The 72,089-nt window shown below is 34.3% G+C and overlaps 1 long non-coding RNA gene across 1 annotated transcript; it reads right to left on the bottom strand.

Moving 5' to 3' along the window:
• Positions 1-54,039: 54,039 nt before the first annotated feature.
• LOC103101740 (uncharacterized) lies at positions 54,040-69,953 on the bottom strand. The gene is made up of 3 exons (XR_463991.2): positions 69,634-69,953; positions 69,196-69,401; positions 54,040-54,278 (listed from the first exon to the last, which is right to left on the bottom strand). It is a non-coding gene; the product is annotated as an uncharacterized LOC103101740 (long non-coding RNA).
• Between the last annotated feature and the right edge of the window lie 2,136 nt (positions 69,954-72,089).

Below are 72,089 nucleotides of genomic sequence, written 5' to 3'. Positions count from 1 at the left end.
CGTACAATTAAAACTAGATCTAAACAATTGGAAAAACGTTGATTGCTCGTGGGTAGGACAAGCTAACATAATCAAAATGACAATCCTACCCAAATTAATTCATTTATTTAGTTTCATACACATTGAACTAACAAAAAACTTTTTTACTTAATTAGAAAAAAAATAACAAAGTTCATTTGGAAGAACAAAAGATCAAGTATATCGAGGGAAATCATGAAAAAAAATGTGAAGCAAGGAGGACTTGCAGTCCCAGATCTCAAACTGTACTATAAAACAGTGGTCATCAAAACAATTTGGTATTGGCTAAGAGACAGAAAGGAGGATCAGTGGAATAGACTTGGGGTAAGTAACCTCAGCAAGACAGTCTTTGATAAGTCCAAAGATCCTAGCTTTTGTGACCAAAACCCACTATTTGATAAAAATGCTGGGAAAATTGGAAGACAGTATGGGATTGTTTAGGTTTGGATCAGCATCTCACACCCTACACAAAGATAAACTCAGAATGGGTGAATGACCTGAATATAAAGAAGGAAACTAAGCAAATTAGGTGAACACAGAATAGTATACATATCAGATCTTTGGGGAAGGAAAGACTTAAAAACTAAGCAAGAGAGAGAAATAAGTCACAAAATTTAAAATCAATAATTTCGATTATATCAAATTAAAAAGTTATTGTACAAACAAAACTAATGCATCCAAAATTAGAAGGGAAGTAACACATTGGGAAACAATCTTCATTACAAAAACCTCTGACAAAGGTCTAATTACTCATATTTATAAAGAACTAAACCAACTGTACAAAAAATCAAGCCATTCTCCAATTGAAAAATGGGCAAGGGATATGAATAGGCAATTTTCAGTTAAAGAAATCAAAACTGTTAATAAGCACATGAAAAAGTGTTCTAAATCTCTCGTAATCTGAGAGATGAAAATCAAAACAACTCTGAGGTATCACCTCACACCTAGCAGATTGACTAACATGACAGCAACGGAAAGTAATTAATGCTGGAGGGGATGTAACAAAGTAGGGACACTAATTCATTGCTGGTCGAGTTGTGAATTGATCCAACCATTCTGGAGGGCAATTTGGAACTATGCCCAAAGGGCTCTAAAAGACTGTCTGTCCTTTGATCCAGCCATAGCACTGCTGGGTTTGTACCCCAAAGAGATAATAAGGAACACATACAAAAATATTCATAGCTGCGTTCTTTGTGGTGGGAAAAATTGGAAAATGAGGGGATGCCCTTCAATTGGGGAATGGCTGAACAAATTGTGGTATATGTTGGTGATGGAATACTATTGTGCTCAAAGGAATAATAAAGTGGAGGAATTCCATGGGGACTGGAACAACCTCCAGGAAGTGATGCAGAGCGAGAGGAGCAGTACCAGGTGAACAATATACACAGAGACTGATACACTATGGTACAATCGAATATAATGGACTTCTCCATTAGTGGCAATGCAGTGATCCTGAACAACTTGCAGGAATCTATGAGAAAAAACACTATTCACATTCAGAGGAAAAACTGTGGCAGTAGAAACACTGAAGAAAAACAATTGCTTGATTACATAGGTTGAGGGGATATAACTGGGGATGTAGACCCAAATGAACAGCCTAATGCAAATACCAACAATATGGAAATAGGTTCTGATCAAGTACACAAGTAATACCCAATGAAATTTCATGTTGGTTGTGGGAAGGATGGGTGGAGGGTAGGGAGGGAAATAATGTAATTATTGTAATCAAGGAATAATTTTCTAAGTTGACTAAATAAATTAATTCAAATAAAAAAAAAGAATTAATGGGACAAGACAGAGACAATGATTCCATGCAACAATAATACTAGAACAATGTGCAAAGAGGGAAGAAGGGGATGGAGATAATGGAATAATTATCTATTATGTTTCTACTATTTATCATATAGTGTGCTAAGATAACACCTATTAGAAACAACTGTCCTGAAAAGATATCAAGAAAAGATTACTAATAATCTCTAAACTAAAACTTTGAATCATAAAATCCTAAATGCCATAAGTATGTTATCTATTCTTATTAGATCCAGATGTAAAAATAAATATAGAAAGAATCCACAAGATACTTCCTGAAAGAATCTCAACATGAATAGTACCAAGAACGACCTAATCCAAACCCATAGTTTTCAGGTCAAAAAAAGAATTATTGCTATGAGACTGAAAGAAAGAATTCGAATACCATGAAACTACAGTAATGATGACATGGAACTTCATGGCTATCCCTATAAAAAGGAGAGAATAATGATATATTTCAGAAGGGGAAAATGAAACAAAAATTTCCAATGAAAAATAGCTTACCTGACAAAACTGAGTCTAATTTTATGGGGGAGGAGGTGTAATGAACTTTTAATACAAAATTTCCAAATATGATAATGAGATCAGAACAGAGAAATTACTATTAAGTGCAAAGATATAGCAAATAAATTATTGAAAGATAAATAAGTTGAGCAATAGAAATTGACTATATGATAATAAAGTGTTTATATCCTAATAAAAGGAAGGGAAATAAGAAAATACTAGGGGGGAAAGGAAGGAAAGAGGAAATGGAACATAATACTTCATTTATGTGTAAAACTGTATATGATAGTGACCAATGAAAAATACTACATCTAATGAATAGGAAAACTCTATACTAGAAATAAAAAGTTCATTCAACAACAGAAAAGCTATAAACAGAGAAATCCACATTTAAAATGACACTTGAAAAAAAAACACATGATGCTGTCAATAGATTCAGAAAAAAAATTTAATATATCTTCTCTTTTTTTAAAAGGCTAGTAAATAAAGGAATTCATGAATTTTTCCTTCATAAGTACATTATGTCTATAAGCAACTATGTCTGCATTATGTAATAAAAAAAAACCTTAGACTTTTGTAAAAAGGATCAGTGATTAAATAAAAATGTTGATTATTATGCATATTATTTAACAGAAATAGAAATACTAGTTATAGCAGTAAAAACAAGAAAAAAGAAATCGAGGTAATAAACTCTGTTAAAGAGGAGACAAAATTATATTCTCATATATATATATATATATATATTGGTGGCATAGGTGGCACAATGAAATCAGGGAAACTCTACTTCCAGAGTTCAAATCTGGTGGTAGTCACTTTTTAGAGATGTTACCTTGGGTGAGTCATTTTACCCTATTTGTTTCTTTCTGTTCCTCCTCTTTAAAAAATAGCTGAAAAAGGAAATGGTAAGCCACTCTAGTAGCTTTGCCAAGGAACCCCCAAATAGGGTCACAACAAGGCATATATGGCTGAAACAACTCAGCATCAATAACAAAACTAATAGACTACATAGGAAATCCTAGAGTCAATTAAAATTAATTGAAATAAGGGAAAAGAGAGAGAAACTGGAAACTTAGTGGATATATGTCAATTAGGGAAAGGCTGAACAAATTGTGATATGGGAATATAATGGAGTATTATTGTATCATAATAAGCATCAAGGAGACCATCTCATGGGATCCAGGAAAGTTTGAAGTCATGAGAAGGAAAAATAGCATCACCAAGGACTATAGCTGTACAAGACAAAATACTTGAACATTTGATCTCACACATATTCAGCAGTCCTACAATGAAACATATTGTCCTACTGACAGAGAAGGGATGGTCTATAGGTAGAGAAAGAGACATTTGTTTTGGATATTGTTTTTTTTTTCTGCTTACCTATGTTTCTTTGTTACAAAAAGGTTTTAGGTTGTTTTTTCCTCTCTGTTTTTAGGTAGGGGCATATAGAAGAAGTGAGGTTAGAATTAATGAACACTCTCAAAAATTAATCATTAAAAAAGTAAAGACAAAATATAAAAGTTCAGAAAGAAGTAGACAAACAAAACTATTTTAAAGCATGAGAATTTGAAAAATTAGAAGAACAAGATATAAACAAGAAAGAAGAATGAGAAAAAAGAAGCAAGAGGGAGAACAAGTGTGGAGGCAGTGATTATGCCTACATCGTATCTCTCATATGACTCTTCTTTCTCCTTATATCACAACCATCCTGCTTCAGATATTGATCACTTATTTTCAAGACTATTTTAATAATACCCCAATTTATTTTCATAATGCAATGTTGTACTTTCTACATCACTTCTACAAGTACCTGATGAAATGATATTCCAAATTGATTCTGAACATGTCAATCTCATGCTCAAGATTTAGTGGTTTGCCATTGAATCCAGACGCCTCTTTTCTGCAACCAGAATTCATGTTCTGGGACTCTTGTATCATTCTACTCTAATATATGCTATTCTCAACTTGTTCCTTCTACATTCCAACTATACTGGCCTACCTGTTTTCCCTTTTTAGGGTGTTCCATTTCCTGTCTCCATTGGTTTGTGTTCATTATCCTCATTTCCTAAAATATCCTCCTTTTTCACTTTTGTCTCTTAATCCTATGAGCTTAGTTCAAATGTCAACCACTTCAAGAATTCTTTCCTGATTTCTGAGGTTGTTAACATCTTCCCATTCTTCTACATTACCAAAATACACATATATGTACTATATATTTAAAATCTATCCTCCATATACTCATTGGTGAGCATATTTGTCCTAAACCCAGAAAACTGTAAGTTCATTGAAGTCAGAGATAGTTTTTTCTTATTTTTCTTTTGGTTGTTGTTAATTTGCTTGCTCATTGCCTAGTCCATTACATGACAGAGGTGCTTATTAAATGTTTAATGACTGATTAATTGATTGATAGCAAATGAAAACAACTTACAAAACAAAGTCTAATAGAGCTGATGCTGGTTGTCTTTTCAGTGAATATCAAAGTCTTTTGTTCCTTCAGAAATGATCCACACTTTAAATTCATCTTTCCCTGCCAGTGTCTCCTACTACAGCATTGTTAGTTGCATTTAGTGTTGATTGTTGTTTGTTTGCTATTACTTAAATGTGTCTGCTATCTTTCTGGATAAGTACATTCCAGAACTTGAAATTAGAGAAATGCAGTGGATTCTATGAGATGATGTCTTCACAGAATCATCTGGTGCACTAAGTTCCTCCAATGAACTATGTCTATAGACTAAGTATATAAGAGATAAGGACTGAGGTAAATCACTTCTTTGGTGATTCTGTGTATCACTTGCTTCTGCTATTCACAAGAAATGGTTGAGAAAAGTTATCAAGTTAGAAAACTTGAGGAGGGGCAGCAGTAGTGCTTTTAGGAGGTAAGGAAATTATATAGTTCTTTTTCTGGAATAGTAGTCTACTACAATAGTTTTTAAAACCATCAAGTTTCCTGATATTGTTATGAGAATTAAAGGATGACACACAAATTTGATGACCAGGGTTAACTTCTAAAAGTACATGCAAATATTGCAAGACAATGAAAATGCCTTCAACTCCACCAATCCTGACAGGTTTTAGATATTGAATTAAAAAAAAATTTAAGTTGTGGTAGTATTTTCACACGACTAAACATGAAACAAAACATAACCCACAACTTACCCACAACATCTTGGGTCTAGAAGACTGTCTTTCATTTTCCTCCTTCCCATGTTCATGACAAATTTCATATCTGGTGTATACCCAATCAGGTGGACATACTATGGTTTATTGCCTTTTAAAGGTATCTTAGAATAAAACATATAAGAGGTTAGGTGACCACCACAAGTTTTATAAAATTTACCTTAATGCAATATGATAACATAGGTATTATTGATAACTACTAGATGATCATGTAATTCCCTCTTACTCTTTTTCTTTCTGTCTCTTTGTATCTTTCTATAATTTTCTATAGTTTTTATTGTTGATCTCTTTGTACCTATATCTCTCTGTCTTTATTTCATTGTATCTCCCTTTGCCCAAGTCTCTGTTGCTATGCTTGCTATTTCTGTTTTACTCAGTGTCCCTATGCATTTGGCTATATCTATCTTTCTCTGTTTCTATTAGTTTCTCTGTCTCTGACTGCCTATCTGTCTATGTAAGAGTATCTCTGCAACTGTATGTCTTTTATACTTTCTGATTATATGTGTCTCTCTGTGCCTATCTCTCTCAGGCTGTCTCATCTGCCTTTGTGGCGCCTCAGTTGCTATGAAAGCTCTCTGTCTTTTCCAATATCTTTATGGGATTCTGTCTCTTTTTCTTTATGTTTCTTTATCTCTTTTTTCCACTCTGTCTCTCTTTTGTCTTCTCTCACTGTTTCTTTCTCTCTGACCTTGTTTCTCTCTGTCTCTGTCTCTCCTTTCATCTTTATCTCTCTCTGTCTCTGTCTCTCTCTGCTTCTCTGTCTGTTTGTCTTTCTGTCTCTCTTTCCATATAACACTGAGACTCTGATTTGAGAACCAGATTAATTGCTTCTTTTCTGAAAATTCCCACAAAGTTTTCATCTATGACTTGGTTAATGAATAGATCTAGTGGCTAGATTAATTTCACAAATGTACAGCCCATATGGGGGGATTTCTCTCTCTGGATGGTGCTAAAAACACACAGAAGTATGAGAGGCAGAATGTGACCTCCAAATTCAGTAATTTTACTGGATTATGCAATTCAAGCCAAACTATCTCTAGAATTACTTGAAAGAGAGGAAGCAGGTTGTGTTGAAGTTGAGTGATTTACATTTCCCCATCATAAATGTAGGGGTTTGAGTTCTTGGGTCACTGATTGAGACCAAAGTAAATTCATTCAGATGCCATCAAAGCAGTCTGGGATTTCCAATGTGCTTAGTCTCTTTGCTAAGGAAATCAACCAGTAAAGTTTTCTGGGACCTGTATGTGAGGGCTTAGAAATTCAGTCTTGTGGGCTAGAAACAGATGGGGCTGTGTGATGAACTGAGATGATTGCTTGACTTAGAAATGAGTAAGAAAGAGGGAATCTTGTGGCTCTCTGATGGTAAAGAGGACTGACCATCCATAAATGGCTCCTTCCATATTAAGACCTAAAGTTGATCAGTTCTCTAAGTTTCTAAGAATTGTGGGGATAGACAGGGGATGGGAGCTTCTGCATCTTTATTCATTCCTGAAGTCAGTGACTGATATAAGCAAATTGTTAAATAAACAAAGAAAATTAGTCACCTCTAACTGATAAATTACTTAGCATTCATTATGTGCCAGTCTCTGTGCTAGATCTTAAAATTGAAAAAGAAGGAAGGCAGGAAAGAAGGAAGGAAGGAAGAAGAAAGGAAGGAAGGAAGGAAGGAAGGAAGAAAGGAAGGAAGGAAGGAAGGAAGGAAGGAAGGAAGGAAGAAGGGAGAAAGAATGAATTTCTACCCTTAAGAAGATTATATCTGTCATAGGAATATATGCCTCTCTGTCTCTGTCTCTGTCTCTGTCTCTCTCTCTCTCTCTCTCTCTTTCTTTCTCTCTCTCTCTCTATATATATATGTATATGTATATATATTTGTGAGTATGTGGGTATGTGCATATTATGTGAGTAGATATGGATATATATATATATATATACTCACATACATATATGTAAGGAAGAAGAAAATAAGCATTTATTAAGCATCTACTAGGTGCTGGGATAATCATTTTGTAAATATCTCATTTGATCCTTACAACAATCCTCCATTTTACAGTTAAGAAAACTGTGACATTAGTGATAATACTTTTAAAAAGAAAAATATGAAATGAATATTAAAATCAAGGTATTGGATAGGAGGGTGCTATCATTTGGAGTTATTAGGAAATAGTTTTTTTTTTTAATAGGAGCTGGTATTTGAGCTATATCTCATAGTAAGAGAACTCTAATTCAGAGATGAGGAAGGAGTGAGTGCATTCCAGGCACAGGGCATGGTCAATACATAGGCACACAGATGGGAAGAGGAATACTTTGTATGAAAAATAGAGATCAATTTAATAGAGTATGGGAAGGGGAGCATTATATCAAGAGCCTATTAAAAGTGACTTGGGGGCCAAGTTTTGAAGAACATTCAAAACCAAAAAAGAGGAGTTTATATTTTATCCTTGAGGTAATCGGGAAATACTAGAATTTACTGAATAGAAGGGAAGAAAGGAAGGAAGGAAGGAAGGAAGGAAGGAAGGAAGGAAGGAAGGAAGGAAGGAAGGAAGGAAGGAAGGAAAGAAAGATGGAAGGAAGGAAGGAAGGAGGACAGAAAGACAGAGGCAAATTTTATAAGCTGGGAGAGGCTTCAGGAAAATAGGAGGTTCCCAGGTATAACTTGTGCAGTCAATTGTCAGCAAGAGCTACACTTATTACTTACTCTTGGTGGAAACAAAGAAGCAACCAAACAAATAGAATTATGAGGGATAGAATTCATGGTGCATATGACCAGAGAAAGATGCAAGACAAAATCACAGGAAAGGCATCAAACAGTAGTTTGTTAAATAAGAAAAAAAAATTGCTAATTTTAGTCAGAAACTTTCTTTGGCTGCAATTACTTTCCACTGAAACTAGTTGTTGATTCAAAGTCAAACGTCTGTAGTGTTAAAATTATTCATGATATGAAAAAAAATCACCCAAGTCTTTTAGTTATATAAATATGTATGGGGAGATATAAGATGTTTGTATGCACAATAGGATGGTAATGTCTAAAGCTTGTTCTCCTAGTGATCTCCCATAACCACCCACTGCTAAGTCATTTTGTAATAATATGATGGATGAAAATGTATCAGAGCTGAAATACCAACTACATTTGCTAAAGCTATTGCTCTAGATACAAAGTAAAAGAAGAGACTGTCTTCAAAAGTGTGCTAGTTCCCCTCTCCCCCTCCTACTTCTGCAAAGGCCTTCTCTCCTGCAATGCTTCCAACAAACTACAGAGTACCCAGAGGAAGTCTATGAGGATGAGGAGGGGGCTGGAAACCAGGCCAAGGGAGCTGTAGTTGAAGGAATAAAGTGTGTTTAGCCTAATGACTAAGAGGCATCATGCTAATTGCCTTCAAATGTTTGAAGGGATTTCTTGTGCAATAGGGAGCAGGTCTGTTCTGTGTTGTTCCAGAGGGTAGAATTAGGATCAGTAGGTTAATGTTAAAAGGAAACAGATTTAAGCTCAGCATCAAAAAGAACTTTCTAACACCTGATGCTATGTAATAATGGAACAGGCTGCTTCCCTCTAATGACCTGCTTGAGCTCCTTACTCCCACAGTGGGCAATGAGGAGGTGCAGTGGATAGAGGGTTAACCATGTAGTCAGGACTGGAAGACTCTAGTTATGTTACTAGCTTGGAAAATCACCCTGCTTACCTCAGTTTCCTTATCTGTCAAATGTGCTTAAGAAGGAAATGGGAAACTATTTCAGTATCATTACCAAGAAAACAAATGGGGTTACAAAGAGTTGGATAGGCTTCTGTTTCCTATAGCTGAAACTACCTCTTGTTCTCTCCATTCTCCTATCCCTCAACACACACACACACACCCTCAAGGTTCACTATAAGGGAAACATAAGAATTCCTGGGTCTATAGTTGTTGGGACAGATCTCTGATATAGTGGCAACTTTCCTTTTCTGACACTGTAGCCTGTTTGGAGTATAAGGTTCTTAACGTCCCCTGGAACCAACTTTCCTCCTCCACTGATATCAAGAATTTTATCTTCATATTGTACCCAGCCACCATATGCATGCTATTCTCCTTTTAAGTTCTGCCTTTAGTTTGAGGTACTAACAAAGTTCATAAATTGAGGATGAAACCCTTTGTCTTCATTTAGCTTTGTCTGGTTCTCAGCTCAGTCTGGGACATGTAGTCATCTTCAGTTTGTATTCAAGACCTTCAAGCTTGGTAGCCTATGGTATAGCCTTCTTGAACTCAGGATCAGCTCCACACCAAAATGAAGCTGTGGAGGAAGGGTATAGTACTGTAAGGATATCTAGCATCCTGTATACTAACACAGTGCTTGGAGTGGAGGGAGCAAAGAAACTGATACACTGATACTTTACCCAAGTCAGAGGATCTGCTTCAAACTCCACTTCTGATGCTTACTACTTATCTGCCCTGAGCAGTCACTTGTCACTTATCCACCCAGGGTCTCTGTTTTCTCATTAATAAAATGAAGGAGTAGCTACTGTTCATTTACATTTATTACACATTACAAATTATAATATACATCTCATTTAAGCAGGGGAAAAAAAGTACATGGCAGTGCAATTTCTATTCCAAAGACTTAGTATCTTGTTCACTTTCATCTCTTTCAACTTTAGATCTCTTATATAGGTATAGGTCTGTCAATTCTTCTTAAAATTGTTGGGTTGTTTTTTTGTTGTTGTTGTTGTTTTCCACATCCATATGTAGTAAGAAATGCAATTACTATTATGCCAATTTATCAAAAGAGTAAACAGACTTGGACAGTTTAATTTGTCTATGATCAAGTAGGTATTGAAGGCAGACAAGACCCTAAGTTCAAATCCAATATTCTTTTATTATATTACATTATTGTCAGATCACTAGCATCATCATTTACTTCATCAAAATCTCCATCCTTTTTAGTTTTTGAAACATGTTCATCTTATTTGCTTCAGAGAAATCTAAGAAGACTTCTTTGAATGGAGGCAGAATCCTCCAGTACACTTTATAGGATAACAACAACAAAGAAACAACCATGAAAGTCTAAAATATCTGTAATCATGATTACAAAGGACTGTTGATAATGTATGCTGTTACCTGTCTGAGAGTAGATGGATTTAAAATGCAGAATAAAACATATTTTTTTACTTAGTCCTCAGGAATGCTTGGAAATATATCTTATTGAATATCCATTTTTTCCCCTGAAAGAATATACTCAGTTTTGCTGGATAGGTGACTCTGGGTTGTAAAACCAAGTATTTTGGCTTTTTGAATATTGCATTCTATGTCTTTTGATCCTTTAATATAGAAGCTGCTAGGTCCTGTTGGATCCTGACTATAGTTCCAGGATATTAGAATCATTTCTTTCTGGCTGTTTGAAAAATTTTCTCCTTGGCTTGGTGGCTCTTGAATCTAACTATTGCATTCCTGGAAATTGTCATTTTAGGATTCCTTTCTGGAGATCTGTGAATTCTTCCAATTTTAATTTTGTTTTCTTGTTCCAGGATCTCTGGGTAGTTTTCTTTGATAATTTCTTATAATATGATGTCCTTGTATCACTTTCATTTCTCTTTCCCACTTTTCCTCTGCCTCTTTTAAGGGGTTTTTGAAGTGTTTTTTGAGCTCTTTCAGAATTTGATCCAATTTTTGGGATCCATATTTTTCTTTTGGACTTTGTGTGTGTTTGCTTTGTTTTCACTGTCCCCTTCTGTGCCTGTACCTTGCTCTTTGTCTCCATAAAAATACTTTAGATTTAGGTGCTTTTATTGTTGTTTTCTCATTTCCCCTAACACATTATAGGTTTGTTTTATGAGGAGTTGAGGTACCCACTTAAACTTCAATCTTCAATGCTATTCTCAATTGATTTTCTGGGGTTTTTCAAGTTTTAGTTCTTTGAGGATGATGTGATGGTCTAAAAGCTGAGAGCTCTGAGAACTACCTCTCCCTGCTGATTCAATTTATCCTTGAGATTCTGATAGCTCAAAGACATGCCTTATGCTTCGTTATAAGCTTTTGGTCTTACTTTGATCTTGATTAGGTTAGGATCTACTTGAATTGTAGCCTTAGGGTTAGGTGTAATTTTTGGTCTTGCTGTGTACTTGTTCTATTCGGTCACATCTTTTATTGTCTTAGAATTCTGCCATCAGCTTTAGGCAAAAATATCTGTCCCCCCCATTACTACTATCAGATACCACAAATTGTGAATTATGTCCTCATACCAGTCCTAGGCTGGGACTTCTGGATTTGCTCTGGGCTCACATGGACCAGCCCAATTCAGCACAGACTACCCTGGGCTAGTACTCTGGACTTCTCCACAGGTTGAGATTTTAAGAAGTAGTGTGACTTGGACCACTATTTGCCCATGCAGGATCTCAGGGTCAGAATGTTAGCTTGAGATTAGGTTCTGAACCTGGGACAACAGATGTGGGGCTGGGGTATGTGGCTTACTCTTGTCTTGCTCTTTTCTTCTTGTTCTAATCTTGCTGATTATGCTTCTCACCAGTGTCCCAGATGTTCTCTTCCTATTTTTTAGGGTCTTTCTTTTCTTGAAAGTTGTTTTACTCTGTCTTCTTGTTGGTTCTTTCATTCCTGTAGTTGTTTTGTGGTGATATTTAAATATTGATTAGAGAGGATTCTCATGGTGACTCTGGAACTGCTCTGGTTTACTTCACCATCTTGGCTCTGCCCCTGGAAGTCTCAAAAAAAAGCCCAGATTTTTTGAGAAGGATAATGTGATTTGTTTTGCCTATCTATACATATTTGTTATAACGGCTTTAATTTTTTCCTATTTGTGTTTATTTTCAAGGAGGTAGTCTGAAAAAAGAAAAATTAAAATTTAAGAAAAATATTTTTTATTGTTCATACTAAAACTACCTGGTTGTTGGGGGGTAAAAGGATTATAATCTCCTTTGAGAAATTAAAAAAAAAGTATCTAAAATTTTAAATGACTTACCTAAAGCCAAATAACTCTTTAGTGAAAAAAAAATTAGGACTAAACTCAAGACTCAAACTCTTAGTCAAGGATGACTTCTGAAATAAGCTAATTAGAGCAAAGAAAGGGCAGAATCATACTGTTATCTATGAAGCAAAATCTCAAGATCTCTCAATAAGTACAGCCACCTTGTAAAATAGTATGGTTTGTCCATGAATTTTGTCATTTTCTCAGCAGACTTAGCTGAAGCTCTCTTATATATAACCCCAGGAAAATCTTCCTGATATTACTTCAATTGAACTGAACTGGCTTCACAATTAACCTGAGTCCTAATTGTCATTTAAAGACAATTGGGGCAGAATTCTCAAGAGCCCTTAGAATAGCCAGATTGTACCCCTATCCTTAGGGTTAAGAACAACTTTGCTACACTTCTGTGTTAACAGGAAAGAAGGAAGGTCTGAGACAAATTCATTTTCTCTTTGCCATTCTTCCCATAGACACACCAAGCTACGGGCACAGTCAAAGGTAGCAAACAAACAAGATCTTTGGTTCTCCCATACACTGCCAGGATGGAAATGTAATTAGTAAAAAATGCTAGGCAAAAGCATTGTGCTACCAGAACTATTCAATCAGAAAGTGCTGATTGAACATATAGAGACACAATCAAAGCCTTTATTTAAATAGGGGTTACAGTCCTAATAAAACACAAAGGGAAGTAGGGGCATAGGCCTCCTCGACAGGTAATGAAAGAAAAAATTAAACTCATCCAATTACATCTGGGGAAAAATCCATTACCTATAACAGAGAGAGGACTGCCCCAGGAAAATTCAGATGCAAAACTAATAATGAAGGCGCACTGTCCTTTCAACAGATTCTAAATGAGCTCTAATTTTCTTATATCCACCATTCCCAAACTATATAAATTTCAACTAAGCAGAAAAAAGTGACATGCTAGCACAATTGTTATTCCAAACAGGCACAGCTGCTTGCTCACCTTAATTAGACCTAATCCCAAAAGGGAACCAATCTTTCCTTATTTTCTTCTATGAGCTCACCTGATTTCCCTCAACTTTTCTTTTCTAATAGATTTTGCTCCAACCTTTCAGCAACTGTCGTTTTAGTAACTCTGTTGGGAAATGCAATCGCCTCAGGTTCCCCAGGTCCCACAAGGACTAGAGGCCTTAAGACATACAGAGATAGGGACACCATACACAGGAGAAAGGACAAAGCTTGTTTGGAAGAGGTCCCTTCTGGCCAGCTGCACTAATCTTGGCAAGGTCAATCTAGCTACTAAATCCTTGGAAGGAAGGGGGAGGGGGGAGGAGAGTCACCAGCTGTTTACTTGCTGGTTGGTTTGTTTTTGTTATTGAATTTGTTTGTTAGATTGTATACTTTTATTCTTTTTTTAAAAAATTTTCTGGAATGACTTTAAAATAAAAGAAAAAAATTTTTTTTAAAGAAGGAGTCACTGAAAAGATGTCCCCTCTACTTTAGCCTAAATATTATCACCTCTTTAAAGGGTGACAAACCTCATAATTACATTGTTCTGTACAGTTATATCAATGTCCAAACTTGTTAGTTTTGAAAGGGCATGGGGCATAATGTTGGATCACATGATAGCATAGTGCCTGAAACATGCCAGATGCCTAATAAATGTTAATTAATTGACTGATTGATTGATGGATGAAAATATTTGGAATTAGAAATGACAAAGAGACAGAATATAGCCCAACCTTCCCCCTTTCCAATACTGAGTGGATGTAGAAATTGACCTTATATCAAAGTATCTGGAATCACCTCCTACCTCAAGCTATATGACCTTAGGTAAGAAACTTATTCTATAAGATCCTCAATTTCCCAATGTATAAAATGCAGATATTAATATCATTACTGCCTATCTCAAAAATAAGTTTTTCTTTTACTCTTCCTTTCATCTCTTTGGAGAATTGGAATAGAAGTGGTATTTCTGGGTCAAAATCATAGCTTTTTTGGTTTACACATTTTTATTTTTTATGCGTAATATGTAACATAACAATAAAATACATATGATTTCTTGTAAATCACAGCTTTTGAGGGACAGTTCCAAACTGCTTTCTAGAATACTTCAAGCAATTCATAGCATTACCAACAGTGCAATAATTCACCTTTTTTTCCCATAGTATTAGCAGGATTTGTCATCTTGCCTTTAAAAAAATATCAACTTTGTCAACATGAGGGGTATATGGTAGAAGTTCATAATAGTTTTAATTTTATTTAATTGAGTGATTTAGAGCATTTTTATAATATTGCCTTGTAATGTGAATTTCTTCCTCAGAAAACTATGATTTACTTCTTTAAATTCACATATTTAAGGAACTATAATATATAAGGTATTATTTTTGAGATCAGGAAACTAAAACTCACTGAGATTAAATAAATTGCTCAAGGTCATGCACTTCAGATTAAAGGCCAGTGTGCTGTTCATAGTGCTAATCAGGTCCTCAACTTAATTGATTATAAGTATTCTATTAATAAATTATTATTTGCTTGAATTCGAGATGCCTTTATGGAGCAATCACTTTGTATTCAACAATTTAATAGAGGTTATATAAAGTGAAAGAAGTAGGAAAGGAGTAGTTAACCTCAAGAAGCTTATACTCTTGCTTGGGAAACTATTTACATGTATTTTAGATAAAGAATGAAAGATGGAAGTTTCTAATCAAGTGCTGGGCTATGTGGTCCAGATTCTATTCTAGGATGATTATTAGTATTATGTTAAGAGATAAAGTAAGAAAGAAAAGAAGGAAGGGAGGAAGGAAGAAAGGAAGGAAGGAAGGAAGGAAGGAAGGAAGGAAGGAAGGAAGCAAGGAAAGAAGGAAGGATGGAAGAAAAAAAATTCGGAATTTCCAGAACAAAAAATAGATTTGATAGTTGATTAATTGATTTGGGAATTTTTGCTGGTTTATTTTTGCTAAGGTGTGTGTGTGTGTGTGTGGTGGGGATAGAGAAAAAGGAGGGAGAGATTAAAGAAACCAAGGAAAATAAAGTTTTATCATTTCCTTTCCATCTCTGCACCCCTTCCTCATATGACATATCAAACAAATCTCCTCTATCAAATGATACATAGTTGTTTCCATTATGAAATTCAGAATATACTTTCAACAAGTAGTATAAAAATTGTTATTAATAGAGTTGAGGAGTTAACAAAAATACTTCAGAAAGTGCAATTTAAAATGATATATGGGTACCTTAATTTTCATCCTATTTGTTTTATTTGAGTAAGATTGTCAAGAAAGGGAAAGAAACGGGTGCTTTGATGAAAACAGATACAGCCAGATGCCTCTGTGACATCTGTTTTTACAAAAGCAAAGTCACAGTTGGGCAAATGCCTCCATTGCATTCCCATTAACAAAAATCCTGAAATATGTTACCAGGAGTAAGTCATCCCCAGTTATGTACTTTGCCCATTCTCCGTATCTTAATTCCGAAGCATACAATAATATCATGATGTCAATGTCACCTTTACAAAGGCAGAATTTCAGTGTGGTCCAAAGTAAGTATTTGTAGAGTAAAAAGCAAGAAAAGCATTCTTTAAAATGAGTAAAAATCAAAGTAAATAAATAGATGAATGAATTAATGATAAATAAGTAATAAATTTAATTAAGAAAACTGTATGTGAGCTGTCTTTAAACTTTAGAAATTAGTAATATTCAGAAGTACTAAAATATTATACATTTAGAAATTCCCCAAGGGGAAAATAAAACAAGTTGCCCCACAGCAACTACAAAACAAACTCAAAGAAAAACAAGGTTGTTTTACAAGGATACCTAGAAGAAATGAAGTAAAAGATTAAAAAATGAAATAAAAAGAAAATGAATGGAAAAAGAATAAGTAGCTTAAGAAAAAAGTAACTACTATATCTAAGAAATGAAATCCCTAAAAACTCAAATAGACCAAATAGAAATCAATAACTCCTGGAGACATCAAGAAATATTATTTTAAAAATATAGAAAAAATAGAATAAAAAGTAACGTATCTGATATAAAAAAAATAACCAACTGGTTAGATAGATCAAGAAAGAATCATTTAAATAGTTGAACTCCCTAAAAACTCTGATTAAAACAATATTCTGGTAATCATATTTCAAGAAATCATAAATAAAAATTGGATAGATCTGTTATAGAATAAAGAGGGAAAGAATTAACCAATCACTTTTTTAAAGGATCCCTTAAATGAAACGGAATTCAGAATATCATAGCCAAAATTCATAGTTTCTTCAAAAAAAATACTTCATGGGTCCAGAGAAAAAGAAGGCAGATGTATCACAATACAAATTATTCAAGACTTCATAGCTTTTAATATAAACAGGAGATGCTGAAATAAAATAATCCAAAAGACAAAAATTTACAGTCTTAAAACCAAGAATAATATATTCTTCCAAGTTGAGTCTCATATTTATGGGTGGAATGAACCTTTAACCAAATAAAATAATTTAAATATTTCTAATGAAAAGACAGAAGCTGAATTGGAATTTTTGTATTACAAATTCAAAACTTTAATAGACCTAGAATTGGAGAATTAATGGAGAAATTGGAAGGGGCTACATTATGAACGATTGCTAAAAGGAGAAACAGCAATATCTCACCTAAACTTTAATTTATTCTTGTATGAATGCATGTGTGTGTTTGTGTATGTGTGTGTGTGTGTGTGTGTGTGTGTGTGTGTGTGTGTGTGTGTGTGTGTGTGTGTTTAGAGTCATTATGGGGGGCTAGGATTAAACAAGCCAACGAAAGAAAAGTTATATCCGTTCCTCTCTATAGCTCTCCCTCCTTCAACTAATTGTGTTTTTTTTTTTGTTTGTTTTTTTAAGAGGAAGTGGGAGTATATTAGTTGAGACTTTTTAGCCAGGAAGAAATGAGATTAAAAAAAATAATTAACAATTGTAGAAAGGAAAAAGTCAGTGGAGCTTGCTATTTTTTTCTAATTGGATTGTGAAAAAATATATAGAAACATGGAAGATGTGTGCTAATACTTGTGATGGAATAGTCATAAACAACAGTCAATATTTTGTAGTCAAAAACCAGCCCTTCACAACTTTTCCAGTTTTCTTCTGCCTTCTCCTTCACAAAGAACTCTGATCCAGTAACATTATCCTTTTGTTGATGTTCAAATGAGATACTTCATTTCCCCAAAACAGAAAGTATGCAATGAAGATTCATGGTTTAATACATAATCCTATTTCTGTTCCTGCAATTCATAGAAAAATTCTCTTTTTTAGGTGAAGTTTAAATTTAAAAAGAGATAATAAAAATAACAGTCTTGGGTTTCTATTTTTCACACAGTATAACAAGGTTTAATATTATTCTTCAGTCATCTACTTCAATAATTAATAACTAAATTGGGGGATGGAGATTTTCTGTTGTCTATATTCAGTATCATATTTGTCAATGTAGAGAATATAGAGTTCTCAAAACTTTATAGGGGGAAACAGTTATGGCATGTTTCTATATGTATTTTTGTGTGTGTATATATGTGTATAACAAATGCAACATTGAGGCATTATGCTAAACGCTTTGAGGATATAAAAATGAATGAAAATTCCAGCCCTCCAACATATGGTTCTTTATGTGAATGTTAATAGGAATATTAATTTCATTTCTTATGAACTGGATTGGACCACTGACCCTCTCTAGCATGTTTCATTCTGGCAACTCCTGTGTTGTAGAGGATGCTGAAAATATTCCTTGAAATCATTCTGAAATTAGAACTATAGTTCCCAGGGGACACTCTGAAAATATCAGTCATGAAGGTAATTTAATAGTTTAACATTGTGATGAAATAATAAGAAATGAGGATTTGAAATCATAAAAACTCAGTTTTGAGGCTCAAATTTCTCAACTGTAAAATGGAGCTAATAATCCTAACATTAGCTCGATCAGCATTGGTGAAGGTTTTCAAGTTCATGTGCCTAAAATGCAATTTCAAGCTGCCTGTGAGCACTCTCCAGGGTCCTCCCACCCCACCCCAAAGAGCAGCAGGAGGAAATGCTCCCCTTAGGCTTCTATACAGAAGGGCAGCACATGAAAAAAATGTCTTCCCACACTGGGAACAGGGGGAAAGGAGCAACTCTCTGAGTGCTGGCTCTGCATGCATGCTAATACTTCACCAATGATGACCTAGAGTGGAAGAAAAGAACTTTTTAAAGTATAATGTATTATCTCAATATGAATTGTAAAATTTATTAAAGATAGTCCCTAATAAGTATTGTAAGTTGGTAGAACTCATACATAGAGGACCTTGAGCCAGTTGAACCAAAACATTAACTAAATAATAGCTAATCACTAACATTTACATAGTGCCAGCAGCTAGGTGGTACAGTATGATAGAGTGTTGACCTGGGGTGAAGAAGATTCATATTCCTGACTTTAAATCTGGCTTCAGACACTATCTGTGTGGCCCTACTAGGGTCCAAACCAGCTGTTTTCCTAAGTTTTCTCATTTGTGGAATCAACTGGAGAATGAAATGGTAAATTGCTCCAGTATCTGCCAAGAAAACCTCAAAAATAGGATGGGAAAGAGTTGGACATAACTGAAAAATGACTGAACAAGATTTAGTGCTTACTAAATGAGAAGCAATTTGCTGAGCACTTTACAAATATCTTATTTGATCTTCTCAACAACACTGGGAAATAGTTTCTATTATTATACTCATTTTACATGTGAGAAAATTAAGTTAAACAGAGGTAAGATGACTTGTCTAGGGTCACATTGATAGACCTAGTATTGAAAAGAAGCCAATATTATCTTGAGTGTTACAGGCGGTAACTGGCACCTTCTTATTTCCACTGTTTAATTTCCTTGCCTTCTTTTCTCTGGTAACAGTGGATTTGACCATGTCATAGTCAACAAATAAGTTTAGAGTATGTAATAAGTAGAAAACTTAGATAAAATTTTATTTTAGGCAGTTTAGAATGAATTTGCTTTATAGTCATGATGCATGCTAGGTTTTGTCATTCTCTCCTCATTTTTTAATGCTCAAATGAGATAATATTTGCTATGTATTTTGCACATAGTAAACAATACACAAATCTATTTATACACATATAAACAAAGATACTACATATACACATATCTATATACATGCACACTTATAGTATATATCTATTCTCATTTCCTTCCCTCTTCCTGTATATCTTTTAAATGCAGTCTCTTTTGGAAGCCTCAGACTAGGACTGATATTAGAATATCACAGTTTCTCTAACAAAATTAAGGAAGTATATTCTAGTACAGGTCTATAAAAGAACTTTTTGGATGAACAGATAGCACAATTTTAGAATCTGTGCATGAATTGTATTATTCAAAAAGGTGCTTAGAAAGCTTTTGTACTTTTAAAAAACATCAATCATTATTGTAAGTGTGTTACATTTCCCTCTTATAATAATCTTATCAAAAAAGTGGAACTTTACCTAGTTGGCTTAGTTCAAAGGATGCTGCAAGCTGACACTGAATTGTCTCAAAGTTCTCCTCTGGAACAGTATATGATCACATTCTAGAGAGGATATATCACAGAACTTATCATTTTCAAGGAACACAAAAACTTTTTTTAAAAGCCATTCAATATCCCTCAAAAATCATTTTCTATTAATCTAATATAAAATGTTTGGATAAAAATGTCTGATTCAACAAGAGATTTTATTATGTCCTCAGTCCTTAGACCAAGGGTTTTACCTTTTTGTATGCATTCGTGTGACAAACATCATTGACCGATTGTTGAAGTTTATAGACTTCTTATCATAATAATGGTATTAAATACCTAAATTAAATATATCAGATTAATGGGATTACAAAGGAAACCAATTATTTTTAAATATTATAATTTTATTATATATATAAACAGTATATATAAAACATATAACATGTTATATTAATATACAAAATAAAGAAATTAATGAGATCCAGATCATTATTTTATATGTATATATATGCAAATATGTAATTATAGGTGAATGTATATACTTTCATTTATGAGTATATATATATATATCCAATTATAAAATTAATCTCTCTTTTCCTCTCACTCTTCTATAAAAAAAAAAACTTAACCCTCCATGATCCTAATGGCCTAGGCTGCCATTTTTATGCTTTATTTAATTATGCACAGTTTTTATACAACAAAATAAATATATTGGGGGAATTATGGTTAACCTTATTTTGTCATTTATAGTTTGATGTATTAACAATTGCAGAACATATTGATGCAACTCATTAAATAAAAGTAAACTCATATAAAGTTTCATTATGACTGTAATTGATTTGTCAACAGAATAATACTGCTGGATCTATTACTATGTTGACAAATTAAGTTAAAATAATTCTTATGTTTTATTGCATTCTTTGCAGATAATTTCTCATTTCTAGGAAAAAAAGAAATCAGCAATTTTTCCTCTCTCCTTCTTTGCTTTCTGCATACTGAAAGATTGCAAATTAATTCATTTAAGGCATTTGTTTCTATTGTGATTTAATGTTTAATTGAGGAAGAATAATTTACATCAGCTAATTGCCTTTTTCCCAGGTTAATTATACCAAATTAATACAGGAAATGGACTGAAGTCAAAATGCCTGGGTGACATAGACAGGGTCACTTGACTGGACTTGAGCCTGAAAGAATGAATTTTGAGTATTTGTATCTACTGACTGCATAAGGAAAATGGAAAAAGAAATAACCCAAATCTTTGCATTCATTCTAATGCTGATTATTGCCTAGAGCTGGTTAGCTCTGGTACTGGTAGATATGATAATGAGACCAAGATCATTGATTCATTTCTAAACTAGATCACTTCCCTTTATTATTTTATAAAGCACTGATCTCTCTGTTGATAATCCCAGTTTATCCTATGTGTGTCTTATTGGTATATTGTTGCTTTCATATTATCTCCAAGATTAGATTATGAGCACCTCAAGAAGAGTTTCTGTCTTTTGCCTTTCTTTGGATCTCCAGTGTTTAACGGAAGTAAAAGGCACATAGTAGTTGCTTAATAAATGCTAGATGACTGTCTGAATGACACTTTTTCCAGTTCAAACAGTGATCTTGAAATTTGATATTATTGGCCACAAGAGAGAGACTGAGAAAGATGAGTCCAATATGACCAAGTGGATAAAGTATAATTCAGAAGATCATTTATCACTGACTAAGTGAAACACTGAACAATCCACTTAATCTGTCTAGGTCTCAGCAAGATGATCTATTTAAAGGGGGAAAAAAAGGATAATCATCTCCTTCACCACTTCCAACCTCACAGATATGTTGAAAATATATAAAATAGATTATGATGAGCATAAGAATAATAGTTTAATATTTAAGTAGCAATAAATTCTTTACAAAGTATAAGATGTCATGTAAATATGAAGTTTTATCATTGATTAAACAATATGGGACAAATACTCTAGGCACAAAACTGGTGCAGCTTTTATCTTCTCATATTAATAATATATAGAGTGTTCAGTGAGGAATAGTACTTCTCATGTGAGGGTTTTCTGAGCCCTTTTCAGTTTTGCTTGTCCACCTTTCCTGTGTATCATTCACTCAACTCTCACCTGTGGCTCCAAGAAGCTGTAGCATCTATAGTGGCCTAGTAAAACCATCTAATTAGGCTGAAAAAAAAAAAACCAGGATGAGGATAACCAACAGACTTAAAACCTGTCATTGACTTAGTGGGGTGGCTACCCTAAGGACGTGAAGACTTCCCCAGGCAGAAGGGATAAAGGAGAACAATTCAATCCATTGGCCATGAAGGGGGTTGAAGCAGTCATTGTGGAGCTATTTAAACTTGTTCAGACATGGAAGGTCCCAAGGCAATACACTACACTAATTTTCCTGACTTTTGTCCTGTCATTGGACTTCAATGACTCTGGAAGAAACAGTGAGGCAGTCCATTTTGTGCAACTCTGCCTCACTTCAATTCAATTCACACAAGTCAAGAAATCCCCTTATAATGTCATTGTTCTACTTCAAAAACAAAGGATGAATAACTATATATGAATGACAGCATACTACATAATATAATAGCTTAGATTACATATTAATTGATGGAGGAACAAGTGGAAATTAAATTCTAATCAAATCTTAATTATTCTAACCAGTAAAAAATAGCAATACATAGAGACTTCAAAATAGTAGATAATCAAGGATATTTTCTATTTTTTTAACTGTGATTTCTGCTGCTCTATAAATTTGTGATTTGTAAGTCAACTGATGCAATCACTCTGAAAGTGAGACAATGAAACTGGAAAGGTACTCTCTTAGTACCTTTCCTCATGACAACTTTGGTACCTACGAAAGGATGAGAAAAAAATGTCATCATTTTTCCCATTAGTAAGAAGTACCAGCCCAAACTAATGCTAACCTCACTCTTAAACATTTCTGATTACAATTTTATCTCGGGAAGGAAAATTATTCCTTTTTTTTCAAAATATTTTTCTTATATCTTCTAATTGGTGAGAGTAATAAAATTTATGTTTTTGGCAATATAATGCTCATTTAAGTGACAATTGTTAATAGAAATCTAAATTGTTCACAGAAAATTCCCTTTGGAAAATCTAGTTATATCAGTCAATCCAACAATCAAAAGAGATATTTATTTTGTAAGGCTATTATATTTAAGGCATTATGTTAAGCATTATAAACAATGAAAAAGCACTTTAGATTGAATTCCTAACTTCAAAAAAACTTGCAATCTTTTTGTGAAGGTTAAATAGAAAAAATATTTTGAAAATTAACATTAATTCATTGTCACATTAGGAAGTTTTTAGCTACTTAATAATTGTTTGTTGATTGATTTAGCAAGCATTTTTGAACTATGTTCCAGGCACTGAACTAGGCACAGGGAACAAAAGGAAAAAAAAACACATAGAATCCTAAACCCCATGCCTTCAAAGCAATTACATTCTATTGATTCATAGTATGAGACTTAGGTATGACTAAGAAATATATTATTAATTTAGAAAGGACTGATAAAATTCAGTATATTAGGAGGAAAATTAGCATGGTCAAAAACTAGGAACTAGGATGCACAAAATTGAATATAACTGGTAATATTTATCCTGGAAAAGAGATGAATTAAGGATGACATAATATTTATTATCAGATATTTGGAGGACTTACCCATGTATACAGTATTAGATTTTTGTTTGGTATCCAGTGGGAAAACAAAATACGAGTGGGAATTATAGATAGATTTCATCTTTGTGTTCAAGGAAAAATAATCTGTAAAATTAATAGATATAAAAATGGAATATGCTGCACAGGTGTGAATAAGATCTATATAAGCAGAAATCACTAAATAATATTTTTTCAGAGATATTTTTGAGGTCATTCCTTTTAAATATTTTTTTAGATTTTATTTCTATTTTCAATTTAACAAATAGTAACAGAATCTATTTCTCTATATGAAGTAGAAAAATTAAAAGAGCAATCCTTCGGACATAGTAAATTCAATCTATTGTTTTCAAAGCCATAATGTGCTGTTGATAATATTTTCTTCTGAACTTTCTTCCATTTCCTTCTTTGCATTCTTAAGATATTTCAGTGAGTCTTCATCTCACCTTGTCTTTTCTTGCTTTGCTTTGTCTTCTGATTTTCCTTTTTGAAACAGTCATCTAGCTTTGAAACTAAAGTTAGACCCATTTAACAGCTTTAACACATTTTCAAACTAGAAGTTTGGGGGATTTGTTCAATAAATTGCCTATTTTTTGTTATTAAAAACAAAGTTTGTCATATAAATAAATAAAAATTGCAAAACACTTAAATTATTTCAATTTATTTGGTTTTGTTATGTCTCAACTGAATTATTTGACAAATAATTATAACTGTACCTAAGAAGTATTTTTGTGAGAAAATGATGAATTTATAAGTAGATGCAATGTATAGAACACTGAGCCTTGAATCAGGAAGATCTAATTTCACATTTGATCTCAGATACTCAACTGTTTGAGGCAAGTCATTTAACCTCCCTGTCTCTGTATACTTATTGGTAAAATGGGGATCCTAATAGCACCTATCTCCCCAGGTTTTTGTGAGGATAAAATATAATAATATTTGTAGAGCATTTGTCACTGTGCTGGCACATAGGGACTATATTTTTAAATTATTATTAGCTATTATTAAACTTAATCACCTCTCAGTTTTCATGAATGTTTCTAAGATTATGAATGATCTGCTACATTTTCTGATTGTATACAGGCTGTTCTTTAAAGACCTTTTGATTAGTATTTTGAAACTGAGAACCAAAAAATTCATTTATAACTAAAGTAGCAGTACTGGGGGCATTGTACAGGCACCATTGTCTTCATTCACATTATTTAGCTGTCCTCGAAAACCCTTTGCTTTTGGTTGCTTCAATTAGTTTAGTCAAACAATTTGTTAAACCAGGTATTTGCTGTCAAATAAACGAAACAAAAAATTTTAAAGTTATTTACAAGTATTTTTTTCTTTTTCCTTCTCCTCTTCCTACTTTGTTCTTATGTTACTTCTTTCTTCTTCTGCTTCTACATTCCCCTCTTCACTTAGATTATTGCATTACCCTCCAAATTGGCTTCTCTTCTGTAAGTCTCCCAACTCCAAAACATCATTTACATAATACCCTGGTATTAAATATAAATATAAAATCCCTGGTATTAAATAACCCCCATAAACTTTTAAAAATATTTTTGTCATTTTAACCCCAGTATTTAGCACAGAACAGAGCACATAGGAAGTAATTCACGACTAATAATTTAATTGATAGATATCTTAGCGAAAATAACATTTGCTTCACTGTGAGTAACACAATGTTATGAAATGTGGAGGAAGACCTCAAGTACATTGTGTAAGGCCCCTATGCAGAATTTATTGGATATGTAAATTAGGTTTGAATTATGACATTGTTTGAGGGTCTATAGGGTATTCAATAGTGAAATCACCCTTTTGCTTATCAAAGAAAAATATTTTTAATATATCTCATCTACTCCCACCTCTCTTCAGAAGAAGGTCCTATTATTGCCTCTATGGCACCAATCTTCAGTCTTTCTATCCTTTCTAGTTTCTTTCTAATTGCTCAAAGAGATTCTAAGCTTTCCATTACAAAAGAAAACAAAACAAAACCTTGTGTTATCCTATATAATTCACCCCCTTCTCACACTTGTACACTGTTTGTTCAAATCTTCTCCCCTCATTCTCTTCTAAACCTTCTACTTTCTGTCTTTTGAGCTCAGCTCACAGTCCAAGTGAAACTGAAGTCTCCCCAGTTATCAATGGCCATTCCATTTTTAACCCTAAGGGCTTCTTTTCACCTCTCTTGACCTTCCTGGTTATCTGATAATTATCATGTTTCTAGAGCCCCGGGTCTTCAAATTTTGTCATATTCATCTCCTCACTCTCACTTAACCCTTACACACAGTCAGTTGATTAATCTTATTCTTTCTACATCTACAGCATTGCTTGAATATGTCACGTCTTCTCTGTTTTAATTGCTTTTTTCAGACCCCCATCATCTTTCCTCTGGAATGTTGCAGTGTTTTCCTACATTGTTTCTCTGCTTTAAGTCTCTCTCCACTATAACCCATCTTCCATAAAGCCACCAAAATGCTTTTCCTGAAGTAAAAGCCGATTTCACCCTCTTTCAATAATCTCTATGACTCCTTCTTATTTTCATGATGAAATATAAAACATTCTGCTTTGTATTTAAATTGATTCACCATCTAAACCCTTTGCACATTTTCTGCATTCTTATACATTACTCCCTTCTACAAACTTGCAAGCCAGCCATGATATATCTACTTATTGTGTCACATATGTGATGCTCCATCTCCCATCTGTGTCTACAGTGGCTGATTCCTATGCCTGGAATGTTCCCTCTATACTTCTTCTAGGAAATATTAGTTTTTTTTTTCAAAAGTTTTCTGTGTCACTTTTTACATGAAACTTCCTGATTCTCCCATCTGCTAGTTGTTACTCTTCCAAAACTGCATTGTCTTCATTTTAAAATATATTTTCAATATGATTACCTATATACACATAGTCTCCCCTTTACGAATGTTTTAAGAAATCTTCAAGGGCAGGGGCTATTACATTTCTATCTTTGTATTCCAATCATAATACCTTTCACAGAAGAGTTGATTGAGTATTTGGTTAATAGATTCAAACATATATTGAAGATGTTATCCTAGTGTTGTAAATTTTGTAACTACTTGTTAGTAGTTACAAGTCAACACTTGTAAATTTTGAAACACTGCAATAAATGAGACATAGAATGTGTCATTAATGCAGAAATACATGAAGAGTACATGTAGATCGTAACATAAATGATACAAAAATCTACAGGTTAAAAAAGTGAAAGATAAAAAAATCTACAAAATAGAAAATCAGAAAAGTAGCTCAACTACGAGTGTTAGAAGATTAAGAAACATCTTATCCCAAGCCTTTTAAGAATATTGCCAAATCTTGATCCCAAGTTGATCTTTTTTTTTAAAGAATTTTGGGGAAAATATAAAGAAGAATGGTGCAGAATGAGAAGGCATGAATGGGTTACAAAGGAAATAACATCCATAGTTTCATTTAAAATCTTGAAGCCTAGGTATAACCTATCAGATCACTGTTAACTAGATTAATTTCCTTCCATATAAGAAGCTAGCATTCTCATGCTAGCATAATAATAAACACCCAGAGCTGGAATACCTATTGACATCCCAGAAATATTTTCTCTGAAATATATAGCAGATAAATAGCACGGCCATTCTCTCTGAACCATAGTTTAATCTTGTAGATATTTACCTTTAATAGCTATTTTTAAAAATCTCACATGTTCTTGACTCTGAAGTTAATATCACACAAGATATGAGAGAAAAAGTCATAGTCTCTGCCTTAAGGTCCATATAATCTATTGGGGAAGACAAGATTTATACACATTAACTAAACATGGTAATTATAAGAAGCACCAGACATGGGAGAAAGAAGAAGCAAGATTTCAAAAGAAGAGAAAAGTAAGGAAAGACTTCTTGTAATAAATGAAGCTTAAGCTGAACCCTAAAGTATGTAGTGATTTAAAAAAATGACTAAGATTTATTAGGGACTTTGAAAGAGTTAATTTACTTGGCATTGAACAATAAGGCCACAGACCTGATTGGAACAGTAGGGTCTATGACAGAGTAAAGATATATACACATAAAAGACAGGGGGCCTGAGTGAGTGGGAGCTATTGAAGATTTCTAAGCATAAAAGGGGCATGATCATTGATTCATGGAAAGCCAGAACTCAAAGGAATTTTATTTCAATTGGTCTGAAATTTTACATCGGTATTAACCAGTATCTGTTAATGACATCCCTCACAGGTGGCCATTCAGTCCCTGTCTGGAATATGGCTACCACCAACACTAATGAAAGCTAACATTTTTTTAATTAGTCTGAGGGGGTGGGGGTAGCTGGGTGGCTCAGTGTATTAAGACCCAGGCCTAGGGAGGTCTTAGCTTCAAATCTGGCCTTAGACCCTTTTAGCTGTGTGACCCTGGAAAAGTCACTTAACTCCCATTGCCTGAACCTTACCACTCTTCTGTTTTAGAACCAAAACCCAGTATTGATTCTAAGACAGACGATAAGGGTTTAAAAAATTAGTCTGGTATCAATGTGGATGATGGACTGAAAGGTCAGAAAATAGAAGTAATAAGATCAATTAGGAGATTAGTAAAATTAACCTGAATGTGATAAAATAAGGACCTAGAATCATCCATTCATGGTATTGGTTATAGAAAAGAGTCAATAATTGGAAGGGAAATGTCAGAGAAAGGCTTTCATTGGATGAATTTATCTAAAACAGTGGAAAGAATGTCAAATTTGGTGTCAGAAAACTGAAATTCAAAAAACTGGCTCTACCATTTATGAAATAAATGATAAAGTAAATCATTTCACCACTGAGTCAGTTTCCTTATCTGTAAAATAAAGAGGTTAAACTTGATGCTGTTAAGGTTCATTTTGGGACAGTCAGCATGTAAATAGTGTTTGTGTTTTTTCAGAGGGTTAATCCGATTTTGGAAAAGGCAAGTCCAATCTCTAGGAGTATGTGTATGTTTTTCTTTTATTTATTTTTTATTTTTTACATGCCAATACCATTTTAAAAATAATTTTTTGTCATCTGTCATTTTGTGATCCATGTTCTCTCCCTCCCTCTTACTTGTCTCTCCTCTCCAAGATGGCAGATAATATGATATAGATTTTACATGTGTCATCACACAATGTATATATTTTAATTTTTATCATGTAAAAGAAGATAGTTATTGCTTACACTAGAGAAAAATTCATGGAGGAAATAAAGGGAAGAGTGTTGTTCTTTAATCTCCATTCAGTCTGTATCAGTTCTTTTCTATGGTGGCAGACAGCTTTTTTTTTTTTTGGTGATGAATCCCTTCCTGGATCTTTTCTTTGTTGATGATAGTTAATGCATTCCCAATTGATCCTTGTACATTATTGTTGTTACTATGTACCATGTTTTCCTGGTTCCTTTTATTTAAAATCATTTCATATATCTTTCCAGGTTTGTCTCATGATCATGTTGTTTACAATTTTTTTACAATTAAAAATATTAATTTCCCCCTAATTACATGTAATAATTTTTTTAACATTCAATTTTAAACCTTTGAATTTAAAATTCTCTTCCTCCTTTCCATTTTCCCTCCCTTAGCCCTTGCTGCCTCTTTTAGGTGGTAAGAATTCTGATATAGATTTCAGTTTGCCATTTCTTGACACAATACTATTCATTTAATTATATACCACAACATATTGTCATTCATCAAACATACTTTTCTTTCACAAAGCTACAACCTGGGGTCTCCTTGAACCACACAGCTCTGTTGGGCATCATTAATTGTAATAAACAAAACAAGCAAAAATACAAACGAAAACCTGTTTGTTCCTTCACCCCATTGGATTCCTCACACTGTCCATTCAAAAAATTGCATTTGGAACATGTTCCTGGTTTTGAGGATGTCTGTTCAGCTAAAAATAATGGACCTCAGTGGCCCAGCTGAAGTCAAGGAGTTCACATTGCTCAGACAGGTTCAGTTGTGTGGAAATGTGAGTTTCCTTAGTTGGAGAGCTGGACTAAGCCAATGGCATGAATGCACTCCTGGTCTGAAGCCCACTGCTGAGAGCATGCTCAGCTATCAAAATCCTTTAAAAGTAATCCTGTAATATGTACACATGCTGAATGGCCTTCATATTCAGACACTGAATTGTGTTTCCCACGGAAAAACTTCAGGTTTTGATTAGAAAATGCCCTTTTTGGTTCACTGAGCTATTTAGTCAGCTAAGGTAGGAACTAGAAGGGTATCTCTGTGTCACACATATAAACACCCAAGCACATGTATAAGCAAGCGCCTGCGCACACACACATGCAAAATTCTAGTGCATAAGAAAAAAAAAAACTTGTTTATTGGATTCAAGTCGAACCATCTGTTGTTAATGATTAGATCTTCAGCTTCCAATTTTCATTTGAATGTTATTGCTCATTTCTAGCTGGGGACTGGGATGCTGCTTTCCCTTTCGCACAGGAGACTAAATAAAATACGGTTTGGATTGAAAGTTTTTAGGAAGGGGAAATAAACCTCACAGCTAAATAGCCACATCCTTCTTTCTCTTCACTGAGAAGGAATGTGGGAAGAATGTGGGGAAGTGGTTGTGAAAAGTGGGGAAAAGGTCATGGAATGAGCTTTACTTCTTCAACATTCCTCTGTTTTTGCCTTGTAACTTAGAACAATTTATGCTTTCTGGGCATCTCAGTCTTTCTAGCTGGAGAATGGGTATTTTTATTTATATCTTCCTTGGAGGTATGGCTGAATGAGGCTCAACAGATTTCCCCAAATACTTTGGATGAGAGGCTCCAGGGCAATGCAATGTTTAATAAGCCCACTTTAGGTTGTTCTGTGGTAATAATCAGAATCTTGAGATGTTCTTTTCTGGAGAATTTATATTCTCCTTTAATGTGGTTTTTGTCAGAATCTAAATAATCATTTTTCAGAGCTCTCACTCATCATTTGGAATTGGTTCTATTGATTACAGGTAATTATAATTGTATTTGTTGTGTTGCCTCTTTACCAAATGGAAGCTTTTTGAAATTGCCTGACCCCAAGTCCTTGAAGAAAAGATAGCATACATATATTGTAGAGTGGCCACAAACACACACATGCATGCACACATGCACACATTTGTTAGGGCAGGGAATAATGCATGGATAGAGAGGAAATTCACAGTGCAGAATTTGGGCCAGTTCTTAATATCCAAAAGAAAACTTGATTTAGTAATGTTCAGAAAACTTCAAGGAAAATGTGGCAAAAAGCTCTAAATCAGGTTCTTTTTTTTTTGGCTTTTCTATCTTAAAACTAGCTTTCACCTTATCTTATGCTTAGAGTTGAAAAGGTTCCTCTATGTGAACACTGAGTTTCACTCTTGTGAGGTGATTCAAAGGCTTAGGTGGAGCCCTTGAATCAATGGCCCCCCATTTCCCCCTTTAATTGCCCTTTCCCTTAATACAAAAATTATCAATCTACTAGTTTCTACAAAGAGTCCCATGATCGGAAGACATCCCATCTTCTCAGGGATGATATAGAATCCAGTGCTATATTTCTGAACCAGAGAATTACAGAATTTCAAAGTAGGAAAGGAATCTGGTTGAGTTTGCTGATGAAATAAAATATTCCCTTGACAAATGGTCATTCAGCTCTAAAAAAGAGAAAATCTTCTATTTCTATATTCCATATTAGGTAAAATATAATTGTTAGGAAGTTTGAAAAGGGAATAGAATCAGATGCTCTCTCTTAGGACTCTTCAAGTTCATTTTTTTAACCCCTACCTTTTTCTATTTGTATAATAGATACTAAGTATCCTTTCTAAGATAGGAGAGCAAAAATGGCCAAACAATGGAAGTTAAGTGACATGCCTAGGGTCACACACTAGCGAGTGTCTGAGGCCATATTTGAACCTAGGACATCCCATCTCCAGGCCTAGGTCTCTATCCAATGAGATACTTAGATGCCCCTGACTTCAAATTCTAAGACTTTATACACAGAATAAGATGGTGGTTCTATAGCAGCAATGGCAAACCTATGGCATGAATGCCAAAGATGGCACACAGATAGCTCTAGCCACCCTCACTCCCCATCTGCCAACCCCAGAATTCATTACTAGAAAGGCAGAGGGACTGGGGCAGAGATGCTCCCCTCCCCCTCTCCACTGTGTCTGATGACATTTTTTCACATTACCCACCCTTCTGCCCAGTAGCTCAATGGGAACATACAGGGGTTAAGGTTGGTAGCTCACAGTTGGTAGAGCTGTAGGGGAGGGGAGTGCTCAGACCATTCCCCTTCCCTTCTCTACACTTGGTGAAACATACCTCAATTCACCCACCCCTCCATCCAGCAGCCCAATGGGAGAGCTTCTTCCCTCCCTTGTGTGGGGTAAGGAGGGGGTGTACCCTGCATATGGTGGTAGGGAGAGGAATGGGTCATGGTCTCTGGGGGCTTGGGTGCAGCATTTGGTCTAGAGGGTAGGGTGGGAAGAGGGCCCATCATTCTCTCTCTAATAGGTTCACCATCAATGTTTTATAGCAATTTTAGCTTTTTCAGAGTGATTATTTTTAATTATTATCTTTTATGGAACAGAGAATTCAAAAGTGCTTGTTGATTGATTAAGTGTTTAAATGTCTATTAAGTGACTTCTAGGTACATAATATACATGATATAGAGATGTCAGGTATCATAAATGATTTCTGATGCTATTGAGGCTACAATCTATTTGTCTAGAGTTCATAAGATTTTAAAATGGAAAGAATTTCCTAGTCCAAGCCCATTCACTTTAATTGATGAGAAACCAAGGCACTGAGGATTAAGTGACTTGTTCAAGGCATCTTAAGAAGCATGAGAAAGATTTGAACAGAAGCCTATCAATTTCAAATGCAGTGCAATTTCCAGTACTCTAGATTATCTCTATTGACATAAATATCTATAAATAAGTTGATAGTAGGAGTCAAGAATCACGGGACTACAACCAAGATGTGTCTCACATGGCAATATTAGATAAATTGACAAATTAGCAATAAAATGGGGGTTAGAGAAAGAGTTCCATGACTTAAGAAGGAGCAAATCATTTGAACTGGAGACCTCATGGAAGACTTCATTAATAAAGCATAAATTGTGGTACCCTTAGAACTACAAGTTCAATGTGTATCAAAGAGCACACACGTTTCATTTATATAAATGGGAATTATGCCCCCTGAGAGCATTCCTTATTTTCTTCAAAGCATTTGATATTACTCCTTGTTATATGGTCCCATTTTATGAGTTTAAGAATATGTTCCTTGTATCTCTCACTAAGTTTGACCACAGAGTAGTCAAGAGTTTTTAAATATCTAATTAACCTGGATCTTTGTTGTGTTCATTTGTTTTCAGTTATGGTTGACTCTTCATGACCCCATTTGGGATTTTCTTGGCAAAGATATGAGAATAATTTGCATTTCCTTCTCTAATTCATTTTGTAAATAAGGAAACGAAGGTCAACACAGTTAAATGAAGTGCCCAGAGTCATATATCTAGTAAACATATGAGACAATATTTGAACTCAAAGATGAATCTTTGCATCTTTAGTTCCACTACTCTATTCATATGTGCCACCTACTTGTTCCTATATGAATCTAGCATGTATCTAATTGAAGTAGAATATAAACTTCTTGAAGGCAGGGGCTATTTAATATTTGTCTTTTATTCCCAGGGCCTTCTACAGTGCCTAGTACATAATGTAGAGAATAAATAATAGATAATAATAAATAATTATTCAACAGAAATGAATTAGATGCATGTACATTTTCCTGGTAATGCTTTCTCTATGCCAAATAAAAGTAGCAGTTGCTATCTGATAAATTGAAAATATTCATCACTTCTATCAACCTTAGTCATATTCTTAGGTGATCCTGACATTATAAGTAGCATTCACTTTGTATCCTTGTACTATGTTGAAGAAACATAAGGTTATCACAGGAAATTGCCCTCCAGACAATACCCTAGATAGGGTCCCTTGTCCCAAGAACTAAAAGTACAATGTCCTTATTTATGTACTGCTATAAGGATATGTTATCTCAAGACTTCAGGTTTCACTGACCTGACCTGGGTCACCGGCCGACCATATGTTAAAAAGGAAACATCTGGGACTAAGATTGATGTGTCTTCACTTTTGGTGCCTGGTTCTCAAGATGACCCCTCACTCCTAGCCCCACTATATAAGCCAGACCTCTGCAATGCTTGGGGTCTTCCACTTCTTGTGGAGGCTCAAGCTATAGCTTGAATAAAGTACCTCTTGTGTATTGCATTACAGTGTGTGTCTCCTCCTTGGAATCTGAACCAGAATTGGACTGAACAATGTGAGTCTGTATTTCTGTCCATAAAATCTACTGTATGTGGATAGAATTTCTTCTTCCCCTAGAACAATATATGGAAAAAAAAGACAGATTGGCTCAGGTGCTGAAGCAATGTGGGATAATAACAATAGATGTGGGGAGTAAGTGATGTAGCACCCAGGGGGCTTCAGAAGGCCATAGAGATTCATTGAGGAATATTTACAAATAGCTAAAATAGTGTAGAAAGATATTCTAATTTTTCACTTCAATTCTTTATTGTGTTAATTAACAACCAAACTCAGTCTTTGGAGTCCTCCATAAAAGAAATGGAGTTTTCTGGGTTTTCTAATAATCTTCAAACTGACAAAACATGGCAATGGAGGGCGGGCAGATCCCACTTCAGGCTTGGGTACCAGTCCAGAATAAGAGGCAGAAAAAGACAGTCAAGGGCAACCCTCAGGTACAGGCCCAGAATGAGCAAGAAAAAGCTGTGCAGAACCCCAGGAAGGTGGAGCAGGGCATGATCCAGGATCCCAAGGCCCTAGTATGGAAGAGCAAACGCATTTTACTTCCCAAGATTTGACCCTCTTTTAAAACAAATCCCAGTACTTATAATCATTTCCCACCCCAATCCAATAAATTTAGCTATATGATAATGCGGATTAGAAAAATATTTTCAATTTCAAATAGTGATTTCTTTAGAAAAAACAGAGAAAGAGGGGAAAAGGAAAGAAGGAAGGAAAGAAGGAAGTAAGGGAGAAAGGAAGGAAGGAAGGGAGGAAGGAAGGGAGAGGAGAAAGACAAGAAGGTCAAGGTTAATTCATTTATTTGGGACTAATTTTACTTCTTTCGCATAAGACAGTTGAATTAGATGAGTTCAAAGGTCTGTTCCTTCTCCAAGACACATCTATTTTGTTTAATTAAATTAGTATATGAAGCAGAATGCTAGAAGTTTCAAGGGAGAAGAGAGTTTTAAAGTTTATCTTCTAGACCTTTGTTTTTGGAAGTGCAGACTTGAACTCAGCAAGATGAGTCTTCCTGACTCCAGGCCCATCATTTTATACACTATACCACCCCGCTGCCTTAAGGAATTTAATTATTAGAATCAGAAAGACAGTAATTGTAAGAGCCAGGATTTGAATTCGTGTCCTCTAGATTCTGAATCCAAAGCCATTTTCTCTATGGCATCCCAGCATGTGGCACTGATATATGACATCAAAGCAAAGTAACTGGCTCCAATTATTATTGTTGCATTGTTTCTGTTAGGAGTTTTATTTCAACAAGCTTTTATTAAGTAACAAAATATGTGCTCTGGATACAAAAACAGAAATGAAAGTCTCTTCTCTCAGGGAGGGTATATTGGGGAGATAATATCAAGATTTAATATATTTCTATATACACACAAATATAAATACATACAAACATATTACATGTCTCTGTGTATACACACATATGTATACATGCATTTTATGCATGTATATCACACACAAATTTTATACACCATATATATATATATATATGATCTCAAGAGATCTCAATTTAGATACACACATGTAAACTTGATGCAAAAGGCAGTGCTTTAGTTGAGCTTTAAAGAAAACTAGGAATTTCAGGAGGCAGAAGCAAGGATGGAGGCATTCCAGGGAAAGAGGGTGGGGAGTCAGGGGACATGCTTTAAAACTGTCGTCCGATTACTTACTCAGAGAGTGACGTTGTGTCCAAGCAAGTCACTGCTCTTAGTCTGGGCCTTTCTCTGTTTCATTATCAGTAAGCGAGGGCCCTGCCACTCAGTAACCTCTGAGACACCTTTCAGCTTTTTCTCCAGATGCTCTGCAGTTGAGTCAGGACTAGAACATGAGTTTCTTAACCTCCAGCTCTCTGCTCTAGCTACACTTGGAATGGAATTAAATCAAGCAAGCAAGCAAACAAACAGCACAAGAATTGAAATTAATTTCATTTTGAGAACTTTACAGTAAGGGATTGGGTGGTGGTGGAGGGGTAGGAGGTGAGGAGGGGGCTTCCCAAAACCAGCTTCCGGATCCAGCCTTCAGAATCATAGCCTTATTCCCTTTTTCTCTAGCATCATTTCCATCCCTGCTGAGGCCTGGAGAACCAGAGGGAGGAGGAGCAATTTGCATTTCAACAGGGAAAAGCAGAGCATCCTTATAAAAATAAGAAATCAGGGGAGCCATGGCTCTCTCCCCTTCTGAAGCTGGCAAAGGAGAATTGCCACCAGCCACCGGTTTCCTCTACCTTGGAGAGGAAATCTGCACATCTGTAAGAACACCTTCAGGTTGTTTTCCCCACCCTGAGGGCAGCACAGTTTACTTTCTGAGACAAACCACCAGACTGGTGAGATTCAAAATGTTGATGCTCCAAGCTAGGGAACCTTTTTTCATTGTTTGCCAATCTGTGTCAGATTCAATCTAGATCTGTAAACACCAGCACATTTTCCATTCTGATGCAATTTCCTTGAATTTACCCTACAGACAAGTTTTTTTTTCTTTTCTGTTCTTTATTTTTTTTCTTTTTGGTAATCCAAGAGTAAAATATACCCACACCAATTGGTCAATCGATTAACAAATTAACTGCTAAATAATGGATCAGGCCCTGTCTACAAGGTGACAGGATGCCTAGAATAAAATATGTCTCTACAATACTTCCTCAAACACCAGGCTAACAAAGCAACACTCCGTTTTCCTAAGTAGTTTACATAAATGCCCAGGAAACAAATGGAAAAATGCAGACCAACAATATTTTATCATTCATAGAAGCCTAACTGAAATGGCCATTACACTGAAAAATGAACAAAACTCTTTTTCTTTCAAATTAAATTTTAATGTAGCAGAACTTTACATGATTCTTTGAACATAAATAAATACAACACGACAGCTAAATATTTTCCACTGCTAATTATACCATTAATACTGAACATGGTGTAAATGTACACATGAAATAATGTTACTAAATACACAGACAAAAAAAGGCAAAAGGGTGGGGGTGTGATGAGATCGAATAATGAGGTTTGTGCTGTTATATAAAAATTATCCTGACAATTTTTCAGGTCCTGGTTATTTACTTAAAGACTTTTAGGCTCAAATAATGATGATAGGAATAATCATCAGATGCCAAGATTTGCAGCTTAGAAACCTGGTTAGGGAAAATAATAATAATAATTGAGGGAATTTGGAGGAGGGGGCAAAAGGAGATGCTCATTAAAAGGAAGAAATTGGGGTTGTTCTGTCCTGGTAATATTCATAATCCCTGAAAAGGGCACAGTGGAGAGCTATAAAGAGACCCCCTGGTCTCTTATCAACCCTTATTCCTGCTGCTGGATATTATATCACTAATTTCAACTATCAGAACTCTGGAGTCCTGTAGTTCTAAGGGTGTGGATTTTCATATATATTTGTTCCTACTTTCTGATGTATTTCTAGTTATTGGCTTATCCTTACATGATGTCTACACATCAAACTAACCCTTTAAATGGTGAACAATCAATTCAAGATCATTTGATTTTTTCACCCTTCACTAAAGGCAATCCAATTCAATTCAGTTCTACTCAGTTCAACAAATACCTCATTTTGTGAGTGTTCAGCTTTGTGTTGGGCCCCGCGGGAAATAGAGGGAGAGGGAGACATGATCCATGATCAAAAAGAAGCTAAGTAGGAAGGAAAAAATGAACCAAAATAATATTTAGGACTCAATTAAGTGATACAGACAGTAAATGACAAAGAAGTTTAGAGCATAGAGAGAATCATGTAGGCTGATATAGTTAGGCTCTTGAGGGATACTTGAACAGGTGTATGATTGGCTTTGCCTGAAAGGATCAGAAGCCATTCTAGTTCTTTCTACTCTAAGGTCTGCTCCCCATTTCTGGACTTCAAAATCATAGCTACTGAATTCTTTTCTTGGAACTTCCCTAAGGACCTGAGGTCTTCCCATAGGTTCTATGTGCATACTTATATTGGAATTTCCTTCTGAAGACCATCCCTCTCTCCATTTAAGAGTTAATCTTGAGAATTCAATTTTGTGGTCAGGTCCAAGACAACAGATTTCATTTCTTCCCAGTCATGTTCTTGGCTTTCAAGATTTCAGAACCATGTCACAGCTGCTGTATCATCCTGGAACTTTCCTCAGTCCCCACAGTTTCCATCCTTCTCCAAAGTCACTAAATATACAATATCCCACTGCAAGGCTTGACCCCGTCTACCAATGATGAGTTTCTTTTGGGATCTCCATTTATACAGGGACCTAGATGAGGCTATCTTCTATCTCTTTTCTTTCCATCCCTATTCCTGACACTGTTTTATTTCAAAAACCTTGCCAATGGTTATCTAACTTCTTTTTCCTTCTAACTTTCCCCCACTTTCAGTTTTTTTTTGTTGTTATATTCTGCCATTATTAGAATGTAAGCTTGAGGAGGCAGCACCTATCTTTCTTCTTGCTTGCATTTTTTATCTCTAGTGCCTGATACTATTAAGTACATAGTGCTAGATGCTTAATAGTTTTTTGCTTCCTTCCTTCCTTCCTTCCTTCCTTCCTTCCTTCCTTCCTTCCTTCCTTCCTTCCTTCCTTCCTTCCTTCCTTCCTTCCATCCCTCCCTCCTGCTGTTCCTTCCTTTTTCCTTCCTTTTATCCTTCCTTCTCTTTCCTTTCTTCTTTCCTAAGATCGTTTTTTTTTATTGAATCGACTAGACTCATTGTTCATAGATGGGCCATAATTACCATAATGACCACTGAGTTAGCCCTCTCTGATTAGGTAGATTGTCTCAAAAGGTGATTAGTCCCATGTAAGTTCAAGAAGAACTTAGTCGCTCCTGCATTGAGTGGAAAAGATGAGATATTCTCTATTTTTTCAGATTCTAAATAAAATCGTTTAGCAAAAAGAGTCAATGGCACGCAAAAAAAAAAAATTAAGGATGTCTCTATTAGAAAGATTCACAAAGATTAAAAATGTTTTAGAGTCAGATCTGGATAAAGGCATAGAATCCAGAAAATTAAAACCTTTGAAGTAGGAATGGTTTATTTTTGTCTTCGTATTTTCAGAATCTAGCCCAGTGTCATATATGTTGCCCATGTTTAATAAATTCATTTTTGAAGTCCTAAATTGAAAATTTAGAATATTTGTCATCTGAGTCCAATCTACCTGAATTTGAAGAAATCACCAAAAGGTTTATCTAGTTAAAAATCTAGTTATAGATTTTTAAAAACTGTTTACTTGTTATTCTTCATTTATTGATTTGTATTTGTCAATAATAATTCATCAAAATATCTACTAAGTCATAAAGGGGTAAATTTTGCATATGTGGAGGGAGGCCCAATAAGGATAAAACAATGGATTATTAGACAATAGAAGTATATAATTATGTAGTTACTATTTTAAACTTATGAGCCTTTATTTTAATTCCGTTTTAAAAAATCTCAGTAATTTTAATAGCTTCATCCTTTGGTCTTAGGAGCATGCTAAATTTCCTGGAAAATATTCCTGGAAATTCAAAATACCAGTAAATTAACATTTTCCCCCAACTCATTGTGGACAAAAATAGCATGACAACATCTACTATTACTATTTCCTATTTATTATCACCCAATCCAAAAACAATTATGCTGAAAAGTTATTTTTTATTGTTGTTTGGTTTATTTTGTGACTAATCCTCAATTCAACATGTATACTTACATTATTTCCTTTAGTAGACCATTGAAGCAGACCATCTACCATAGTAGACCAACTTAGAATCACAAAATCTTTTCCTGGAAAATATTTGCTATTTGATCTAGATAAATAATTTAATCTCTCAGTGTCCCCAAGCAATACTGTCAGATGGGTTGTAGAACAGGTTGAGATCCATATTAGTGGAGATAATGTCCTTACTAAAGTTTGCTATATCAATGAAATAATAGGTTTTGATAAAAAAAAAAGAAAAATAGACCACTTAGGAAACATGTTTTATTTATAGATTTTAATTTTTCATAGCATGTTGTTTTGTACATAGTAGGCTATGTGAAATGGTTGGTGTCAATCACAATATTAAAACAATAATAATAATGATTAATAATAATAAGGATACCTCTCAGAGTGACTGGGAAGTGAGAATGCTTTAAACTAGGGAAACAATCCTACCATTAGAAACTGTGGAACAGAAGAGCACAATGGAAAGTGGACTGGATTTAGAATCAAAGGATATGCATTAGAATCCTACCTTGACCATAACTCCTTTATGAAGCTGGACAAGGCACTTCCTTGGGCACTTTCATTTTCTATAAAATAATGGGATTGTGCTAGCTTATCTCTAACATCTATTCTCAGCTTTAAGTTCTAAGGAACACAACCAATACTGAAATATGACAACCTATAAGCTGGGAATATTAGAGAATCATTTGAGCAAGTTTTCCTCATCTATTGTTTTCCCCACATTCCACAGTCCTGTCACTGGTCAGTGATAGCACCTGACGTTCTATTTCTAATAGTTTCCCATCATGCATTGGTTTTGCTTTACAAATCCATTAAATAATGAAAAACTACATCTTCAGCTAACCTCAATGCAAATTTCTATTTGAAAGCAATAAATACCTAGTTAAGTTCTTAAAATGTTAATAGCTGTGCAAATAGGTATTGCTGTCTAAATGAGTGACCATTTAATGAATCACTACCACTGAAAAGGTCAACATGGCAAATCCCCAGTGCAGCATGTTAGTTCAACCTCTCCACAAATGACTGCATTAATATTAACTGACAGATTGCAGACCTTTATGTTTATGTACAGTGGTTTGGGGGAAAGTGCACAATTGGGAGGTGTTAGAAAAGTTTCCATAGCCCATCAACCTGCGGATCGTATCATTTGGGGACCATTATTTGTTGGACATGTGGGCGTCTGCTTTTTAGCTTTTATGGATCAAAAAGAAATGCATTGAATAAAACACTGGAGACCTTTAACCTCAGAAATTTTGGTTGATTATCAGCTTCTAGGCTTAATACCACATCATTTCAGGAAGCTACATAAAGGTTTCCAAAAGGCAGTTGCTGAAATCCTACTAACCACTTACCTTCATCTGAAAGAGAAACATATCTGTTTACTAGATGTGTGTTGTTCTTAGGTGAAATATCTACCATGAAGAGCTTTTATGTGTATAGAAAGGTAGCTGGGAGGTACATGGACAGAGTGACAGGCCTGGAGCCAGGGTAACTCTTCTTTCTGAGTTGAAATATGGTCTCTAACACTTAATAGCTATGTGACCCTAGGGAAGTCACTTAATCCTATTGGCCTCAGTTTCCTTATCTGTAAAATATCCTGGAAAAGGTAATGTTGAGTCAGTATCTTTGCCATGAAAACCCCAAAATTGGTCACAAGGAGTTGGATACAACTGAATGATAATCAGACATAAAGATATAAAAGATCTTGAAAAATGTTCATTCATTGATGATACTTTTCCTGTTGTTAAACAGTTTATATGTGAAATTCAAGTAGGAGGGTGATTAATTAAGTACATCATGAATGTCATACTAATGCAATGTGTATAGGCTAGGTCTCTTATTTAGCAACTCACTACAACATTTCATTTTGTTAGTCATTATTTTCATTGAAATATAAAATAAATATTCATGATGCACAAAAAAGTACTATGATACCAGAACCACAATTTGTTTATATATCTTCACTTGTTTTCACCTGTCCAGAAATTCCCTAGTCTTTAAAATGTAAGATTTAAGTTGCCCCTTTTTTCAGGAAGACTCCCTTTTCTGTACCATTTCATATGGATCTCTCCCTTCTCTCAACTTCTATAACCCTTACAATCTAAACTGAACATCTGACAAAAATCTGTCATGTATACTTTCACAAAATATATTTTGTTAAGTTCTCCAGGCCTATAAGTAGGGTCACTTTTTTCTTATATACTTCTAAGCATAGCCATTGATTAATAAATGTAATTGAATCAAATACTGGTGTTATTTACTAACACACATGTGCACTGAACAAAAGAAATAGATTTGGGTCCAAAAGCCCTGGGCTCAAACCCCATCTCTGCTATTTGCTACCTATATGACCTTGGATAATGTGGTCAAATTTTGTGGTCCTCAGCATCCTTACAAAAATGAAGGGGTTGGGCTAGTAGTCTTCTAATATCCCTATCAGCTGTGAAAATATTATAACTAAGAAGCATAATTTAATAGAAATAAGCATCTATGTCCAAAGACATAAAACTATGCATACCCTTTGGCCCAGCAATACCAATATTAAGTCCATATCTCAAAGAGATCAAATATAGGGGGAAAGGATCTACTTGTATGGAAGTATTTATAGCACCTCTTCTTGTGGTGATAAAGAGCTGAAAATTGAATGGATGTCCATCAACTGGGGACAAGTATATATGGTGTATGATTATAATGGAATACTATTGTGCTGTGAGTAATGATGAACAAGATGAGCAATTTTTTTTAAAAAGGCATTTGAAGTGAGGCACAATGAATTGAGCATGTTGTCCACAATAATAGTAATAAAGTATATTGATCAATTGTAAATAACTTACCTATTAACAGCAATGCAAGGATCCAGGACATCTCCAAGGACTCATGACATAAAAAACTATCCACCACCATAGAAGGAATTGATAGCCTTTGAATTCAAATTTAAGAATACCATTCTTCACTTATTTCCTCCATGAATTTTTCTCTAGGGTAAGAAATATTTGCCTTATTTTTCAATATGTTATATATTATGTGATAGCTAACACATGTATAATCTCTATTATATTATTTGATATCTTAGGAAGGCAGTAAAGAGTATTCCTTGTTAAGGATTCTTTGAAAGGAAACCTGGTGTGGTGATTAAGATACTTCTTGGATGAAGTCAGGAAGAAAGGGTTGAAATCCAGTAGAGATATTAATTTACTTTATGAAACTGGGCAGGTCATTAACATTTCTATATGTCATTTTCCATTTTTGTAAAAGGTGGTTATTGGATCAGCTGTCTTTAAAATTTTTATCCAACTCTGAAATTGGCATGTCTATTATAACATTGAATTGGAATATGAAATCCATGAAAACATTTAAACACAAAAATAATACACAAAGAATAGAGAGGAAGAGAGTGAGAAAAGTTCTCTGTTAGAGATTTTTTGAGATAATATATTATAGAAGATAGGCCATTGGACACAGAATCGGGAAAAACTGAGTTCAAATCCTGAGATACTCATTAGCTGTGTGACTGTATAAAAATATTTTAACATTTCTCTGCCTGTTTCATCTATAGCATAGCAGTAGTCTCTTGGTAACCGAGGATGACGATTGTCTTTGTGCATTTTCATTTATGATAGTTGAGTGTGCACAAAGACACTTGTGTGTGAAGATTTAGGTGGAAAAGTCGTTGCACAGAGACAGTCCCACTCTCTCGGCGTTGGAAGCCTGGGTCCAGTGGCACGAAAAGTTGTTACACCTGGAGACTTCCTCAGCTGCATTGGGTGGCCTTGTTGTCTTTTGTGCTCCAACACGCCCTGAGCACTCCACAGTGCTTTGCTGCATCGCCATCTCAGCCGTTGAACCTTCTTGTTGGTTTCTTCTGTCTGTTCGGCCGAAGCAGTCTTCACATGTTGGGTGAGCAAAGCCCTGGTTCACCAGGGGTCGATGACCCGATGGCTACCCTCACAAGGTTTAGCCGGCCTGTCGAAGCCGTTGCCCGGGGTGTGGCCGCTGCCGCATGCTAGCAGCTACTGGGAGCCACAAGTGAGAGCTGGGTGTCAGGTGGGGGTCAGAGGCTGGAGAGCTGCCCTAAGAGGGCATGACAAGCCCTCCATACCAGAGATACTACCCCTCCCTGAGCACCCCATATACCCCTTCATCTATAAAATGAAGACATTTAACTCATTCAACTCACATGTTCCTTCCAGTTTGAAGTTAATGAAACTGTGATATTATGACATTGATGATGAGGAAACAGAGAAAGAGAAAAGGCAAAGTTAATTAGTATGTTGAGTCTTGACTCAGACGAACTTGGAAAGTAGTATAACTAATGATGCCTACACATGTAAAACAACCATTCTTGTTTGAAGTCAGATTAATATCTACAGTGGCTCAGATGAACAACTGGATTATTTAGTTCACCATAAAAAACAGCATCAATTGAAAGAATTCAACCAAAAAGTAGCTGAACTATGCAGATGACCTAAGCCACATTACCAAGAGAACAGGGATTTATTGGATCCTCTTAGGCCCTTTCATGTATTCGTCTTGTCTCACATGAATCACACAGCTTTCCCTCCATTCTTTTTAACATTCAGCCCTGAATGGGCCCTGCTGATTCTGGAGGAACTGTATCAGTTCCCTTCGCCTATGACCAATCTCTCAGGGCCTCTTTTATTCTCCTGCTCTTTGAAATTATGAAGAAAAAAATATTTGGTCTCCTCATTGATCCAAAATGAACATACATTTCCCATCCCAGATTATTACTGACTTCTTTACTTCATAATTATGACGTATCCTGGAATTTCTATTACCACGTGGGCCCTTGTTCTGGAAAAGTTTATCAACCATGATGCCTTTTATTTTTCAGTCATTTTTCAATTGTATCCAACTTTTTGTCAGCCCATTTGGGATTTTTTTTTTTGGCAGAGATATTGGAATGGTTTGCCATTTCCTTGTCCAACTCATGTTATAAATAAGAGAACTGGGGCAAACAGTTGACTTGCCCAGAGTCACATAGCCAGGAAATATCTGAAGCCAATTTCAAATTCAGGAATGTGAGTTTTCCTGACAGGAGACTATCCACCTTGAAGTTGGCTCAATCTGGAAAATCCTTCCTCAAGGTCCTACCCAACTTCTATTAAATCAATTCCTCTTGAAGACTCAATTTTGTGGAAGATTCTAGGTTGGAGTTACATTTATTTCATCCTCTCTTAATTTTCTGGAATTCAGAACCATGGTCTCATAAAAACATCTTCTACCTCTTTAGATTTTTGAACTTCCTTTTCTGTATTGTTTCTTATCAGAGCAAGAAAAAACTTTTTGCTCATATTTTTATCCCCAGCAATTAGCTTCCTTCCTCCCTTCCTCCCTTCCTCCCTTCCTCCCTTCCTCCCTTCCTCCCTTCCTTCCTCCCTTCCTCCCTTCCTTCCTCCCTTCCTTCCTTCCTTCCTTCCTTCCTTCCTTCCTTCCTTCCTTCCTTCCTTCCTTCCTTCCTTCTTTCCTTCCTCCCTCCCTTCCTTCCTCTCTCCCTCCCTTCCTCCCTCCCTTCCTTCCTCTCTCCCTCCCTCCCTCCCTCCCTTCCTCCCTCCCTCCCTCCCTTCCTCCCTTCCTCCCTTCCTTCCTTCCTTCCTTCCTTCCTTCCTTCCTTCCTTCCTTCCTTCCTTCCTTCCTTCCTTCCTTCCTTCCTTCCTTCCTTCCTTCCTTCCTTCTTTCCTTCCTTCCTTCCTTCCTTCCTTCCTTCCTTCCTTCCTTCCTTCCTTCCTTCCTTCCTTCCTACTATTTTTAGTGAAAAGCAGTGTGGCTTGGTGAATAGAAGAGTGTCATCAGAATTAGGAAGACTAGTTGAAATCTAGCTTCCTGTATCATCCTTGGTGAATTACTCCTCTATGTCCCAAAGCCAATTTTCTAAATCTCTAAGTATAGCCAAAATATTAGCCAACATTTGTAGAAGTTGTATGCTGGAAGCTTTCTAAGCTAAGAAGATTATAGAGTTGGTTTAAAAGAAAAGTAATGCCTTCTAGATCATGTTTACACACTTTGTTAAAAATAATGAGACAAAAGTGGTAGATTATTCTGTTGAAACCTATCAGTGAAAGAAACACTAAATGTGGGAATTACAGAAATTTTATAGATCATTTAGTACAATTGCCTTATTTTAGCAAACAGAAAATTGAGACCTATACTAAGAAGTTCAGAGTAAAGTCCAAAATGAGAATGTAAGTTTCCTGATTCTCAAATTAAAGTTATTTCACCAGCCTACACTTCCTCTCTTGGTCTTAACTACATTAATAAATTTAAACTGTCCAAAAGGTGCTCTGAGGTAAAGGCATGTCCTTGGAAAATCCTTCACTAATAGGATAAGGTCATTTATTTATGTGAATTCAAATATTTCAAGCTTTCATATGATACCTTCCAACCAAAATATAAATACATACATAAATATATTTATATATGTATGCTGGTGGGGAAATTGGAATATAGAGATGAAAGCTATGGACAATGAGGAAGTCTGAATCTAGGACTCTGATCTCCCAGTCCCTGGATAAAGTCATGCCATAGCCATATGGAGTCATTTATTGGATCATCTTAGGCCCTTTCATGTATTCGTCTTGCCTCACATGAATCGCACAGCTTTCCCTCCATTCTTTTTAACATTCAGCCCTGAATGGGCCCTGCTGATTCTGGAGGAACTGTATCAGTTCCCTTCGCCTATGACCAATCTCTCAGGGCCTCCTTTATTCTCCTGCTCTTTGAAATTATGAAGAAAAAAAATATTTGGTCTCCTCATTTTGCATTTGTTCCCTTAGTTTCTTCAATTGTGTCAGTGTGATCCCTGCTGCTCTCTATAAGGGGCTTTCTTCTTCCCAACATTTAAAATACCTTTGTGCAGCTAGGGGACCCATGCAAAATTTCTCTATTGAAATTCAAAACCGAGATATGCTGACTGTATTTTTGAATCAGATGCAAAGCTCAAACCAGTCAGTCTTCTTTTACATTTTTCTTTATAAGTATTAGTTCTAATTATGTTATTATTTAGATTTGGGGTTGAAATGTTACCTTTGTATAGACAGTGTTGAATATTAATGAGTAACATGCATAGTGTTACTTATGACTTTTTATTGCTTTATAATTATAAAATAACTTTTACATTCATGCTTTTATTTTATCTTAATGAGAGCACTTCAAGAAACACTGCCCAGGAATTAGTCCCCATTTTATAGCTGAGTTAATAAGTTCAAAGTGGCTTATTTGCCCCAAATCATATGAGTATTAAATGGCAGAGGCATATACATTTAAAATATGCACATAAATTACATTTTGGCCCTATTGTCCCCTTTCATATCACAAAGTACATAATCAAATTCTTACATCAGACTTAGAAAAGTCCTGACTATAAGCAGATATTGATAAATTTATGTAAGCCTATGTAATTATTTGTATATAACATATACAGTACTGACATTTTTTTTTGTTTTATTTAAGTAGCCCATTCTGGAGACGTCTACATAAAGTGATTTTTATATAATGTGAATATGTCCTGACGATAAGGAGGGTGGCCAGAGGGGACCACATGCTCTGGAGGAAAGTAGTCAGACCAAGGATCATTGAGTCTAAGAACAGAGAAGCATATTGGGAGCAGACACATTGGGGCCAAATATAGACTTACTGGACAGGATAGGCAACATGCAGGGTGGGATGATGGTTAGGGACAGACTTGAAGTATCTGAGCACAAAGAGATAGATAACTGGAGGTAGAACAAGTCTCATGATAAGCTCCTATCTAGAAACTTTAGAGATGGTGATCTCTGTTTTTTTAGTGTTGATTGTATTTTGTTTTTCTTTTTTCTTTAAGGGGAGGGTAGGAAGACTTAGAGCATGAAGTGCAAGGTTAGGAACTCTATAGTAAAGGTAATGTAAATGTTTCTTTTGGGACTAGTATTTCATTCAGAATTATTTATCTAATGTTGAATTTGCATAATATGAAACTATATAAAGTGAAAACTGAAGAGACACACATACATGTTTTTGGATTAAACTATGTAATATATATATAAAGAATAATCTAGGAAATGACAAATAGTTCAGATGAGATCCTCTTACTCTGATTTATGCTCCCGAGAAAAATCAAATGCTAACTGAGCCTGTTGCAATACCCCCTCAACTAGATGAATAACATGCTCATATAATTGAGATTACTGAACTGATTAAGATTAAAACATAGTTATATTCAAAATAGTAAAAATAAGATTAATTCTTTCTAATCCCTGCATACATCCAAAGAACATTTTGTACCCAAATATGGCAATAGTAACTTGAGCTTACCTTCTATTTTTCTGAAAATTCCAGAAGGTATTATTAAAAAGAGGGTTAATTCCAATCTAGAAAATGTTGTCATATAATGAATTAGAGTGGATTGATCAAGAATATCTCATTCCAAGACTATTCTAAATTTTTGGTTGAGTGTCTTTGATTGACCAAGAAAATATACAGCTTACCTATCAATTTGAAGAAAAAAAAAGCATTTCATGCTTTTTAGGTTTGATATAAGGGAGGATGTAGTGGTTTTCCCTTCATGGAAGTCTTTGAGGAAACAATATGGGCCTGTTTCTTGTGTCTACTCATGAGTAGGATTCAGGTGACATATAGTTAGACTAGATAACTTTTGAAGTCTCTTCCTTCTCTAATTTGAGATTCTGTGATTCAGTATGCCATTAATTACTGCTAGTTATTTAAATGGCTTTGTTTTCTTCCAGTGAAAACTGTAAGATTCCTTTGGACTGAAATTCTGTATTGCTTATCTTTATATTACAGATTTCAGTACATTTTGGTACTACTGATGGATAATTGATAATATTTGTTATAGGATCAAATGGATATCCAGGTCCATATCAATTATGCACAAAATACTGCATTTAGAGCTAGTACCAAGTCAAATGCTCCCTTCATGTAATTTATAGTTTAGAACTGTGAGAAAGAAATCTTTGGACTAAAATTCTAAGCTGAAAACTGACTTTATATCTGGGTACATAATATCAGTGATCTCATCACACTCAGTCTGCGGATGTTCATAGTTGTTTTTATAGGCTTTTGATGGTTGATACAAATCACTGATTTACAAAACCTACATATTTAAAGTATATTAGCTAATAGTTGATAGGTTCTAGTACAAGGATCTTAATGATATTGTAACTAATATCATCAGACAATAACTCTTAAGAATGAGAAATAAAGGTAAACAGAGGTCATGTTTCTAAGTCATAAAATCTGAGGACCCTATTATTGGCAGAATAATTAAAAATAATAGTAATAAATTCCTACTTTTACAATTGAGAATATGATAGATTTTGTTATTTTTATTCAGAATCAGGATTTAATCGAGCTATGTATTTAATATTCCAACGTTGATAAAAGGAGCTCTTAAGCTACTCTACTTCTTGTCTATCACTGCTTATTCAGTTAATAATACCTGGGATTACCTTATGTAATATCTTAGTTACAAATATAACCTAAATATTCATATGATATGACTTGATTTTACAATAAATTATATAAAAGCAATATATACAATTTCATCTTTTCAGTATAGACATGGCATACATACAGAGTTAACTATACTATAAATTAATATATAAAAATTAAATATTTGGATTATTGAAATTAGAGAAGAATATTCATTCACCATAATTTACTGAGGTATTATCGACTGTAAGGCATGAGCTGCTATGATGTCTGTAAATAACTGTGAGGATATCTTAACTTTTTTTTTTTAAGTGAAGGTTCCAAGAAACTAAAGGTTAAGAAAGAATGTTGTTCTCTGAGGTACCACCTCACACCTAGCAGATTGACTAATATGACAGCAAAGGAAAGTCATAAATGTTGGAGGGGATGTGGCAAAATTGGAACACTAATGCATTGCTGGTGGAGTTGTGAATTGATCCAACCATTCTGAATGCCAATTTGGAACTGGCTGACTTTGTTCTAGTCATACCACTTCTTGGTTTATACCCCAAAGAGATAATAAGGAAAAAGACATGTACAAAAATATTTATAGCCTTGTTCTTTGTGGTAGCAAAAAATTGGAAAATGAGGTGATGTCTTCCAATTGGGGAATGGCTAAACAAATTACGGTATATATATATATATATATATATATATATATATATATATATATATATATATATATATATATATATATATATATATATATGTCAGTGAAGGAATACTATTGTGCTCAAAGGAATAATGAACTGGAGGAATTCCATGTGAACTGGATTGACATCCAGAAATTGATACAGAGTGAAAGGAACAGAACCAGGATAAATTTATACATATAGACTGATAAACTGTGACAAAATCAAATGTAATGGACTTCTTTACTAGCATCAGTGCAATAAACCAGGACAATTCTGAGGGAGTTATGAGAAAGAACACTGTTCACATCCAGAGAAAGAACTGTGGGAGTAGAAACACAGAAGAAAAAAAAATGTTTGATCTTATGGGTCAATGGGGATATGATTGGGGATGTAGACTCTAAGCAATCACCCTAATGCAAATATTAATAATATGGAAATAGGTCTTGATCATGTAAAACCCAGTGAAATTGCTCACTGGCTACTGGGGGAGGAGGAGGGGAGGGAAAGAGCATGAATCATGTAAACAAGGAAAATATTCTAAACTAATTAATTAAATAAAATTTAGCAATTGAAAAAAAGCATGTTGTATTTCAATTGTTTCTGACTCTTTGTGACCCCATTTGGGGTTTTCTTGGCAAAGATACTAGTGTGGTTGGCCATGTCCTTCTCCAGATCATTTAAAGATGAAGGAACTGAGTCAAATAGGATTAAGTGACTTGCCTATGGTCATATATTCATTAAGAATGTGAATCCAGATACATCGTATCATTTAACTGCCCTTAAGAAAGTTTATGTTCTAGGAAACCTCAATGAAACATTAGAAATGACATCTTAAAATATCTATTTACAAGATATGAATAATAAGAACTTATTTATTCTTATTTGAACTTATAGAGAGTTCATGAATTCATTTTTTTCTCTCTGCCTTGATGTTAGAACAGAGTAGGTACAGAAAAGGTAAAAAAAAAAACAAACACTTTTATTCCATCTTTGTTTTCCCAATTGGAACTGATATTTCTTCACAATTTCTGCACTGCTGTTCACTATCAGTTCAGCATGCATGAAAGAATATTGAATTTCATGCCAGAATAGACATGAGTGAATACCATGTCATCCTTTCCTATTATAATATAATCTCCTTGAGGGTAGATAGAGACTTACAGTCTTTTATTTGTATCCCGATCTCTTAGTAAAAGTAAACTCTGAGCTTTCTCTTTGTCTCTCCATTAATCTCTATGTGTATTCATCTATCTATCTATCTATCTCATATAATGCATTCACAAACAATAATGTGATGACTAGGTGTCAGATCTGGAGTCAGAAAGATTATTACTCCTGAATTTAAATCATGCCTCAGACATTAGTAGTTGTGTGACCCTGGACAAGTGACTCCTCTCTATTGGCTTCAGTTTCCTCATCTATAAAATGAGATGGAGATGGAAATGACAAACCATTCCACTATCTTTGTCAAGAAAACCACAATTTAGGACATCATCTCATTTTCCAATTTTTTTTCTGCCACAAAGAACATGGCTATACATATTCTTGTACAAGTCTTTTTCCTTATTATCTCTTTGGGGTATAAACCCAGAAGTGGTATGACTAGATCAAAAGACAGGCAGTCTTTTAAAGCCCTTTGGGTATAGTTCCAAATTGCCATCCAGAATGATTAGATCAATTCACAACTCCACCAGCAATGAATTAGACATGTGGTCATAATAATAAGGTTTATTTGACACTCCTTTCCTGTATTTTATGTGCTATGAACTTCTAAGTGTCATACCAGTTATTCTTTGTTCACTTTAACCACTCTCTATGATGTCTAGCTTATGATGTATGTAGACTTCTAATCTTTTTAGTGAAAGTCTTTTGTATTATACTTTTGAGATATTTGGCAAATATATTTTTGTCTGCCTTTGTTAGATGTACAATATTCTTCACCAGAAGTTTGTCAGCCCAGTAGTTTAATTTACATTTCAGAAATCCAATTCTACTTGGAGACTAACTTCTTATCCAGTTCTTCACCTCCTTTAATCAATTATTTTTTCTTTGTTAAACTTGTTGCTTTCAGTGAGCTCCAATGAAAACAAAAATAAACTGCCTAAAATATTCCATTTCTTGCCTAAGACTTCATAATATTTGGTAATACATTTTGCATTCCCTTTGGCAGTATCACAACATAAGCCTCTAGAAGTAGATAGTCATCATATCTTTTGATGTGCCTTTGGAGATTCTCACTTAAAATTTATCTGTGAAAGCAACATAATTCCCTTGCTATTTTCCTTCATAATTCTACTTCAAACCTTTATCTCAAAATCTGAAACTGGAGATTTTTCCACTTCAAATTGTCTTCAGTTTCTCCCATATTTATCCAACCCCAATTTGATCCCTACCCTTTGTCACATACCAAAATCCCTTAGTTCTGATGGTGATCAACAACAAAAGTCCCCTTTCCTTATTTTTCAGCTTGTATCCTCTCTTTTCTCCAAATAGAAATCAGAATCATACTTGGCTGGGATAATTATAAATAGAGGATAAATTTTATATTTGGAGAATTAGCATGTCTCAAATCAGAGAAATGTGAAGAGTGTCTTCGGAAATAAGCATTGACCAGTCTGTGTAAAGAATTCATGTTGGAAATGCTGGGATATAGGTTGGATAAGTAAATTTTGCATAGATTGTAGAAGACCCACATTCAAATGTGACCATAGAGAATTACTAGCTATACAATCCTGAGCAAGTTGCCTAACTTTTCTATACTCTAATTTCCTCAACTATAAAATGGCCATGATAGTAACATCTACTTCTCGTGGTTATTGTGAGGATAAAATAAAATAATATAATACTATACTATTATATAATAAAAATAATAATATAATATAATAATATAATGTAAAATTCTTAGGAGATTTTTTGGCCAATAGGAAGCACTTAATAAAAACTTATTTCTTTCCATCTTTATCCCCAGAGAATTTAGTAACATAATGCTAAACTCTTGCTCCTTACTTCACATGAAACTCCACTAGTCACAGGTAAGTTTTGCATTACTATTTCTCCTTTGTCAAGTATTGAAATAAAATATTTCTAGCTTTAAGAATCTTGCTGGTTTATCTTGTGTATCTTTAAAAAATTCTCAAGCTTGGTTTACATTCTATCTCTATCTTCTCAACCACTAAAACAAGTTTAATTAACATCTCAGGAATACAATATGTTCTTTTCTTCAACTTTACCTCATTTCAAAATTTCATACAGAAAATAAAAGACTCAATGGACTCTCACTTACAGCCTTCCAATAACCCTTGTCTGAAATATATACATATTCATAAATACATAATTAAAATATGTAAATTATAATTACATACATTTATATTGCTAGCACATAAAGGTTCTCAAAATTTTACAAGGTAAATAATATAGTTGGGATTCAGTCAGTTCCTTTTCTTCTGTCATCATATTACCCTGCTTTGGCCTTAACTATATACACATATGCATCTTATAGAGACAACAAGAGATTCTGTGGAGATTGACTGTGGAGAGTGATTGACCTATTGGGGAGGGGGAGTAATGGAGACTAAAGGAGAGAGAGAGGGGGGGAGGAAGAGGGAGAGGGAGAGGAGAGGAAGAAAGAAAAAAGTGGAAAAATAGTTGATTTGGATCAGTGATTCCAATGGTCTTAGATTATTTTGATATAATTACATTGTAGCTATTCTTACCTTTTACATTTGAGCCATTGTATAAACAATTTTCTTGGCTCTGTTAACTCTGCTCTGTAACATTTTATATAGGTCTTTCTGTTCTTCTCTATATTTTTCATATGCATCATTTCTCATAGCACAGTAATATTCCATTACATTTATGTACCTAATTTATTTAACTATTCCCCATTTGATGGACATCTAATTTATTTCCAGTTTTCCTTTGGTTTTGTTTTAATTTTGCTACTATAAAACAGACTGCTGTAAATAGTTTGGTGCATATGAGAACTTTCTTTTAAATGACCTCCTTAGTCATGAAACTATCTGGGTCAAAGTGTCTAAAATTTTTTTCACTTCATTTGTATAATCCCAAATTGCTTTCTAAAATGATCATACTCTTCCACAGCTCTACCAGTAATATACTCAAGTTCCTATCTTTTCACAACCTGACATTCATTATTTCTATCAATTCTTTTTTTTTCCAGTTCATTGTTTATGAGGTAAAACCCCATAATGGTTTTGAATTCCATTTCTCTCATTTTTCTATAAAGTTGTCAGTTGTTTGACATTCTTTTGTATATATTTATGTGTCTATATATCTTGGACGCCAATCCTAATCTAAGAGATTTAATACTATAATTTCTTAAATCTATTCTTTTGAGGCAAGTTGAGATAATGGCAAAATCTATTATAGACACTACACACATTGTTTCAATGAGATTCATCTTTAGTTTTTCTTGTTCTTAATGATAGGGATAGGGACTGGAATGTGATTCACAGATGTAGAACTCCTGGTGAGGAAATTCACTTTCCCAATGCAGGTTGTCCTTCCCTTCCTTTCTTCCTCCATCTCTCCTTCCATCATCTCTTCCTTCCATTCTTCCTTGGTCATTTCTTTCCCATCCCTTCCTTACATCCTTCTTTCTTTCTTCCCTTTTTCTCTTGGTATCTCTGTCTTTCTATACTCAATAAAACAAAAAATCCTTATAACAAACATGCATAGTATATAAAAACATATAATATATATATATATAAACATATATATAAAAAAAACATAGTATATAAAAACAAATTGCCATATTGGCCTTGAGTAAAAAAAATGAGTCTCATTTTGCCTGTTGTCTATGAAAGGGTGTGTGTATGTATGTGTAATATTTAATCTTCAATCCTCAGAACTTATAGTTTATGACTGGATTGATTACAATTCTAAAATCTTTCAAAGTTGTTTTTTTTGTTTATAGAAGTGCTCTCTGTATGGTTCTCAATTCATTTAACATTATTGATGAGGACTCCTAACTTTTTTCTTAATCTGATAATGTAATTTTTATAATAAAATAGTATTCTATGATATTCATATTTTATACTTTGTTTAACCATTCTGCAAAAGATGAATAATCCATTAGTTTCCACTACGAAATTAGCAGCTAGATTTTTATACATTATATAGTATACTTTGATAATTTTCTTTATTTCCTTTCATATAAAGGACTAGTAGTGATAAAGATGGGTCAGTGTATTAACAGCTGAGAATTAGTTTTGTTATGTTTTATGCAATTTATAAGCATAAGGAATTGCCTAGAATCCTAAAGGAATAAGAGAATTAGAAACAATATCAGGACTAGTAGGTACTGAAGGAAAAAATATATAGGCATTCCTGGATTTGGGCTCTTTTAATCTATCATGTACCACATTTGCTTTTCTGTTCATCTTGATAAGACGCTTATAAACACTGACCTTCAGCTTTAGTTATCTATGATACCAAATAGAATTATCATCTTTGATATGCTTGGTGAAAATACTAATTATTGTTAGTAGGGGTGTGGCTTAAAATTACTTGAATGGCAGTCAGATTTCTCCATTAGAAATTCAAAATGGTGGAAATCAGATCAGTTATTGAAACCACTGCTATGTATATCTGTGTACATTTTTCCACTTGTTCTAGACATTTATTTTTGTGACTTTGTCCTTTAGCACACATACACTTCAGCTCAGCAGCTCATGGTTCTCAAAGGCTAAGGAAACAAGGGCAAAGAGAAGGAAAAGCTATAGAAAAGAACTTAGCAGTGTCCTTTTAAATTATGTAAAGCTCGTTTCATGTAATAATGTCACTGAGCAAATAATCAGTTGGTTGAGGGAGATTAGTGGCTGTAATTATTTATTCATTTTAATGTTTGTTATTAAGCCTGCCTTTTGCTATCTGTGCCCATTATATTTTGAAAGATCAATACAAAGAAGATGAGGAAGTGCAGAAATGATGGTTAATTATCATGGAGGAGAAAAAGGTAGAAGCACGTGCTTGGTCTCCTGCTGTTCATCCTGTTCTTACCTTCACAAATATTCCCTTTGGGGAGCATCTCCTACCACAGAGCCTGTTTAAAGAAGAAGTTAAGAACATATAGTAGAGTCTCATTGTACTCTTCTATTAGATAAGACATCTGGTGGACCAGATTTTCAAGGCAGAGCTTTTCAGGATAATTTGACAGTGCCCTAACCAAACATTCTATCGTGTTTTCTCTGATCTCTCTTTTTTAAAAGGCATTGTAGCCCCCCACAAAAAATAAGCAGTCTTATCACTGAATACTCTGACTTCTATTTTTGATCCTCTGTGGAGTCATTCATATCAACAAGACTTTTTAATAGGGGAGCTAGGTTTTGTCATAGTGTATAGTATCTGGAATAGGGAAGATTCCTCTTTCTGAATTCAAATCTGGCCTCAGACATTTACTAACTTTGTGACATTTGGCAAGTCACTTAACCCTATACCTCATCCATTAAATGAGCTAGAGAAGGAAAGAATAAACCATTTCAGTATCATTGTCAAGAGAACCCCAAATAGTGTCATAAAGAATGGGACATGACTGAAAAGTGACTGAACAACAAAACACAGAGCAACCCTCTCCAGATGGTACAGATACTGAGCTCAGGCCCAGAGTTGTATGAGGGCCCCTCACTCTAATTCTTGAGATACCAACTCCTTGACACATTAAGTTCACTCCTCTGAAAAATCCTTGCCAATCTTCTCAAGCTTTATGTTCTATCATTTGTGGTTGATTAATACTGACTGTTTCTGGGCCACTTATTATATTACTTCTTACATACATCAAGTTTTTACACTAGGTGGCAAGTACCCTGTAAGAAAGAGTTGCACCTATGTTGCTTTCGATTCTCCATCATGTTTTTGTTCACGTCATTAAACAAATAAAATATTTAGTAACATTTATTTATTGGTAAATAAAATCTACATTATTATTTTGTATATTGGTAACATGCTTTTGGACCTTTTTAATAAATTCCAGAATTGGGACCAATCATCTTTAGAGATAGATTTCTGTTTGGAATGTTATATAAAAGATGATGTGGTGGTCTCTCAGGGAAAAAGGAGAAGAAAGAAAACACTATCTTGCTGATGCTCTAAATTCTATTCATTAAGCTTATCTTGCTTTAGTTTAAGATTCTGGGCCATGTTAAAAGGTAAGTAACCCTCGAAGGTTTCATAGTTTATCCTAGCCACTTCCAAATCTACAAAAAATACTCCATAACTCCATGGCATTGATTTGATATGAAGTTAGTAGGAGAGAAGTGGAAGAGGAGGACTAAATGATAGATTTGGAAGCATAAAGGTGGGATAATGAAGAATGATACTAGAAACTCTGAAAATGAAATCTAGAAACTTCTTAAATTGGATACAGCATAGTATTGTCCAGAATATTAGTCTTAGTAATTTCATTTGAAGTGTAAAAGAGATCATTTCAGAGCCAAAAAGCACAGTGCTCAAAATTTCTCTTAGCCAGTATGGACAGTTATGAAAACTGAAGTTGGGTTGAATTTTTGGCCAAATAGCATCTCTATACATCTTGCATGTGGGTTAAAAATGACAAAGAATTAAAATAATGCATTTTCAATAACATAATCTTAACACAAATATCTACTACAAATTATTGATCCTTGACAAAAAGATGCAGAAGATATTTCAGGACCATACATTGCCTCAATACTATGTGATTTTTTTTCACTTTACTGATGAATCAGGACCCAAGTTAATGAAGATTCTTTTTGATAGAATGGCAAATAGAAATAATATGGCAGCAGCTAGATGGATTAGTGTATTGAGAGCCAGATCCAGAGATAAGAGGTTCTGAGTTCAAATCTGACATCAGAGACTTCACAATTCTGACTCTGGGAAAATCACTTAAACTCAATTGCCCAACCCTTATCATGTTTCTTCCTTGGAACCAAGGTAGAACCAATATACATTATTGAGTCTAAGATGGAAGATAAGGGTTTAAAATTTATTAAAAAATAATAATTTTAGTAGTTAGTAGTTATAATGAAGATGATGAAAATAGTAACAACAACAATAATAGTAATTTATCCTCTAGATAACAAGAGTTCAGGAAGCACTGAGGTAAATTATATAAGTATATAGTAAGCTGCCAAGGAGAAGTTGGGAATATATTTGATAGTCATCCTTATACCTTTGAAGCTAATGTCAGTGAGGAAAATTCTTTGTATCCTTCTAAAAGAGAGAATCTCAGGATGAAGTTGGCATGAGTTTGACAAAAGGTGACAGGGGGAAATTTACACTGTTATATTCCCCCAGAAATGTCATATAATGTATTTGACAATGTAAGATAAAGTGGCTTGTAATAACCACTGATATAGATGGGAAGTTTCACTGATCCAAGTCGTTATTGAGTTCCCTTTTTGTTCTGTAGAATATAGTATAGTTTTCAATTCAGACTTTGAGGATTCCTGGGGAAAATAAAGCTACTACCATTACAGGGTTTGGAACATCTTGGAGGACCAGTATTCAATAAGGTAATGACTGACAATAGTCAGAGATTGAAAGATAGACAGACACAGAGATAGACACAGGGAGACAGAGGAATTGCTGTAAATTGACATAAATGTGGATAGTGTAACCGCAAAAAATGTGGGTTTCCAAGACTGTGAATTGCCAAAACTGTAAAGATAATTTTTAGTGTCTTGATTTAAATAACAAATAAGTGGTCGCCATGGGAAAAATTCCCAAATATGAAAATACCCAAGTCAGCTGGGTTTTATGAAGATTTTAATTAAAATGGAGGAATTTAAGGGAAGGGAGAGAGAGAGAGAAAGAGAAAATAGTAGGAAGGGCCTAGGCCTGGGCCTTAAGAGAGACTAGTCAGTCTTTAATCACTCACCACAAGATTTGTCCCAAGCAAAACTCCAGTCCTTCACTGAAATCCTCAACTCCTGAACTGAGTTCAGAGACCCAGCTCCTCCAAACTAACTCCAAACTCCAACTAAATTCAGAGAGCCTCCTCTGAACTCCTGACCTCCTTTTAAAGAGAATTTTCTCTTATGTAACCTCCCCTAAATTTTCATATCTACCAATCACAGTAGACGCTTTTCCCCAAGACTGTCCATTCTTAGTTCACATCTTCTTTTGTTATCACCTTCTCTGATTAGATTATATCTTCAGAGAATTTCACATCTCTTTGCTAAGCTTGCCCTTTATAAATTTCTTGACCTTTTAGTGATTAATTTAACCTTTATAGGTACTTATCATCTTTTTGTATTAGATATAAAATAGACCACCTAGCTTAGGGTTTTTGCTTCACTATAAGTATGAGTTGGGGACTTTTCATTGTTCAATCAGGAATTTTACAACTTTATCGTCCCCTAAGCCACTGTCTGAGCAGGGTGGAGTAATTGTAAAGTTCTGGATACATTCCTGACTAAGTACCTCCATTGTAGAAAACGGGGAATAGCTTAATCACATCTTCTGAAGTAGAGTCTGAGCAGTTTTAAGATTCACAATAGAGATAGAAATACAGAAAGATGATACATACATTAAAGTTAGGTGTTACTGAGTGTGGGCAGGATAGTGACTATGAAGGTTTAGGAGATGAACTAAGTCTCAATTTATGTTTTTATATGCATATTAAATATAACATTCACATTTGATTTTATGGTAGTCATGTAGTTGCAGACATATAAAGCAGGGACTGACCTACCTGGAAGGGGGAAAACAGAGGTGGGTGGATAATAGACTATAATTAGACCTGGGTCAGAATTACTAATTTCACTTTTTTAAAATTTTATTTTTATTGTCATGCAAAACACACTTCCATATTGGTCATTGTTGCAACAGCACACTTGTACATAACCAAAATCCCCAAATAAAGCCATAAATAAACAGATGGTAAAGACAATACCAACAGTTCCTTTTCAGGAATGTGGAGAGCCTTCCCCATCATAAGTCTTTCAGGATTGTCCCAGATCACTGCTTTGCTGAGAGTAGCTAAGTTTTCACAGATAATCATCATGTACTAATCATCATGTACTATTGTTATTATTGTGAATACTGTTCTCCCAGTTATACTTATTTTGCTCTGTATCAGCTCCTGCAGATTTTTCCAGATTTTTCTGCAATCGTCTTGCTTATCATTTATTATAGCATAATAGTATTGTTACCAACACGTACCATTCCCCAATTGATGAACATCCCCATAATTTCCAATTCTTTGTCATTACAAAAAGCTACTGTAAATATTTTTGTAAATTAGGTTCTTTCCCTTTTTTTATTATTCCCTTGGGATGCAGACCTAGTAGTTGCATCATCAGATCCAAAAGTATGCACAGTTTTGTAGCTCTTTGGGCATAGTTCAAAATTGCCATCTAAAATGGCTAAATCAGTTCACAACTCCACCAATAATGCATTAGTGTTGTGATTTTTCCACATCCCTTCCAACATTTACCACCTTCCTTTCTTGCGAATCTTTCCTGTCCAATCTAATAGGTATAAGGTACTATCTCAGCATTGTGTTAATTTGTATTTCTCTAATCAAGAATGATTTAATATTTTATATGATTATTGATGGCTTTGATTTCTTCATCTGAAAATTATTTGTTCATATCCTTTGACCATTTATGATTTGGGGAATAGCTTTTATTCTTATAAATTTCAATTCTTTTTCTATAAATTTGAGAAGTTAGACCTTTATCAGAGACATTTGTTATAAAAAAACTTTTCCCTAGTTTGTTGTTTCTCTTCTAATCTTGGTTATATTAGTTTTATTTTTACAAAAGCCTTTTAATTTAATATAATCAAAATTAATCATTTTATATCTTATAATACACTGTATCTCTTGTTTGGTCATAAATCTTGTCTTCTCCAAAGATATGCCAGGTAAAGTATTCTGTTTGACCTAATTTAGTCAAGGTATCACTTTTTATGTCTAAATCATATATCTATTTTTAGTGCTATAAAATAATTATTTGGTTGTTTGATCATAGCTTGGCCTCCCCATGAGCAATTGATATGTTCCCAATTGTTTAGATCTGAATTCATTAGTGTGAAAAGTTTTGTAATTGTGTTCATATGATTCCTATATTTTGCCTTCACAAGTAGATTCTTGGGTATTTTTTATTGTATAGAGTGATTCAAATGGAGTTTCTCTTTCTATCTCCTGCTGCTAGACTTTGTAGCTAATGTATAGAAATTCTGATGATTTATGCAGATTTATTTTGTATCCTGCAACTTCACTAAAGTTAAATATTTCAACTAGTTATTTAGTTAATTCCCTAGGATTCATTAAGTTTACTATCATATCATTCACAAATAGTGATAGATTTCATTTCCTCATTGCTTACTGTAATTTCTTCAATTTCTTTTTCTTTCCTTACTGTTATAGCTAGCATTTCTAATATAATATTAAATAATAATGGCAACAATGGGCATCTGTACTTTACTCTTGCTCTTAATGGGAAGGCTTCTAACTTATTCCCATTGCATATGATACTTGCCAAATGTTTTAGTAGTAGTTTTCATTTTAAGGAATGACCCATTAATTCTTATGATTTATAGTTTTTTTTTTAAATAGAAATGGATGTTTTATTTTGATGAAGGCTTTTTCTGCATCTAATGAGATAATTATATGGTTTCTGTTAGTTTGGTTATTGATATGGTCAATTATGCTCAAATTTTCCCAATAATAAACCATCTCTTCATTCTTGGTATAAATCCCACTTAGTCATAGTGAATTATCCTTGTGATATGTTGCTGTAGTCTCTCTGCTATTGTCTTATTAAAATATTAGCATCTACATTCATTAATGAAATAAGCCTATAATTTTCTTTCTCTGTTTTTGCTCTAACTGGCTTAGGTTAGTGTACTATATTTGTTTCATGAAAATAATTTAATAGGATTCTTTCTCTGCCTGTTTCTTCAAATAGTTTATGTATTATTGGGATTAATTTTTCTTTACATGTTTGATAAAATTCACTTGTGAATCCATCTAGAGATTTTTTCATAGGGAGGTCATTTTCATTGCTCAATTTCTTTTTCTGAGATGAGATTACTTAAATATTCTATTTTCTCTTTTCTTAAACTTGTCAATTTGTATTTTTGAAAATGTTCATCAATTTCACTTATATTGTCAGATTTATTGGCATATAATTTGGCAAAATAGCGCCCAATTATTTCTTTAATTTCCTCTTTATTGGTGGTAAGTTCACTCTTTTCATTTTTGATATTAATTATTTGATTTTTTCTTTTATTTTTGATCATATTAACCAACATTCCATTTTCTTTTTTTTATAACACCAACTCCTAGTCTTATGTATTAGTTCAAAGGTTCTCTTACTTTAAATTTATTAATTTCTCCTTTAAATTTTTAGGATTCCCAATTTAGTCTTTAAATCAGGATTTTTAATTTGTTCTTTTCCTAGGTTTTTAGTTGCATGTTAAATAGTTTTTATTTTCTCTATTTTATTAATGTAAGCATTTAGAGAGAGAAATTTTCCCCTAAGTACTGATTTTGCTCTATCCCATTAATTTTAATATGTTGTTTACTTATTATTATTATGCTCATTGGTAAAATTATTTCTATAATTTATTCTTTGAGCCACCATCTTTTAAGGATTAGATTAGTTTCCAATTAGTTTTTTATTTGTCTTTACATGAAGCCTTATTCATTATAATTTTTATTGTATTGTGAGCTGAAAAGGATGCTTTTCAGAATTTGTTTGTGAAGTCTTATGCTCAATTTTTGTTGTAGAAGCCATGTACTGCTGAAAATTATCTTTATTCCTTTCTATTTCCATTTCAATTTTATCCAAAGATCTCTTAGTTCTATGTTTTCTAAGATTTCAATCACTTTCCTTATTTCTTTCTTGTTTACTTTTTGGTTTTATTTATTCTGATCTGAAAGGGAGAATTTGAGATTCTGTAATAGTATAGTTTTACAAAATGTCTATTTCCATCTGAATTTAGCTTAACTTTTTAAAAATTTTAAATGCTATACCATTTGGTATATGTATTCTAATTATTTTAAAAAATTAATTAATCAAGAATATTTTCCATAGTTATATGATTCATGTTCTCTCCCTCCCTACTTTGCTCCTCCTTCCCTGATCTGAGAAGCAATTCCACTGGGTTATGCATGTATTATTGCTCAAAACCTATTTCCATATTATTCATATTGGTAATAGAGTAATCTTTTAAAACTCAAACCCTTAATTATATACCCATAGAATCACATGTTTTCTTCTGTGTTTTTACTTTCACAATTCTTTTCTCTGGATGTGCATAGCATTCCTCATAAATCCTTCAGTATTGTCCAGGATGATTGCATTGCTATTATTATTAGTAGTAAAGTTTTTAACATTTGATTAAGCCACAATGTTTCACTTTCTGTGTAAAATATTTTCCTGGTTTTGCTCATTTTCACTCTGCATCAGTTCATGGAGGTCCTTCCAGTTCACATAGACATCCTCCAGTTCCTCATTCCTTAGAGTATAATAATATTCCTTTTCAAACATGAGCCATATTTTCTTCAGTCATTCCTCAACTAAGGGGCATGCATTTATTTTCCATGTTTTTTGCCACCACAAAAAACTCAGCTATAAATATGTTTGTATAAACATTTTTTAAAAATCTCTTTCAAGTACAAACTCAGTAGTATTATTGCTAGATCAGAGGACATGCAGTCTTTTAAAGCCCTTTGGACATAATTCCATATTGCCTTCCAGAATAGTTGGATGACTTCACAACTCAATCAGCAAAGCATTAGAGTTCCAATTTTGCCAGATGTCCCCCAACATTTATTATTTTCCTTTAGTGTCAAATTGGTCAATCTGATAGGTATAAGGTAGTGCCTCAGAGTTGTTTTGATTTGGATTTGTCTAATTTGGAGGGATTTAGAATTTTTTTTCACATGATTATTGATAGTTTTTATTTCTTTATCTGAAAACTGCTTATTTCTGTCCCTTGGCCATTTGTTAATTGAGGAATGGCTTGATATCCTGTACATATGACTTAGTTCCTTATATATTTGGGAAATTAGAGAATTGTCTGAGAGTTCCATTAAAAAAACTTTTCCCCAGTTTGTTGCTTCCCTTCTAATATTGATTGTATTGGTTTTGTTCATATAAAACCTTTTTAATTTATTATAATCAAAATTATTAATTTTGCATCCTAGATGCAAAATTCTCTATCTTTTGTTTGGTTTTAAATTCCTTCTTTCCCATAGATATGACAGACATAAGGCATACAATTCTATGTTCTTTTAATTTGTTAGAGACAGAAATGCAAAGGGTTGGATTAGATTATTTAAGAGTATGGTTGCCAGGAATTTAATCAATTCCAAATGATTTTTTTAGCAATTTATTTACAAAATATAGAAAGAGTAAAAGTAAGAAAATCAGAGAGAGAATAGGGTAAGATATCTTACCTAACACACTAAATATTTTGCTTCAGTCCCTGATTCAACCCAGGCAGGGCTAATTAGAAATCAGCCAGAGGGGCCTCAGTCTTGAGCCAGGGATGAATGAAGCAAGATCTTCAGTCATGAAGCCTCTTTCAAAAGGGGATATCAGTCCTGAGGGCAGTCCCTTAAGAAGATCTAGAAAAGGAGTCAGCTTTTTACACTCACCCACATGGAAGTTCAAAGGGAGAGATTTAAGAACAGTCTCACCAAGTCCAAGGTCTCAGATCCAGTAATCAGATTCTTCACCAGCCTCCAACTTGAGCTCAGAACTTCAAAGAAAAAAGAAGTGCCTCACAGGAAGTTGTAACTCCTTTTAAAGGAAGTTATAACTCCTTTTAAAGATGCTTTGTTGCATTACTTCCTGTATATTCCTATACTTTTTATGTGGACAAATTATAGTCTATAGTTTTGCTTAGGACTGCCCAGGGGGCAGTCAGTGGTTTCTGATTCATCACCCACTTTTGCACATGTGGGTCACAGACCTCCCCCATTCAAGTGTAAGTGGTGTATATATACTACTGGTGATTAAATTTAAAAATGGGCAAGGGAGAGTTAATCCCATCTTCATATTTATTTATGATTTTCAATTTTTATGTTTAAATCATTTATTCATTTGGGATTTATGTTGGTATAGGGTGTGGAGATGTTGATTTAAATCTAATTCTTTCCATACTGTTTTTCAATTTTCCTAGTAGCTCTTGTCAAATAGTGAGTTCTTATTCAAAAAACTGGGATCTTTGGGTTTATCAAATACTAGGTTCTTGAAGTCTGTGGATTCTTACAATCTTTATTTTACCATCTTGTTCAAGAATTTCAAGGCAGTTTTCTTGGGTAATTTCCTGTAGTATTGTCACTAGGTTTTTTGTTTTTTTTTTCCTGTCATGACTTTGAGGTAGTCCAATAATTCTTAAATTGTCTCTCCTGGATCTATTTTTTAGGTCAGTTGTTTTCTCACTGAGGTGTCACATATTATCTTCAAATTTTTTTTATTCTTTTGATTTTCTTTTAATATGTCCTGGTGTCTCATGAAGCCATTACCTCCAAATTGCACAATTCTAATTTTTCAAGACTAAATTTCTTCCCTGACCTTTTGATTCTCCTTTTCCATTTGGTCTGTTCTTCATTTCAAGATATTCTCCTTTTCTTCCATCTTTTTTTTTTTTGCATTATTTTCCAGCTGGTCAATTCTGGCTTTCAATGACTGTGCCTCTGTTTTCTGATAACCTATTTGACTTTTAGGCTACTATTTTCTTTTTGTCATTTTCCTTTAACCAGTTTTATTTGATTTTTAAATTCCTTTTTGAGCTCCTCTAGAGCTTCCATCAAATTCCCTGACTTTTTTGAGGCTTTGCTAGATGTTCTATGAATCTTGTCCTTGTCAATTTGTTCTGTTCTTTGGTCCTCATTGGCATAGAAATTTTAAATCAGAGTTTTCAATTTTTTCTTGTTTATTCATTTTATTTACTTTTTTCATGCCTTATGGATTATAAACTTACCCCTCTATTGATTTACTAAACCAGAGCATTTGAGCTATAATGCCTTGAGGCTACATTTTCACTTTTCTCAATCTTCTGCTGCTTTAGTGGATTCACCTGGTTGAGCTAACCTGCTGAGCAATAGTCTGCCCTAGAGCAAATTCTTCACTGTAGATATAGGGGTGAAGGGTGTCCATTCAGGTGTTTCCCATTCTGAGTTTCTACATGCCAGGTCAGAGTCCTGGACCTTCTGTGGTGGGCCAGAGTTGTTCCCTCATGGTTTCAGCCTCCAACTGAGGCTCACATAGGAAGCTGGTCTTGCAGATTTCAGTGGGGTGGGTGAGGGTTTTTTGCCCAATGGCCTCCCCAACATTTCTCCCTGCTAGTAGAAATCAAAGTTCTGAACCTAGTGTGGTAGGCCAGAGGTGGTCCCTCAGGGTTACAATCTCTGCCTGTGGCTCACATAGCCAGCTGGATATTTTTGCAGGTCTCAGTGCAGTAGGTAACAGAAGGTGTTCAGCTAGCCCATCTTTCCCTTATCCTGTGAAAAAAGACACACTGTGCCTAACTTTCACAAGTTTTTTTTTTTCAGTAGGATAGTACTCTGATTTCTTCTTGTTGTGTTTTGATTTCTGTTTTCTTTGAAGCATGATATAAATATTGGTTTGGAAAAAGTGTCAGAGAGGTTTGAGCTTCAGTTGCCCTAAAACTCCATCTTGGCTGTGCATTCATATGTTTAGTACTGATATTACTTAATTGTTTATAGTACATTTTAGCAAGATGTAATTTCCTTCCTTATCTTTCTTAATCAGATATATTTTTTTCTTTAGCTTTGTCTGAAATCATGATTGCTATTTTTGCTTTTTTATTTCAGAGGATACACAATAAATTCTGCTCTAGCCCCTTACTTTTACTCTGTGTCACTGCTTCAAATGTATTTCTTATAAACAATATATAATAGTATTCTAGTTTTAAACCACTCAGCTCTCTTCTTCCATTTTATGGGCTAGTTCATCCCAACTATATTCACAGTTATGATTGACAACAATGTATCCCGCTGTATTTTATTTTACTCTTGATTCTGTGCTTTTTCCTTTCTCTCTGTCCATCTTCACTGGTGTTTAGCTTTTCCCTCTCTCCTCCCCCACATCTCTTTCCCTCCTATTACCACCAACCCTGTCCTTGTCTTATTCCCTTTCTACGTCTCAATAGGGTAAGATGGAATTCTATAACCTAATGAGTATGGTTATTATTTCCTCTCTGAGCCAGTTAAAATGAAATAAAATTTAAATTTTTCCTGCTACCGCCCTCATTTTCTCTCCACTGTAATAGTTTTTCATACCTCTTTAAGTGAAACAATTTGCCCCATTGCAGCTCTCCTTCCCTTTTCTCTCAGTGTAATCCTATTTTTCACTCAATTTTTTTGGCATATCATATAATCTTAATTCATTTAATTTTACATCCTCTGGGTATGTATACTCCTTCTTATTGTTCTACTATTATTTAAAAATAAGAATTATAAATATCCATTTCTATGAAAGAATAGGTAAACTTTGACCTATTTTAATCTCTTAGATTTTCTCTTTCTTACTTATTTTTTAGACTTCTCTTGGGTCTTTTGTTTGGACATTAAATTTTCTGTTTAGGTCTGGTGTTTTCATCAGGAATGCTTGGAAATCTTTTATTTTATTTAATAACCATTTTTCCCTTGAAAGAATATATTCAGTTTCATGGAATAGGTGATTCTGAGTTGTAGACCTATATCTTTCATCTTCTGGAATAGCATACTCTATGTCTTCCAACCTTCTAGGCTGTTAAATTCTTTGAAACCTTACCGTAGGGCCATGGTCTTTGCATTGTTTTCTTTCTGGCTGCTCACAATATTTTCTCTTTGACTTGGGGGCTCTTGAATTTAGCTACCATATTCCTGGGAGCTATCATTTCCAAATTTCTTTTTTGGGGTAATATGTAGATTCTTTTAATTTCTATTTTACTATTTTGTTCAAGAACTTCAGGGCAATTATCTTTGATAATCCTTGTATTATAATTTCTAGGTTGTTTTTTTTTTTTGAATCATGGCATTCAGGTAGGTTAATAATTTAAATTTGTCCCTCCTGGATCTATATTTTAGGTTTTTTTTTTAATGATAATTTCCCTTTTTCTTCTTTTTTTTCTTCTTCTTTTGATTTTGTTTTATTGTTTATTGATATCTAATAAAATCCTTAGCTTCTAGTTGTCCAATTCTAATGTTTAAAAAATTATTTTCTTCCATCAGCTTTTGAACCTCTTTTTTTATTTGGTCCATTTCTTCTTGCATTGCTTTCATTTCTCTTCTCCATATATCTTCTGTCTTTCTTAACTGATTTTTAAAATCCTCTTTGAGCCCTTCCAGAATCTAAATCCTTTTCATATTTTTCTTTAGAACCTTACATGTATTTACTTTGCTTTCATTGCCTCCTTCTGTGTCTGTGCCTTGATCTTTGTCTCCACAAAATTTTTCTATGTTTAGGTATGTATTTTTTGTTTGTTTATTTTCCCAGCATTTTTCTTGACTTTCACATTTATTTTAAAGGCAGGTTCTGTTCTCAGGGAGGATAGGTCACTCTCTTAAACTTCAGTTCTTCCCTGATGCTACCCTTAACCTTATTTCTGGGTTTCTGGAAGTTTCACTTATTCCAAAGTGGTGTGAAGTCCTGTGTGCTGGGTGCTCAGTAAGCTGCTTCCCACTCCTGAATCAATCACCCCTTAAGATTGCTAATGACTCAAATTCTATCATCTGTCATGGGTGGGGGATTTTGGTCTTACTCTTGACTTGATCAGACCAGGCACACTATGGATTGCCTTACCATGGCACTCTGTCTTTTTCTTTGCTAAGGGCTAGCTAGATTTAGACTTCCACAGGCCAGTGCCCTGGGGACTGTCTTTACTGTGGATCCAGGGGCTTAGCTCTGGTTTTACATTGACCTAGAGTGCTACACAAATTGCCTGAAACTGGGGTTGAGGTCCTCACAACAAGTTTGGGCTGGGGCTTTTTGCTTTACTCTGAGTGAACACAGATCAGGTATTCAGCACAGATTGCCTTGGGCTAGAACTCTAGACATTATTGCAGATTTGCTTGTAACTTTACAGGGTTGTGAATTGGATTGTACTGCTATTGGTTTAGGCAGGGTCTCAGGCTATGAATATTTCTTTGTGTCCACGTTCAGAACCTGGGGAAATAAATGTGGGGTGGGGGAGCTCTTGCCACTGGCTTGCCCCTTACAGCCTCATGCTGGCTCTTCTTCTCTCTTACCCCAGTGACCCAGATGATCTCTGATGATGTTTCAAGTTTTTCTTTGCATGAAAGTTGCTTCACTCAATCTCCTTGCTGGTCCTTTTACTCCAGTATTCTTTTTTGTTGTCTTCTTTTAATATTGGCCAGAGGAGATGCTCATGGTGCTTTCAAGCTTTTCCTGCTTCTTTTCTGCCATTTTGGCCTTGCCTTGATTTCATTTCTTAACATCAATCTAAAGTTAACATCAGACTCAACTTAAAACATGTTTAACATTAATGGTAAACTAGAGAAAACTGAGCTGTGATCACATTTTCAAATCATAAAATCTCAGCATAGAAGGTACCTTAAAGGATGTCTAGTCTGATATACTTACCTTAATGGTAATCTTTTCTATAACATCCCTGGAAAGTGATCAGCTAGCTTTGACTTGAACCTGTGACAGGGAATTCATCAATTCTTGAAGAAGCCCATTCCCCTTTTAGATAGCTTTAATTCTGAGGAGTTGTTGTTGTTGTTATGGTTTGTTTGTTTGTTGTTGTTGTTCTTCTTCTCCTCCTCCTCCTCCTTCTTACTTGAGGTCTAAAAATAAGAATGAAATGAATGTCAGAGATAATTACTTTAAGAGTTCACAGATAAAACAAACTTTAAGATTGGTCAGGGATGACATCTTGCAATATTATATGGGTCTGAGTTCCAGGAGGCTTGATCACCCTCCTCCATAGGATACATAGAAATTCCCTCTAGCCAAGGTTAATAAATTAAAGTTTTGAGACAAAATTACCATCAAATATATTCACCTTGGTGAACTTACATTCAACTTGGTAAATTTAAAGAGGAATAAGGGAGAGTGGAGTGAATTTGGAAATATGTAATGAAAGCTTCTGCATTCAATGGAAGTTCAACTATTTTGAATTTCTCTCCTGAGGTCATATCAAAATGAGCAAGAATACCCAGATTCTCCCCCCTTTTCCTTCTCTACACACTGTCTTGGCATCATAAATACTAATTGGTTGCTATGGTGATCCCATGCTTGTAACTAAAACTGAGGTTTCTAGGTAACAGGGTCTGAGATTGAGAATGATGAATAACTTCCCTATCTGAGTTTTGCATGAAGGCTTATGTCAGCATGCAAAAACTGGCAATTCTACCCTCAGTTCCAAAGGATTGGTAAATTTGTTAATTTTATCCTCATCATTTCTGACTAGATCAATTCATCTACCCAAAGAAGCTGATTGCCTTCATATAAGTTGGGCTCTGAAGTTGACAACTTCCATAAACTCACTGTCAAGGAGAAATACCAGTTATGGGCAGAATTTAGCACTTAATATACTTTTTTTTTATTTTATTGCCAAAAAGGGTTCAGCATAGCTAAGATGATTTAAGCCATCAATGTGATGCTGTAGAAACAGGCTTATGTAAAAGAGACTAGTTATTGCCTCTCTTCTACAACTAGAGAGTGTATTGAGAAACATATCCTATTCTATTGGGATTAAAGGATAAATGCATGACTTTATATAAAGAACCCTTGAGTTATAATCATCAATCACCACTGACCAACATCCTTGCCCCTAAAAATGTGTCACATACTTACTTGAACCTTGTGAAGGAGGATGAAATTTTTTCCTCACCCTTACTGAAGATTTTATGAGAATTAACAATTAAATAATTGTAAAGCACTTTTCATTTTGATTTTATGGGCAACTCATATTTGAAAATAAGAATTACTATTTTCTAGGATTTGATATAGTTCTCTCTCTCTCTCTCTCTCTCTCTCTCTCTCTCTCTCTCTCTCTCTCTCTCTCTCTCTCCCTCTCTCTCTTCCTCCCACTCTCACTTTCTGTCTCTCTCTCCAACAGGCCAACTCTTTCATATTCCAATCTTATATGAAAGTGACTAATGAAAAAAATGAATAGTAATTTTGAAAGATTTTACCCACTTTTGTAGCCAAACAAAATGCATGTGCTGAACAAAATAAACACCAACTAGAAAACAATTCCTTGAAAAAAGTAATAATTTGTGTTAATTATTGAACAATTTTTTGAAGCAGAATAATGTAAGATTTACACAGCACAGTAAACATAAGAGCAATGATAGGTTGAATTAATAAGAGTAATAACAATAATAATAATTGCTAATATTCATATAAGATTTAACCTTGTAAAGCATTTTAGATACAATTGTACCTTATTAAATCATATCATCAAAGAACTAGCAATACACCATTATATCAGGGCTAGTTAGAATTCTCCCTGATATTAATCTATTCATGAACTTATTTAAAAATTTAAGAAATAATTGAGATTTACTATTGATGTCAACATTTCTAAAATAGCACCATGCAAGTAATCAAAATAAAATGTGAAATGGCTAAAAGAGAATTCCTGGAAGTTCTCAAAAAGCATTTTAAAAAGAAGATATTGGAGATAGAAGAAAAGTTGAGAAAAGAATTAAAAACAATTAATAAAATCATGAAAAAAGAGTCTGTAATTTGGTAAAGGAGGCACTAAAATACTGAAGAAAATAACATTTTAAAAAACAGAATAGGCCAATGATAAAAGATGAACAAAATTCAACTGAAGAGAACTGCTAAAAAAAAAAAAGCTCAATTGGCCACATGTAAAAGGAGATATAAAAAGATTGCTTAGGAAAATAATTTCTGAAAAATTAGAATTGAACAAGTGAACATGACTGACTCCCTAAAGTTGCAAAAAAAACCCCAGTAAAATAAAACAAAAATAATTTAAGAAATAGAAGAAAAGGTGAAATATGTCATTGGAATGACAGACCTGGAAAATAGACTGAAGAGAAATGATTTAAAAATTAGAGGACTTCTTGAAAGCCACAACCAGAAAAGAAGGATAGATATCATCTTTGAAGAAATTATCAGGAAAAAATGCCCTGATATTCTATAATTATGAGGTAAAATAGAAATCAAAAGAATACCCCTTATTCATCTGCTAAAAGAGATTCCCAAACAGAAACTCCCAGGAATATTATAGCCAATAGTATAACCAATCTTGTAGCAAAATTCTAGCTCCAAAGTCAAGGAAATAATATATCATAGAGCTACAATGAGAATAATATAAGATTTAGTATGTCCTTCATTAAAGGATTGAACAACTTAGAATGTGATATTCTGGAAAACAAAGGATTACAACCAAGAATTACTCTACAAAATTGATTATAACCTTTCCAGGCGGAAATTATATATTTATTGCAAGAGGATTTTTGATCATTTCTCATGCAAAGACCAGACCTGAATAGAAA

The sequence above is a fragment of the Monodelphis domestica genome, chromosome 3, assembly GCF_027887165.1.
Source record: "Monodelphis domestica isolate mMonDom1 chromosome 3, mMonDom1.pri, whole genome shotgun sequence".
Lineage (NCBI taxonomy): Eukaryota > Metazoa > Chordata > Mammalia > Didelphimorphia > Didelphidae > Monodelphis > Monodelphis domestica.
This window is presented reverse-complemented; position numbering and strand designations above follow the sequence as displayed.